Genomic DNA, 72,089 nt, shown 5'->3' with positions numbered 1-72,089 from the left:
TTTGAAAGGTTTGGTGTGACCTTCAACAAGTTGAAGATGATCAGAGTACTGGACATCTATAACGTGAATGTACGAACTCGACGAACCGGTTTGTTGCATTTGAGGCATCTATCATTGACCATTGAATATAGGGGAGACCTCATCCTTTCCAAACTTCAAAATTTGCAAACTTTGGTTGTTCATATATACTATGGTAATTCTTTGGAGCCACATGTAATACCTTTGGAAATTATGAGTATGCCACAGTTAAGGAATCTTCACTCTATAGGGAGCAGTCTGCAATCTCCTCTGAATATGTTCAGTGATAAAATGGATCATGCAGTTTTGGAACACCTACATACTATAACCGGAGTTGATCCCGCATGGTGTAAAAAGGAAACCTTTGAAAGGATGCCTAATATGAAGAAATTGGGGATTCAGTCCTGCGGACTTCTAGATTTGTGGAATCATCTTCCCTATTTGTCTGAAGTTGGGGGCATTGAGGCACTTAGAATTGTATTTCACAAAGTAATTCTGGGTAGCTTACCAGGCCGTGAATCTCATTTTCTCGAGCAAAGCATCTTTCCACCAACACTCAAGAAGTTGACCTTAATCAGATCATTTCTTTCTTGGAAGGATATGGACATCGTTGCTATGTTTCCTAACCTTGAGGTACTCAAATTGAAATCGCATGCATGCCTAAGTGATGAGTACTGGGAACCTGCTAGAGGAGGGTTTTCGCAGTTAAAGTTCTTATTACTTGATGGCGTAAAATTTACAAAGTGGAAAGCTACGGACGAGCATTTCCCTGTGCTTGAGCGCTTATATATGTCTTATTGCGTCCGACTAAAAAAGATCCCAACAGAATTTGCATATATATTTCAACACTGCAAGTGATCGAGTTAGACAACTGTGGTCTTCACCTTTTGGCATCAGCACAACAGATTGAGCGAGTGCAAGAAGAGAACCTTGGATGCAAAGTTACTGAAGTTCGTGTATCCAGAAGTAATGAAGTAAGTGGAATCAACCAACTGTTTTGGCCTATTCAACATTGAATTTATATATATAGCATACTGCCATGCTTTCTGTTAGTCTGAAATTTCTTTTCTCTGTTTAGGTTCATTGGCCGGGTATATCCTCTGCAACAAACTAGAAGGTAACTTGGAGTATTATGCACAAATTTCCAATTATGTCATCGGGAGAAGCAATCTGAAATGATGCTACATTTTCAAATCATGAAGTTTGCAAAGAACAATGAATGTTAGATGGAATTCAATTAGATATTTATTTTGGTTATTTATGGTGCTAAAAAATTTTGCTCTGGTAATTATAACTGTAACTGAGGGGGGATTGTAGAATGAGTGTTTACTCAGAATATATATCAGCATTATAATATGCATATGCAGTCTGCCATCCAACATTCATTTATATCTTAATTATTTATGTTGTGCAACTACTTATATTCTATTTGTAATGTCTGTGTGAACTTTTTGGTTTTCTTTAAGGCTCTGAGAATGTGAACAAGACTACAAAGTATCAATTATAAGCCATTCCTTATGTTGGGCCCGTGCTTTTTCTGTTCAAGCTTTCATTGCCTTATCTTCAGTTGCATGTTATGATATTTTGTGGGTTAGTTTTAAAGTTGTGCTTCACCCTTTAGTTCCATGATTTATTAATTCTAAATTTGGTTGGATTTTTTAGCCATGGACGATGACGATTCAGATAGTAATGAGGAGCTCAATGAGGATCAAGCCTCGGAACTTGTGGAGTTCGGATATATAATTGTACCAAAGATTTGAACGATTAAGCTTGAATCTGCTCCTAATCAGATATCAACCAATAAAGGTTAGTCACAGAACTTCATTTTTTCTTAGATTTCTTTTGCTCTTATATGCTTATCCTTAATTTTGCAGAATGTTGAATCTCCTTGCAGATTTTCCTAGAAGAGAAGGCAGCTGAAAGCGACCTCTCAAAATCCCTTCAAGCTTAGACGCGAGGTTTGATTATGAACATTGAACATATTCAGTTGACATCTTTTAGAGTTGTACTAAAGGTAACGTAGATGTTGGATTTCGATGATGATCAGGTTTGTACAAAGCTTGCGCAGTCATCGAGCAAGGGGAATTTGTATTGAAACTGCATTGTTGCAGTAATTTTCCAATACAGAGGCTCTTGGATCTTCAACTAACAAGGTGAACCAATTTTTTTTTTCGGACGAAAGAGAAAGAATTGGTAGAAGCTCAAAGCTGCATTGAAATAGCAGCATGCTAAAGGGAACTTTTTCTAGTCAAATCCCAGGCAGCATTTCTGTTTTTAATGTATTGATTCTTGTCCTTTATTCTGTTTACATTCTCTTAATTTATCTGAAAAGAAGATTACTATGATGTGTGCTTGGGGTGGGCAATTCCATTGAATATATTTTAGAGCATAAGTCAATATATTCTACTGTTTGTCCCACCTTAATTTTGTAATTAGGAATTATCTGATGCAAGCGACACAGAAGGTCCAACTTTATTTCCTCGCTTCTCTGAAAACTATTCACCTGGTTGGTGTCAAATTCGCCTTCATTTTTTTAAATACTTTTGGCTCAATTAGACAAAGAAGTTGAAACAGCGCACAAGACGAAAAACGGCCTAGGTTTTTCTAAGTTTATTTTAGGGGTAATATATTTTGTTCAGCTGGTTATGAATTGGCTATTGATTAGTTTTAAGATGATGGCTGAAACGGGTTAAAAAGTGACTTCTTGTCCATTTTGTCCGCGGGCTGATTCAGAGACCATGGCTCAGTAATGAATGAAGGACACTCTTCGAGCTTTCTCTGGCAGCAACTTATGTGGTGATCGGCCTTATCAAGCTCGTTAAGCCTCTCTTCCCTTTCCACTTCACTAAGTGGAGAATAGTTGTCGACATTCTATAAGCGACTTGATCGAGTCCACGAAGCTTTGCTCGTAATACTAACTCCCTTCATTTCATTTCAACTCAGAAGCCTAATGCCTATTGTTTAGTGTTGCTAGAAGCTAACCGCCATAAGCTCTAATGACATGGTTAGGATCGATGCCAAGAAAATGCAAAAACCAAATGAAAGTACACATAAAATCCAACGTGTAATTGTTTGATTTGTTTTCATCCATGACATGGCTAGGGACGTCCAAGAAAATCCAAAAACCAAATCTTAACAAACATAAAATTCCTACGTGTACTAGTTTGATTTGGTTTGTTTTAATTTTAAGAATTGGATTATACATAGGACATTCAATGTTGTACTAGGGATCATATATATGCTCATTTAATAAAATACCAAAGTCTAGCTTCTCTATTTCTTATCTCCTTAACATAAGGCAAAATTTATAAGCTGATAAACCACAGCATGAAAACCCCATGGCTTCCTCTATCCCTCTTCTTCATCACCGCCACCTTGTCCCCACCATCGTCGCGAAGATACCCGTACCCAATCCCCGGCCTCCAAATCCTGAAGACACAGACTATATCCACTCGAGTTGTCAAACTACATCATATCCAAAAACATGTTTCCTTTCCCTTGGCAAATACGCCAGCAGGGTCCACCAAAACCTCGTTATGCTTGCTGCTTGGGCCGTGGCCGAAAGCCTATACGAAGCCAAACATATGGCAGTCTACGTTTCCAATGTCTCGGTTGACTACGCACCAATGACTAACCCTCCACGACATCATAAAACAAATACGTCAAGCACTTGAACAGATGGAAAAACTAATTAATGATGATCAATATAAAGGGATTAGGATCCCCTCCAGTGACAGTTTCCTCCAATTCCTCCAGTCCTATGCTCAATTTATGACATGTGTACTAGTAAAGAATTAATGGATCAGATCTGTTTTGGTAAAATTTTCTTTAACTATGGTCAAAGTTTTAACCTTTCTCCTTAGTTAATTTGCCTCTGTCTTCCCTCCACCCTCCTTGAGAACCCAGACCCTCTCTCACCTACTAAAAGTTCTACGGAAAAGGGCCAAAATTACTCTTGAATTTTGAAAAATAATTTATTCATACCCTTCGTTATACTTTAGGGCCAATTATACCCTTACAGTTATATTATGGGGTCAATTATACCCTTATGTCTAATTGTTGCCACGTGGCATCATCCCAGCCCTTCAAAATTATTTTACCCTCAAATAATTTTTTACCCACTAAAATAACTCAACTCGACCCGAATTTTTTTTTCCAGCAAAAATAATACGGATAATTTTTCCAGCAAAATAAAATAAAAATAATTCCATATTATTTTTGCTGGAAAAAAAATTCGGGTCGGATTGAGTTATTTTAGTGGGTAAAAAATTATTTGAGGGTACAATAATTTTGAAGGGCTAGGATGATGCCACGTGGCAGCAGTTAGACATAAGGGTATAATTGATCCCATAGTATAACTGTAAGGGTATAATTGGCCCTAAAATATAACGAAGGGTATGGATGAACTATTTTTCAAAGTTCAGGGATAATTTTGGCCCTTTTCCGAAAGTTCTATCGTTTTGTTTTCAATTAACAAGAGGGATTTGGGAAATATAAATAAAAAAAGGGAAAAAACCAAAACTCGTAATTCTTCTGATACGGTATTAACCCCAGATTTAACACACAATTCTCCACAAATTTGACCAATATAAAATGTCACCACCAACTATTAAAATCCATATTAAAGGTGAACAAAAACAATAAGCCAGAAATGGTGCATCGTGCATGATTTGCACATAGGTTTCTTGAATTTTTAAAAGCCAGAAGTCCATATAAGTATTACTTTCTAAGTAACATGAACGGAACTATGATACATCGTGAAAAAAAAAAGTTGCTTGGTTTATCTCCAATATGTTTTTAGGATGATATTTCAACCTTATTTCTGAGTTAACCTTTGGACGAAATTTTACAGCCATGGGAGAGGAGAGAATGGAAGATAAAGAAAAGTTTTGGACCTCGGTTAAAGAATATTTTAGCAAAGCAGATCTAATTCATTTATTCCTCTGCAGGACACGTGTCACAAATCCGGCGCATCACTGGAGGAACTGGAGGAAACAACCACTGGAGGGGATCCGAACCCACATTATGCTGAGGTTATTGCATAGAAACGTAAATTGCTCCCTTCGTACTTCTTGCATTAATTGCTGAGCTTGTATTATCTTCTTCGTTCTAATCAATCTTTGTATCGTAAAAGGTCATCTTGTTGGAGATATTATGATTTGACCCGAGAAACGGATGACAATATTGGAATATCAAATAACAATAATTAAAAAAAGTTAAAGATAGATTTCGACTAGAAATAACCAAAAGATAGTATGAAAAAGTTTAACCAAAAAAATCTAAAACTCTAGATGAACGTTTGATGTAATCAACTAACAAATTGGATCCCTTTGAAGAACAAAAACGTAGAACCCAATATAAAAAAAAGATAAAGAAGACCCTCAAGAATCCCAATACTTGAAAACAGGCAACTGTCATATTGTTTTATAACGTAGAATTGGCACACACTATATGTTTTTTCCAATAGTATATTCTGGATGACGCCTGTTATTTGACAATGATGGGACTGTTTTAGATTTTCGGAAGCCTGCACCATCTTTGTCCCCATCTAGGAAACAAACACATAATTGCAAGCTTGTTAGAGTTTCAAATTCGATAATTGGGACAAAACCACTGCTGTGAAGGTACATAGATGGAACGTATTGCGAGCATGTTGATCTACTTTTTAATTTTCTATTGTATTATCTCATTGGGTGTTGTGTTATGTTATAATCAGGATAAGTTTCTATTTGGATGTACTGAACTTTTGATTTTTGCTTTTACAGGGTCCTATAGGCTTCAATATATATGTCTATCTCATAATTTCATTTTACGCATGTCTGTTGTTACATTGATACCAATACTTTAACTTTAAATACCTTATACTCAATAACTAAAAAAGTAACTATAAATTTCTATTGCCCAGTGATCCCCTTATGTTACAAATCCTCTTTTAAGATTACAAAAGCAGCTACATACAAACTTTTTTAGAATCAACTTAACTTCTTAATTTGTTGTGGCACTAGGGCTGATCTTTTAACATACCTACCCCAAAAAACCAGTGGTTCTCCCACACTTGATGCATGGAATTCAAAGCAACACCTTCTGTCTCGGGCATGAACATCACAATAAAAATGGTCATAACAACAATTTGCCAATCCAACCAGCAAAAAACAAGAAAGCCCCATACTTGAAGTGGCAAAGCATGGCCAAGAACATTTGAGACAGCACGAATGTGGTGACAAAGTTCACGGCGACACTTATGCTCTGCCCAGCTGATCAAATATTCATCGAAAATATTTCGCTTGGAATGACCAGCTTAGAGGACTCCATGACCAACCAAAACCAGCAGCATAGATACACATCAGGGCAAGTACTAAGGCAGCATATTGCTTGCTAATGTGTTTGCTTCCATTTTCACCTATTGAAGCTGCCAGTGTAGAAGCAATTGCTACCTTCACCAACATTAAGCCAATGATGTAATTAGTATAAGGATCTGAGCTATATATACGGACAATATAAAGTTGTTTTGCATTATTAGTCTAACTTAACCTGTTATACCATGCTAATTACTCTACGTTCGTGGTTACAAGATCAAACTTGTTGTAAGCAGTTACTTGTTGTTACAAGTCAATTTAACTTGATAATGTAACAGAATTATGCACTGCACCACATAAAAGTTAAACTCTTTGCGTACTTGTATACCTAGACCCTTAATAAGACCTTAACCAATGGCACTGCACTTAATAATGTGTGTTTCTATTTTTCAACTTACCTTATTTGGGTTGTTGTAGAAATCGAGATAATTATAACCTAACACCTTTGAGTGATCTAGTTTACAAAATAACTAGCAAAATTTTGTATATTTATACTTAAATATACATCTACTATACATATAATATACATATACTATACTTATAATATACATATCAGTGTATAGGTTTTGTATATGTGGGCTACTGCCGTAATTAAGTTTGTTCGAAGGCACATACATGAAAGAACCCCTAGAAAAAATTATACACTGTCAGTATACGAAATTTCAACTCATCAACTAATTTTGTAGGGTGAGTTCTATCTTGGATTGTGTATGTGCATAACGAGTTGTGCCAGATATATCTAGTTAAAGCATGCACCAGGCAGATGAGCATCTGTACTCCGCCCTGTATGAAGAGAAATCTCTGACCAAAGCGATCAACAGTAGACACAAGGATTGAACCAAGATTGACTACACCAAGAATTACAGCACTCAGTAGAGCCGAGTTATTTCCTAAACCTACTGATCGAACAAGGACAGGTGCATAGAATGCAATGATATTAACACCACTAATTTGCTGGAAAAATGGTATGGCAATGGACATGACCAAATGAGGCCGATGTTGTCTCTTAAAGATTGTCACAAAAGGCTCTTCCCGTGAAGATCTTGCAATTTCACAAGACATAATAAGATTAGCCACTCTGCTTCGATTTCAGTGTTGCTAGTGGTTCCACGAACTTTTTCTAGCGGTTGCTTTCCTTGCTCCAATTTTCCTCGCTCAACTAGGCTGCTAGGTGTGTCGGAAATGAGAAGTGCACCTGTGCCCAAGTTGTGGTCATAAAATGAGATACAAATCATGGAAGATAATGGTTTAAATCTCATCAAAGATATAAAATGCAGGGCCAGCTCAAGGGCAGGAAAATTGAAGCATCTGCTTTAGGTCTTAAAAGTAAAGGTCCCATAATAAAGGATAGGTGATTTCTTTTCATATTACTATGCTATAGTGGGCAGAATTACCTGATGCTTGTATTGGTGGGAGGTTGTAGGTAATTGAGGAAATAGTCGAGGTGTTTGCAAATTGATCCTGACACCACCATTGTTTTTTGAAAAAAAAAAAAAGAATGAGAACTGCACCTATGGTCATTGCCGTGGCTAGAACTATGGCTAGGCCGAGGGAAGGCGCCATAGTTTATGCAATTTGCAGTAACAACGCCAAGGCCTATGAAGAATTGGAAGCCCGTGTTGAATGCATCACGCCATTTTGAAGGTGCCATTTCTGACAGGTCTACAGGAGTAGCCTTCAAATACATGCACAAATATTATGATGGAATATGGTAATTAAGTATACTTCCAAACTATGTCTCCTTTGTCCCTTTATATGATGATAAAAAATACAAATGGTAAATACTTATTTTGGCAAAATATAAATCATGCATGTTCTTAAATACCTTCAATTTTAGTGTTTAGAAATCTTTACATTGAAGTTTTAATTTTATCAGTAAGTTAATTTGAATCAAAATAATGATTTTAACTGAAATAATGACTGGCGATATGAACAATTTTCACACTACCAGTACAGGGCAGCCCAGTGCACTAAGTTCCCGTTATCTCGGGGTCCAGGGAAGGGCCGCACCACAAGAGTCTATTGTACATAGCCTTACCCTGCATTATAAGATTACTAGACTCTATGTTTTTCTACCTCAAAATGCGACCCAAGATGAGCATAAAAATGTTTTGAGCAACACCATTGATAAGAGCACCAGCAAAGAAAGTGCAGCCTCCTATTACCATTATGTTTCTTCATCCTATGGATGCCGTGAGGCGATCAACTGCAAGATACATGACCAGGCCAGCAATGTAGAGCGAAGAAGTCAAAACCTCACTGTCTTATATACTATACACGTTTGTTTCAGCACCAGCAGATGACACCTTCTTCAAAATTGATGGGAAGAATTTTTCAAGGTATGGCCTCATTGTTGTCACTCCACCTGGTGTACAAAATAAACTGATTAAATCTCAGTGTACAACATAGACATTACGAGCCCCTCTTGCAAATTGTTAGTGTTTGTTTCACGTATGTGACCAAAAAATAGGTTTGTAACTTTAATGTTATAGTATGTAAAGTTTAGTGATCATATGTGAAATTAACCCTCACAATGTCCTTTTTGTTCATTTATTTATTTATTTATTTATTTATTTATTTATTTATTTATGATTTGTACATTAGTTTGAAGTTCACGAATGAAAAAAACTATGTCTACCCAATCAGTCTGAAGTTCACGAATGAAAAAAACTATGTCTACCCAATCAGTCTGAAGTTCACGAATGAAAAAAACTATGTCTACCAAATTGTTTCTATGATATCCTAGAAAATTTCTTTCCAGAATGAATATTGTATCTTCTTTCCCTAAACCCGAAAAATAGCATAATATAATTCACTTCACCCTTGTTAATAGGCAATTTTCTAAGAGAAACGTTGTTTGTTAGGGACTATTATTAGATAAATTAAGAAGTTCAGACTCACTGGCTCGAAAAGAAATGCTTAGAAAGTTCTTTTTCAAACTGCTTATGGGAAAACAAAAAGAATTTCTAAGACATATTCTACGATTACCAGTTGTTCAGTGCCAAAATTTGGAATTCAGTCTAATAAAATGGAGAATGAAAAAGAAAAGAAGCATATTTACCTAAAATTCCAATATCAAATCCGAAAATGAGGCCACCTGATGCAGTAACAAAGCTAGTGGTGAAAACCACAAATGTTATCTTCGTGTGAAAGTGGTTATCGCTAACTTGTCCATCCACAGCCATGCCGCCAATTGCCATTTTTCCTTCTCAGTTCTCAGCTACTTGAAGAGATCTAAAACAAAGTATTCTACTTCCAATATTGGTCTATATATAGAGTAGCCTCACATATATGAATATAAAGTTATCCACTAAGGTAGGCACGAAATTGTCAATTAATGGCGTATAGAAACAGACATGTGCCGCCTCAATAAATAAAAAGTTACAAGTCTAGACATTTTAAACTTTGTTAAATATAAGTTATCAAGGAATTTCTGGTGAGTTTTAGCTCTATCAACTTCCTCTTTTATGTAGCAGACCAAGAGAAGGGTAGGTACTTAATAAATTTAGCATTTTCAATTCTCCTTCTAAAAATATCCAGCTCTTCACCATGCTTAGTGGTCCTACAGTTGGAATATCTAGGACGAATGGGGTAAGGTTAAGTATCCAATTTAGGAATGAAAAAAAATAAAACAAAAATCAGATGTGTTAAATGCTGAAGAAATTTAGTTAATACGTTGTTGGACAACAGAAGATGCACAAGCAGAAAAAGTTCAGAACTGCCTGTTAAAATAGATATCTACTTATTATCAAACTATTCTCTTGGTGTCCTTTTTTTCTAAAATTAGGTACTTAGTTTTATTGTATTCAAAACAATATTCAATTTGGAGAACTCAACTAACTTAGAAAATAATGGCAGCACGAATTTGATGTCCTTTTTTTCCAAAATTGACTCTCTCGTCACTTGGATAGAAGCAATTATTCCATCCCATAATATCAGTATTTAGCAAATATGAAACTTGTTTTGATTGCTTTTTGGCACAAGGAACAGTTACCTTCTACATTATACACTATAATACAATAAACCAGATAAGCACCCTGACAATACAATAATACTAGTCCCAGTAATAATTTTGGCACGGACCGTCTCATCAAAATAACTTACTCACAACCACTTGGTTTCAAAGTTTATTCATTTTCATACAAAGACACCTCACATCTCTGGGATTATATCGCTTGCCTTACATGAGTAGGTGGACGTGGATTTATTGATGATAACCTATGAGAGATAAAGTGCATTGTTGGCCTTGATTTTGGAGTTTCAAGCAAACAAGAACTTGCTAGTTTGATGATAAAAACCAAAACCCCTTTTACTCTATCTTTAGGATACGGAAGGCATTCGTCTAGCAAATCGCTAAGCGGCACATAATCTCTAGTCGACGAATTTGCTAGCACAGTAATGTATTCCCCAAGATGCTTTCCTTTGATTATCTCCAATGCTAATACTCCAAAGCTATAGACATCACACATTTGTGTAACCTTCATTGTATATGCAAGCTCTGAAATAATACAATTTCCAAAAGTTATACTAATAATTATATGTGTAAATGAGATAAAAACAGTATAGAGAGTGTTTGGCTATAGTTCATGAAGTTTTCAAAACAAGGATAATAAATAAAGTTAGACCTTACCAGGTGCAACATAGCCATATGTGCCTGCAAGTGTAGTGCAATTGGATGAGTCTGGCTTGAGAATCTTAGCTATGCCAAAATCTGAAACACGAGCTTCATACTCAGAATCAAGCAAAACATTTCTGCTTGATATGTCTCGATGAACAATCGATGGTGAACAATCCTGGTGCAAGTAAGATAAAGCAAAAGCAACACCTTTGATGATATTCACCCTTTTAAGCCAATCTAATTTCTTGGACTCAACTTCATTGCTCAAAATACTAGACAAACTCCCCCTCTCCACATACTCGTAAACCAACAACGAGTTTTGTGCATTCGAACAATAGCCGTAGAGGTTCACAATATTCCGGTGCTTAATCCCAATCAATGCCCTTACTTCATTCATAAAGCTTTTGGGATGTGTATTCTCAAATGAAGAATGAAGTCTCTTCACAGCTATATTCCCTAATGGTGGAAGGTTTACCTTGTAAACACTTCCATGCCCTCCTTGCCCGATGCAAAATGTTGCATCAAACTCCTCTGTGGTGTTTAAGATATCTCTGTACAATGCCTTTCCATCTAACATGGATATCGAAATCCAACTATCATCACGTCTTTCAACGTCTCTAACTTTCCTTCTTTTATCACACATAAATAGAACACCAATGAAAGCACAGAGTAGTACTAGTGCTCCCATAACAGGAAGAACAGTGATGAGGATGAGTTTACGTTTCTTTGCCATTGAATGCTTCTTAACCACAGAAGATGGCCTTTCGCAGGGCTGGAGTCCTGTTACATTTCCGCAAAGGCCTTTATTACCCTTCAATGAGGCATTGATAAAAGCTTTATTATAAGGAATTGGACCTTCCAACTCATTGTATGACAACACGACATCCTGTAAACCAGTCAAACTTTCAAGTTCTTCAGGAATGCGGCCAGAGAGGCCATTGTGGGAAAGATTTAAGCTTACCAAAACCTTCAAATTAGCTAACTGAGGGGGTATATCTCCAACAAGATGATTATGGCTCAAATCAAGTACATTAAGCTGAGTTATCCTCCCTATCTCCATAGGAATTTTCTGCCAAAATTTGTTGTTGCTTAGGTTCAATTGAAACAAGTGCACGTAATCTCCTAAAAAGATTGGGATCGACCCATTCAATCTATTGCCTGATAGATCAAGGGACTCTAATTTTGTCAATGACCTAAGTTCCCCGGGTATATTGCCAGAAATGTTGTTATTTTGCACAAAAAGCTTCACTAGAGAGGTTAAATCTCCAATTTCCTTAGGAATCTGCCCAATCAAATGATTTGATGAAAGATCAAGTCCTAGAAGTCCTTTGACATTTCCAATCTCTGGTGGTATGCTACCACTAATGTTATTTCTGGCTACCTGCAGATTAGTCAAATTCTTGCATTTCCCCCAATTGCTATTGAGTTCACCATAAAAATCATTGTCACTCAAATTAATGAAATAAAGCTGTGGATAGATGCCAAAAGCTTCAGATAAATTCCCAATGAAACTATTGTTATCAAAGCGAACCCTTTTGAAACTAGAGCACTTCCTCAAGCTACTTGGTATTGGCCCTGTTAGCTTGTTGTTAGCCACCGTCAAGTGCTCAAGTTTCCCACCTTGGCAAAGCTGGTCTGGCAAATGGCCGGCAAGTTGATTAGAAGAAAGAAATAATTTTTTTAGCTCAGTTAAGTCACCTAGAGTAATTGGAATTGAACTGGTAAGATGATTACGAGATAATGACACCACCGTGAGGTTTTTCAAATTCCCCAATTCACTAGGAATGGGACCAGAAAGTTGGTTAGAAGAAAGATACAAAATTTCGAGCTCAGTTAAGTCACCTAGAATAATTGGAATTGAACTGGTAAGATGATTACGGGATAATGACAACTCAACGAGGTTTTTCAAATTCCCTAATTCACTGGGAATTGGACCAGAAAGTTGGTTAGAAGAAAGATACAAAATTTTGAGCTTAGTTAATTCACCTAGAATAATTGGAATTGAACTGGTAAGATGATTACGACATAGTGACAACTCATTGAGGTTTTTCAAATTCCCCAATTCACTAGGAATGGGACCAGAAAGTTGGTTAGAAGAAAGATCCAAAATTTTGAGCTCAGTTAAGTTACCTAGAGTAATTGGAATTGAACTGGTAAGCTGATTATGGGATAATCGCAAATCAGTGAGGTTTTTCAGATTCCCCAACTCACTAGGAATGGGACCAAAAAGTTGGTTAGAATAAATATACAAAATTTTGAGCTCAGTTAAGTCGCCTATAGTTTTGGGAATTGAACTAGAAAGATTGTTCACCGACAAGTCAAGATAGACAAGATTAGTGAACTTACTAATTTCAGGTGGGATGGTGCCAGAGACCTGGTTCATGCTAAGATTAACATATTCAAGGAAACTGAGAGATGAAAATGGAAAATCATAGAGTGTACCATTCACATTAGCATTTGTAATACTCAACATGTTTACCCTACCATTTAAGCATTTAACTCCATACCAATCCCTGCATTCATTAGTACTTAATGTCCAAGAAGCCAATAAGGAATTATTCTGCTTCAGGAAAGTTGCTTTCCATTTGAGGAGAGCAGTTGCTTCCTCAGTGGAAGCAAAAGTAACTATAAAGAGATATAAAAGAGTGAAAAACTGAAGGAAAGAAAATATTCTGGGAACTATCATCATGGCTAAAAGAATTCAGTTGATGGTTTTGGTTTGTGAAGAACTTGTGCAGGACAGAGTTTTATACTGCAGAGAATCATTATAAGATTTGTGAGTCAATGGAATTTATTTCCAGCTTGTAAAATACGGGTAGAATTAGAACGACTTGAAAGTCAATAAGTTAATGTCTCACTGTCCATGGAAGTATACCAACGAATTAAAAGGGTGTTTCCACTGTGGCCCACTCTTAAAGTTGGGAGATTTCTGAAGAATTAGTCTAAAGTCATTTCGTAATTGACGAGCTAATGTACAGGTGGGCCATGACTTGACTTTACTTTTATAAAGTATAAAAAAGAATATTAAAAGACTATACATGAATATAGAATTTTAACGGTGGAAGTTCAAAAGATCAAATAAATTAAAGAAAGATGAAACGGAGATATTTTAAAATTTTAAAACTTTTTGCACAACAACCGCCTACCATAATGAATGGAAGCTGAAACAATTGTTTCCACTTACCCGATTTTTCATTGGAGCTTTCATTATTCATTAGTAGAAGGAAATTTTGTGAAGGGTAAAATGGTCCATTAATTTTTAATGGGCATTTTCGTAATCCAACTTTGGACTTAGAATCTTTACACTTTTAATATATATATATATATATATACACTATAGTGAATTTCTTTGACTTGAGACATTTTGAAAAGCATGTCTTTAGCCTTTGGGTCCATAGATACTATGCAGTTTTGATGCCCAAATTAAAGGTCCAAATTCTGAAACTTATTGGTAGCTCTTTGTTGACACCCAATTTTGGCTCATCCTTCTTGAAATTAACGTCTCAGCACAAAATAGCACAAAATGCAACTTTTTACATATTTTTCAAATTTTAATGCGATTTATTGATACTTATCCTTATTTATGCAATGATTAGGATTTTTTTATCAATTTATTGTCATTTGAATTAATTTAAATAATCATTACTTTTTCAGAGTCATCTGTACAGATACAGCACAACAGTAGAATTATATCTCAGAAAATAATTATTTTTATTTCTTTACAGCACATTACATTTTCAAAGGATCAGTCACATTTTATTTACATTTTTAAAACTGTATATTGATACTCGCATTTTTATATGCATACAACAACAATAACAATAACAACCCAGTGAAATCCCACAACGTGAGGTCTGGGGAGGGTAGAGTGTAGCATTTTTATATGCATATTAGTCATATTTTAATACAGTCCGTCAGTACCGGAAAACTGGAAGAGTTTATTGCAAGCACAGTTAATTCAGAAATATTTCAAATTCACCTTGTGTAAATTACCTATGATCAAATCACATTTTTATTTTTACTCCCTAAAATAAGAAAACATGTTTACTTTATTCTAGACCTATGAAAAGCCACTTTTAGCATTTTTATTTTATCTTACACACATCTGCACACATCACAATTAGAAGAAATCAGATTTTTTCTTTAGCCTATTTTTGCTCTACGGGCCCCACATATTTTCTTCTTTGACTTTCTCACCTCCTCCCTAAATTCACTCATTTTCCCCTATTTTTTAACGACACAATCTTTATTTTTCTACACCCAAATTTACACTCCCTCACTCTCCCTCATTTTTTATTTTTTTCCTGCACCCTTTCCTACCCTTTTTGACTTTTCTCCCCTTCTTTCTCTCCCCTCATTCTTTTCAATCTCACCAGATTTGTTTCTTTCCCCTTTTCTCTGTGATCCCCACTTTTTTTTTTTTTTTTTTTTTACTTTGTCTCTCTTTGATTTTTTTTCAATCTCACGATCTTCTTTGATATTTTGTGCAGATTTGGTTTGACAATTCACCCCTCTTATCATTTTAGTCTCATTTATTTCAATACATTCTTTCCTTTTTTTTTTTTTCTTCAACTTCTCTTTTTCCTTTTTTTTTCATCTTTCTTACTCTTTCAATCTTCACCCCTTCCATTCAACTTTTTTTTCTTTCTTTATTTTATCTCACCACTTCCTCATTTTTCTCCATGCTTAGCTGATCTCCATTCCCCCTTCAACACATGAATCTTTCATTTCTCTTTCTAAAAATCTCCCTGTTGACACCCAATTTTTTCCCTCTTTTATTTAATTTACTCGGGTTTCTAAATTTACTGACGAGCTAAATACTTTATTTTTCACAATATGTTATTGCTACTACTATTAATATCACTACTTTTATTTTCAACATTATGAGCATTACTTTATCACAAATTTTAAACGGCTAATCATCGTTTCGTTTTCGGGTTTGGACTCGTTAAATCAATTACAAGACAACGCTTTGTTAAATCATTATTTTTCTACATATTAATTGTCTTCGCATAATATATGTTGTACTAGTTATTAAATTAGAAGTCCAAGAATAATTAAATAGAGGGGAAAGACCAACAATTTCAGCCAAATAAATGGCCCAAATAATCAGCCCACACGTTTTAATCCAACCAGTCCATGTCTTCAACAGACCAGCCCACATTATTCCCCTACCCAAAAACAATTCAGTACATTACCTTTCACCCGATCCAGCCCAAAATTACTGACCCAGCCCACTTATTTTTTATCCCTTACCCTAATCCCAATCTCTCACTTTCTCTTCATCACCGCCGCTCACCCTCTCTCTCTACTCTCCCTCTCTTCCTTTCTCTTCCGCTCCCTTCCCCACACCGCTACCCCACTCCACGCTCCTCCGCTACCCCACTCTCCACTCATCGCCGCACCCCGCTCCTCCTTTACCCTACCTCTCTTTCTTTTTCTCCTTTTTATCATCACCGCCGCTCCCCACTCCCGACCCTACCTTACGCTCCTCCACTCACGGACGAACTCACTCATCACGCTCCTCTCTTTCCCTTTCATCATCACCCCCGCTCCTCTCTCTCCTCACTCTATAAAGGGAGAAAAATTTACTTAGTTGAGGGGAGGAAAAAGAGAGATCGAAAAAAGGTGGAAGATCTGGAAACAAAAATTCCCCTACAAAAACACTAGTTTCGGTCACCTCAAATTTCCCCAGAAATCCTTAGATTTTACGACTTTCATTTGTTTGATTACCATTCTAACTTTAAGACTGTTAAACATTCATTCTGTCTTGGTGGACTTTGGCCACGACAGAGACCTTCGGGTTCATTTGTTGCGAATCTGTCAATACGAGAGTAGATTCGAGGCCTCGTCGCCCCATTTCGCTGTACCCGAAGAAGGTCAGCAATCCTCTTTCCTTTATGTTGCATTCTTATTATTCGGCTTCTTTAGTTATTTATAATTGACTACTTGATTAGGTTAATATGTTTTAGGGTTAAGCATGTTTTAAGTGGTTGTTCAGTTCGGTTATTATGTGGCACGGGTTAGATGTGATTAGTTTTAAATTTTATTAAGTATATGTTTGGTCTCAAATCACTTGAATCTGGCTGCATATTAGTTAAGTTAATGAGTTCGAATCGACCCGTGTAAGGCTTGTCGGAATTGTGTGAGCCCATATAAAGTATAGAAGTGTATGCTGTTTCTGCTCCCGCATTTAGCACATTGTCCACTAGGGACTTGTCGATTTGTGTAAGTGAATAGTCTGATTGCATTGTGCTGGTTTAGATATCTGGATTAGTCAAAATCGCTGAGAATGCTTATGTAGTCTGTTTGAAGGTTTATCTGATCCGTATGGGACTTGCGAGAGGTTGTTTGGCATTTGATAGCTTAAGTCACGTTGGCTGTTTAGATATCGAGGAAATGGTTAGTCTAGTCTTAATCACTCAATGAGTATTTCAAAAACGAAGTTACTGGTTAATTGCTTATCTTTAGCATAATCATACTTTTAGTATAGTAACCTCTTTCATTCTGGTGGAGTGTTTTCTTTTCCGTTGATGGCTTTGTTTAGCCCCCCTTTAGATCATTATCGTGCTCCAAAACTGTTGTTTTATGTCGTTTTGAATCCCTATCTGGATGAATCCTGTTTTTAATGGATATGTCATTAACAGATAACATTAAGTCCAATGTTTTGTTAAGTCTCAGTCTACTGGAAATAACTCTATAGATTGGTCCAGTATTAATCATCTTTTAAGTATCTTAGATGATAAAATTAAATTAATGATTCATGTTTTGGTATGACTACACTTCTTTAGTTTAATGGTATCCTCTCATTCTTGTTGCATGTTTCTTTTGTTTATGGCTTCACTTGGGTGCCTCTAGGTCATTATTGTGCTCCAAAGTGGTGTGTTTGAATCCTGGAAAGTGTGCGAATATGAGTTTTAAGATTACCCTGCTCCATTAAGCCATTCTTGTCTTCCGTACTATTTTCTATCGTCTTTAAACCACCATAGTGTTATGTTTTGAGTCGGCTGCTACTGCTGTCTGCTGGGCTGTTAGGCTGGTTGTTAGGAACCATGATCATAGAATCCCCTATGCTGTTGTTTTATGCCCATCATCATATCTGTCTCTGTGAATTGTTGGCTGCTATGCTTAGTTGTTGATTGTGGCATTTGGAACTAAAGTTTTGGTTAGTTTTTTTTAGACCAAATATTGTCACTCTTTAAAGGCATGCTGTTGTTAAGTTATACCACCTGCTACTGTGTTTGAAACCTGTTTTCTGTCATAATTAGTTGATGGTTCAAAATGTTATATTCTTGGCATGACTGCTCACTGGTAGATGAGTACAACATATCCGCCTAATTGTTAAAGGATCCAGCATGTATATATGAAGACGTAGTAGCTATCTAGACTGAGGAATACTAAAGTGTGACGCACTGTTTTGTCGGTTATGTTATTTTGCTTAGCGTCTCTCAGTCGCTGCCCCTTTAGATATATTCACGGTTACCTTGAATTTTCACAATGTCCTATATACATGAAATGACTTCTCCTAACTTCTATGGTTATTTCTGTTTCTAACCTTATAAAGGGTTAGCCTCTTTGTCTTTGTGGCCAGTGAACATATACGGATACGCTGGCTTGTCCATAAACCCTTTGTTCCTCATGTCCACCTTGGGTGTCTAGCTCAACTGTTTTGAACAGCTGCATAATTTCACTTATTTTAGTGGCTGTACATTTGTACTCTTGTGTATATTAACTGTTTTCTTGGTTTTGTGAGGCTGGTCATATATGAGTCAAATGTCCTTGTTGAAGTTGGTTTTAGATTTACTGATTAAAGATGTGATTTTGGGATGTGGGGTTTCTTCGGTTTTGATAATTGGCTATACTCTGTGTATATCTACTGTTTGCTTGGTTTACTAAAGTCTAATGTTCCTGTTAAAATTGGTTGTTTTGATATTAGTAAGTGAGTGTAGGTTTATTGGTGTGCGTTTCAACGTTTGCTTGTATGTCTCTGGAAATTTCTCGCCTCAATTACTGTAACAAGTGATTGTTGAATATTCCTTTCGACATTATAGTTTTATTGATTAGAATACTAATCCTCTTTTTTTTTTTTTTTTATGCATGACCATCGCATACGAGTTCGAGGACTCGTCTTCTTCGCATCCAGTGTTGGGCTTGGGCTAGAAGCCCAACGCAATTGCTCTCGAGTCAGCCTATCAATTCTGTCCGCAGCCGAACAAAAATAACATCTGGGTCAAAGCCCAACAGACAGAGACAGCCTGCAGCAATATATGAATAAAATTTGTTGGGCCGAGGCCCATAACAATAGCAGTCCTAAATGGGCTAAACCCATTTAAATCATTTCACTCTTCTATTTTATTTTACTTCGTGGATTTAATTTGTACTAAATGACTAACACTTTACTTGTTTTTATTTGCTTAGATTAGGTGAACTTTAGCAGAATTAGTGGGTTTGATTTTAGTAAATGGGTAGGAAGAACTAATATTTAATTCCATAATGCCATTTTCTCCTTTTATATTAAATTATCTATAGTACTTATAATATTTATTTATATCAAAACAATTGATCTTCAAGAGTGTAAAGCCATGAACACTTATTTTTAATTATATTCCTACTATATTGGGAATCTTAAGGTATTACTGATATACAAGTATGAACTCGAATACATTTTATAAACAATTCTTCGGGTTTAAATCAAACACATACATTTTTAGCTATAGTTAATAAACATGATAAAAAAAAGGGGAGAAGGAAGATTTCATCTTGTCCGTACTCTTAAAACAAAAAATTAGTTAAGGTCTCCCAGAGTTGTTTTCAATTATGTTTTAAAACGCTACATATCCCGTGCTCCTTCAGTTCATAACTAAACTCTTCTTTTATATAAATTATTATTTTTACAAGTCTTATTTCTAATAACATTATTACCTTTTACTTTAAAAACTTTAGCTATATTTATAAGTTATTTCCCAAATATTTATAATACTATATTTACCCTTAGCCTAACTAATCATAAGTCCGGTCGGTTAACCATTGTTAATGGGTCTTAAAGGGTGCCTAATACCTTCCCTTTAGACTAATTGAACCCTTACCTAGAATCTTAAGTTTCGCAGACCTTAAACAGAGTTAACTTTAAACATAACTTTAATAAACTTCAGGTGTCCTAATTCACCATAAATAATTAGGTGGCGACTCCTTAAAACAAATAAACAAAAATAGGAATCCCCAATATATCGTACTCTACTTTAACCCGGTTAAAATGGGGTATGACACTCCCAACTCACACGTCTCTCTCTCACACATTCATCTCAAAACAAAAAAACAAAAAAAGAGCTTTCATCATCTCTCATATTCTACCAAAAAGAAGTTTCCAATCTCTTATTTCTTTCTCTATACTTACACACACTATACACAAATCTTTTGAATGTGGTGAATTGTTTTTGCTTTTCATCTCTTTTACTTCATACTTGACATTTTTGTTTATTTATTGTTTTATTTTTGACATGTTTTTCATTTGTTTAATACTTTGCACATATGCATTTTTTTTTTTGAAAGGGGATATTAAGGGGAGGAACTGATTTTTTTTATTTTTTGCTGGTTTATGGATATTGAATAAATTATATACTAGATTTGGCCGATGAAGAAATTTCCGTCGATTTCCAAGGCCTTCCATGTACAAAGACGGGTTTTTATTTTAAGTTTATTCATTATTTCTTTAATTCATCTGATAGTTATTTATTCTCTTACTAATATTTTTACTAAGTCTCATGCAGGTATCCGGAGTTACTTCTCGAAGATGACACTCAAAAGAAGTTCAAATAGCTTCTCAAATTCTTTGTTTATATTTGTTTTACATCCTTAAAATTATACAAAGCATAAAATATAATGAAACTTTACTTTTGTTAGGGTGCAGGTTGGTAGTATTTATTTATGATCTGCTTATGTGATTTAAAATTTTATGTGTTTTAGACAAACTAATATTAGGCAGTTATTATTTCATTTCAAAGCTAAACTTCTCTTCTATTCTTTATTTATATCACATCATTCACAATGTTGTGCTATATCTATTAATATTCTTGACATTTTTTGGTTAACTTAAATCATCTTTTTGAAATAATTTCTTGAATATTTATGAACATCCCTTAAACTCGTTATAACTTCTGAAAACGAAAATCATTATGTTCGGTCATATCCGTTCATTGTTAAGTAAATACTTTTATGATATATTCATGTAAAGCTAAAATTGTTAGTCAGTGTAATTGTGCACTTTGTTCACTTGTAAATAATCATGTAATATGTATTTTATACATATGTAAATACTTACACCTTTTACTACACGAATATTCCTTTTAGTTATTCTTTAGTCTAAATTCTATTAATATTTTTGTAAATAATAATCAAGTCTTTTTACACATCCCTCGTATAGTTAAATTGGTCTAGCCGGGAACCACATTTGTGGATTCTGAAGGATGCCTAACACCTTCCCTTCAGAATAATTTGAACACTTACCTAGAATCTCACTTATTTTCGTAGACAATGTTAAACTGCATATATTAATAATTTATAGATACCTTAAATGCTAGGTGGCGACTCTGTACATAATTAATGATTATAGAGCTCCATAAATTGTGCTTTGTTTAGCCTTGGTAAAATTAAGGTGCAACACTCTTTATATTTATGAGTACCAAAATGATTATCGCATTAATAATTTGTGGGAGTATATGTCATGGATTAGGATCCCCTCCAATGATAGTTTCCTCCAGTCCTATGCTCAATTTATGACATGTGTACTAGTAAAGAATTAATGGATCAGATCTGCTTTGGTAAAATTTTCTTTAACTACGGTCAAAGTTTTAACCTTTCTCCATAGTTAATTTGCCTCTCTCTTCCCTCCACCCTCCTTGAGAACCCAAACACTCTCTCACCTTCTAAAAGTTCTATCGTGTTTCGTTTTCAATTAACAGAGGGATTTGGGAAATATAAATAGAAAAGCGGAAAAAAACAAAACTTGTAATGCTTTTGATACGGTATTTACCCCAGATTTAACACACAATTCTCCACAAATTTGACCAATATAAAATGTCACCACCAAATATTAAAATCCATATTGAAGGTGAACAAAAACAATAAGCCAGAAATGGTGCATCGTGCATGATTTGCACATAGGTTTCTTGAATTTTTAAAGCCAGAAGTCCATATAAGTATTACTTTCTAAGTTACATGAACAGAACTATGATACATCGTGAAGAAAAAAAGTTGCTTGGTTTATCTCCAATATGTTTTTAGGATGATATTTCAACCTTATTTCTGAGTTAACCTTTGGACGAAATTTTACAGCCATGGGAGAGGAGAGAATGGAAGATAAAGAAAAGTTTATCTTGGGTTCTCGAGAGACGGAAACTAACAGAGGAAGATAAGAATTTTGGACCTTGGTTAAAGAATATTTTAGCAAAGCAGATCTAGTTCATTTATTCCTCTGCAGGACACGTGTCACAAATCCGGCGCATCACTGGAGGAACTGGAGGAAACAGCCACTGGAGGGGATACGAATCACAAGTGACCGAATAGTACAAAAATTCTTTATAATGAAGGAACGAGGAAAAAGAGAATCTTCTCTTCCTTCCTGATCTATCGAACCAGACACTTAATATATGGGGATTGGGCGATTGGCTCTCTCATCCTGCTTTTTGTCAAGCTTAATAGCAGTTTATAATTTTATATAGCTTCAACTCCTTTTAATTATTTATATATTTTTACAAGTTCAAGCCTTTTGTGTCTTTCTAATACTATCTCGTATAAACTCAAATTTGGTGCTAAATCTTCTTTCTTTATTAAATTTCGAAATTGACAATTCCGGAGTTTAAGTTCTATGCATAGTGCGAAAATATTTACACAAGAAGGTCACTTATGTATAAGATAATTATAAGTAAATCTTTATAATAAAACTTAATTGCTAACCTGATAAAATTCATATATATAAATTATATTGTTACATAACACTTAAGAATTTAGTAACGACATAACTAGGCAAATAGGTCCTTCATGTACAAGGACTTCTTCTCGTGTCCTAGATAAGTATGGTTTCTCAACATGATAAGTATAGCTTGTATTTGTATTTTGATGAGGAAAACTTCCTAGAAATATGCTACGGATAATATTAATTTATGTAAATGTACTTTGTATATACATATATACACCTCCTTGTAACTGGACGAAACATAGATAAAATTTGAGTTGTCTACGGCAATGAAATTTGAGGAGAATTTTGATTGAAGCTTTCTTTTTACTTCAGTAAGCAAAAGGAGATCGAAGAGTAACTAAAAGAGTTTATTTTTTATGAAACCATAAATTAAGAATCAGTACTAATATTTATGAAAATTACAAGCCTTATAAGTTGTTTTAAGTTTTTTTGAGTGTTTGGCTGGCCAACTTATAGGCCGTTTGTGCTAAAAATAAGTTGGAGTAGCCCAACTTATTTTTTTTTGGCTTATAAGCTGGGGCAATTCGCAGAATTGCCCTTCTTTTGGGGTGGTCTTTAAATTTTGCCCCTCATATTTGTGGTCTTTAAGTTTTGCCCTTAGCTTGGATACTTGAGGTTATGGGTTCGAACCCCCGCTCAGGCATAAAATAAAAAAATAATTTCGCAAGGCAGGGCTGGAGGGAGTGTCTGCCGGATCCGGCATAAAGTCCTTAAGGAAAAACTAAAGTTATGCCTTAAGGAAAAGTTCCGCCTTATGGGGCATACTTTTAGTTATATTTTATAGGGCACACTTTTAGTTAAGGCATAACTAAAAGTATGCCCCATAAGGCGGAACTTTTCCTTAAGGCATAATTAAAAGTTTGTCTTGAAAAGTAAAAAAAAATAAAAAAATATATGTCTCAAGGCAAAGTGTGAGGACCCCACCGCCTGGGTCGCCCAGGACCGGTGAGTAGACCCCTTGCGGGCCCCCTCCATGACATGCATGCTTGACATACTGGTGTATTGTAGCAAGGATACACGTGTCCGCACGATAAACCATCTTCACGCTGCAGCGCTACGGGTATCGAACACGCGACCTCCAAGCCCTTTACATTCCCCAAAGGGAATCGCCTTTCACCAATTGAGACCGTAAAACCATTCCAGTGATTTGGACATTCTGTGCTCATTTTACGGTGGTCTGAGTCAATTTTACGGACCGTATAATTGTTTTACGGACCGTAAAATTGAACCGTAAAACTGACCAACGAAATATCATTCTCTGTGACCATTTGACGGACCGTATAAATATTTTACGGACCGTCAAAATGTTTTACGGACCGTCAAATGGTCCGTCAAAATTCTTCTGCTCGGACAGTCTGTCGTATAATGGGCATAACTCTTTGCACAGATGTCCGTTTGAGGCCCATAATATACCGTTGGAAAGCTATTTCAAAGGGCTACAACTTTCATGAAGAAAGTTTTCCCAAATTCCAAATTAATAATGGGGTTATGGTCGTTGTAAGTAAGGCCATCTATAAACTCACTTGCAAACATGCCCCGTAGAGTGGTTTTCAACTTTGTTTTGCCCAAAGACTCTTCTCAAGTTTTGATTGGGTTTCAAACACCATTTATACAATACTAAAATTGGGTTCATTATACCCCCATCTTATAATACAAATCTTAACCCGAATGCACGAGGTGTTACAATATCTCCCCCTTGGGATCATTCGTCCTCGAATGATGGGTCTTGGTAAAGGATATGGTTGGACATAACTTGAATATATGAACGTGAAGAAACATGACATGGAACATGGAAATCTGACATGACGTAGTTTCATGAAAGCGTCAGTGCCTAAACATGGACATGAGTAGCGAATACATGAACTTGAGCGTGAAACGTGAGGCATGAATACATAAGGGAAATTATAACTCTTCTCCAAAATGTCATTAAGCCATCATTATGTCGATACTCGTAATTCTTGCCCGACACGCAACATATACCTTGCTTTCCTTAACAACTTTCGTCTCCTACCTCAAATGTCTTTGAAATCTCATTTGGAATCATTAAATATTACTTCTTACTCGTCAACATGTCGTATACGTCATACCCTTCGTGGGTCTATTCGCGATATGCTAACGGAGAAATTTCCTAGGTATAACATTCTCTCTCTCTGTTGGAACATTCGTCCTCAAATGTTAATATTCGGGATTCTACAAAAATTTCGCCAGAGTTTCCCCTGTAATATGACACTACCAACCTGTCACAACAGCCCATAATATCATTGCCTCACAGGGCTACATCATAATAGCACTACAAATTGGACACACACGACCAAAAACATGAAAAGAAAGCTTACATACCTCAAAATCTTGGGCTTCATCATAAATCTCTTCTGCGGGCTGAAACAAGTATGGTACATGGATTTCATATCCTCCTCGGCTTCCCATGTAGCTTCCTTAACTTTCTAACTCCTCCACAGGACTTTCACTGAGGCTACTTCCTTAGTTCTCAACTTGCGAACTTGACGATCAAGAATGGCTACGGGGATCTCCTCATAGATGAGGCCATCCTTATCTATTAGAGTATTAGCAGGAACAACCAACGATGGGTCTCCTACACACTTCCTCAACATGGATACATGAAACACTGGGTGTACAACGGCCAAATCTTGTGGCAACTCAAGTTCATAAGCTACTAGTCCGATCTTTCGTAGAATTTTGTAAGGTCCAATATATCTGAGGCTGAGTTTTCCTTTCTTGCCAAATCTCATGACACCCTTCATGGGTGAGACTTTAAGGAACACCCAATCATCTATTGAAAATTTTAAGTCCCTTCGCCTCACATCTGTGTAAGACTTCTGGTGACTCTGAGCCGTTTTCAAACGCTCCTGTATTAACTTAACTTTCTCTATAACCTGGTAACCTAAATCTGATCTTAACAACTCTGCTTCGAATCAACCAATTGGTGATCTACACCTTTTGCTTAAAAGGGTTTCCAACAGTGTTATCCCAATACTAGCATGGTAGTTATTTTTGTAAGTAAACTCAATAAGAGGCAGGTGGTCATCCCAATTACCATTGAAATAAAGGACACATGGTTACTGAACTGAATGAATACATGACTACTAAACTACTGAGATACTAAATTGAATGTCTATTGAACTGACTGAAGACTGGCTGACTGAATACTGAGCTAACTGAATATTGGGCTGGCATGAATACGTGAGTACTGGACTGATACCTGAGTACTAAGCTGACATAAATATCTGAGTATTGAACTAACATGAATATCATAACATGAGATCTGAATAGCGTATCTGTCTGACCATTTGTCTGAGGATGAAAAGTTGTGCTAAGGTTCACCTCCGTACCCAAATCCTTTCTGAAATGATTTTTAGAAGTTCGCTGTGAACTGAGCACCAAAATCTAAAATAATGGACACTAAGGTCCCATACAATCCGGAAATTTCATTAACATATGACTTGGCATAATCTTCTTGTTCAATCTGTGGTCTTAGCTGGCAAGAAGTGCGCTGACTTCGTAAGTCTGTCCACAATTACCCAAATTAACTCATGCCTCCTAGTTGAACGAGGTAGACCTGATACAAAGCCCATATTGATCATTTCCCATTTCCAGACAGGAATATCAACATTCTGAGCCAAGCCACCAGGCCTCTGGTGTTCGGCTTTCACCTGCTGACAATTCGGACACTTAGCTACAAAATCTGCCACATCCTTCTTCATATCGTTCCACCAGTAAATCTCCTTGATATCATGATACACCTTAGTGGAACCTAGGTAAATGGAATACCTAGAGTTGTGAGCTTCTAACATGATTCGCTCTCTAAGCCCATCAACATCTGGAACGCATAATCTGCCTCGATATCTCAAGGTACCATTATCTCCCTCCTGTTCAAAAGCTAAGACTTTCTATTCGTGAAGCCCCTCTTTCATCTGCATCAAGTAGGAATCACCAAACTGCTTCTCTCTAACTTCAATGACCAAGCAGGAATGCCATGTTCTGGGCAATAACTCCACCCACTTCGGAGTTTGAAAGTCGAATTCCTAGCTTGGAGAAGTAGTGAAATTCTTTCACCTTAGTTCTCTTGTCTGCCTAAATCATGAGTTGTACTTCCCATACTTGTTTTTTTTTTTTTTTTTGAGATACTTCCTAAAATACTCATAGTACGGTTGTACGCTAAGTCTTTTACGAGCACCTTAGAGATTAGAGTCTTGTGCAATGGCACTACCCTTATGACACATAACTGGGCATGATCTCATAGCTTTTCTGTGATCGCGTAATCTATAGTAATTGAACTTTACACGTTTCGTTCGACGATCATTCTACTCACTTCGGGTTTCCTCTAAGATGAGGCATACTCCTTATGGAGACTATCTCATTATGCCAACTTAATTGAACTGAGGTTCTTCATATCTCATACTAACCCTTCGGGTCTCCAATTATCTCACTGGACTTACTGGCGATTTATGCATCTCCCCCTTAGACTAAGGCTAACATCTTATACTTACAAATTATTCCCTTTTGATGGGATCAAATTAACTTTCCTTATCTTCTGTAATTCCTTTGTACTCTACAACACTGACGACTCTTTCGGCTTAGCTGGTTTTTTTCTTCCACTAATCACTCTTCTCTGAACTTAACTTAAGCCCTTGGTTTATAACACACATTCGGATGTATCCGAACTATCACCCACTCAAGGTGTTCATCTGAATAGGAAATCAAATTATATTTCTCAAGGTCAGCCGTACTCGTAACTTAGTCAAATCTTATCATTACTGTTGATATGACTTTTCCAGATATATTACGAACTTATATCTTATTCTCCTTCTATTTCTAGGAAAAATTTGGCAGAGTTTCCTCTGTATTTCTTACTATCCCAAAACCTGCACGCAGAAAATACCAACAATGCCTCACAAGGCCAACATATATACATATATCATATCATATCGTAGCCACACAGGGCTCCCAATTTCGACAACAGTATAGAAATGATGAACTTACCTCATATGTCCAACTCAAACTGTACCTGTTACACTTTCCTGTTTATTTTCCCTTTCAATCTTTAACTGCAGATGGAGTGGGTCCTGATGACCTCCGGTAGAAAACTGTCTACCACCACTTCCTTGAGATCCTCCATGATTTACCTTTTTCCTGTTGACTTAGCTCCTTTTCTAATTCCTCTGATATCCTCTCCCTGTTGTATTCCATTCTCCTTTCTCGAGAACATCATTATCATTCAACATACCATTCATTCCACTACACCCCTTCTCGGGCAACTTACATTGTATTCCACTTTCAATAGCACTTGAAATCTCATTCGTTACCAGTAAGTACTGCACAATTGTACCCCCTATGGGTAAACATCCCTACTTGGACCTTGAATTTTCTGTTCATTTCCTGCGCATTCGAAACGTACGTAATTTGAGAGGAAGAGAAGTTTCTTATTGCTCTAAGCTTCATGGCACGATCTAGAGTAGAAAGAAATGAGACAATCCTGAATGTCTTGGTGGTCAACTGTTTATATGTGTGGCGCGCACACACATATAAAAGTGACCCCACTGGACACGGTTTCATAGACTCCCTAAGACACTTGAACCTGGGCTTTGATACCAAGTTTTGTCACGCCCCGAACCATGGCCTGGACGTAACACGGCACTCGGTGCCTGACTGCATGTGACCGAGCGAACCACATGGCTTGCTGAATCATCATGATACATAACATATGCGGAATATAACGTGAATGCATGATGAGCCTTTATAAAACATGTTAAGTCATAATACTTAATAAAATACTTGTTTAAACATGAGTGAGCCAAAATGGCTATACGACTCCAAATGTCTGACATGATATAACTGACTTGTCTAGTCTATGAAACCTCTATCATGAGTCTGACTGGAAAACATACTTACTGGGACAAGGCCCCCAGCATACCTTTAGATGCATAATTAATCATAAAATAAACGTTGACTAAACCCCGAATGAGATGGGGCTCACCAATAAGCTGATACGAATGTTGTCCTACTGAGCAGATGTGTCGTCCTGTATATCAGTACCTGCATAGTGAAATGCAGGCCCCCGGGCAATAAAAGGGGACGTCAGCACATTGAATGTACTGGTATGTAAAGCAACCGAAAGAAACAACATGGGACATGAAATAACATGATAAGAACTGAAACTGAAAACCTGGACATGAACATGGGCATGAGTGCATATGTATATATATAACATAAGTAAAAACATGATAAGTAGGGAGAGCAATAACTTATAACCGATCCATGGTCTGGTGCTTGCGTCCCGCCAGCAGAACACTCAGTCCTTGCCAGGGAACATGAGATTTGATAAAATATGAAAGGATCCAATCATTATGAGAGATCGTCCGGAACATGGGTGGAGCGATCCTCATCCTACGGTGGCTACGTAGTTTCAGGCTATCTGAAGCCCTCCTCGGTAATTAATGCAACTCCCAAAACATGAACATGAAAAATAGTGGCACTTGCTGCCCATGGTATATCATGAATCATAACTTTCTTGTACATAGTGTTCATGAATCATAACTTGCTTGTACATGGTTTTCATGAATCATAACTTGCTTGTACATGGTTTTCATGAATCATAACTTGCTTGTACATGGTTTTCATGAATCATAACTTGCTTGTATAGTTTCATAAGATAACTTGTCATAGTCTTGCAAAACATGTTTTTCGTTCATGAGTAATAACAATAGTTCGAAATCATATATATATACTTGTCTTGAAAACATGCTTGTAACTTGCTGGATGAAATCATAAAGTTTCATATAAACATAATGAGAACACATGAGGAAGAATTCATGATTCATGGATTAAGCTAGGATTTCCTAATAACCGTAATGGAAGATTAGGAATGCAATAACGAATATAGATACAAAATTCATGCACATAAATACATAATTACGGGCTACCAATATGTTGGGTTTAATGCCCTAGGATTTGAACTTCATGGATTTTACGAAACGGATCATGGGGAAGAACATAGAGATTCCCACATGTGGATGGAAGTTATACATACCTTAATTTCCTGCTTTTGAGTGTATCACAATGTCCTTCAATCCCTTCAACTTTAATCTATAGCAATACAGGTCATAGGGTCTCTATATTAGCAACAATATTCATGTTTTGTTCATCTAAGCATTTTATCAAACACTTGGTGGGCATGAAGCTCCACAACCTTCATTAATGGTGTTTTCTTCCCCCAATCCCCATTCTATTACTTCTAGCTGATTCTACAATCTCAATTAGATGTAATTGACAGCATTCTTCATCACCCATATGAATACAACAATCCCAAGTCAACAATCCAAAAACCCCAGCATAGTTCATATAATTTTCTTTATCAAACCCATTTACTATTCTCCCAAGAACTTATCAACACTTTAATCATCAGGAAACATCATAAAACTTACCTTAGTTATTGTAGGAATAAGCCTTGAGTTGAAATGCTTCACTTGAACAAAACCCTAGTTCCACCTTCCATGGAATTTCTTGACTGGAATGGATTTGATGTGTTTCTCACACTTAGTTTTGGTGGATTGATGAAGTGGATCTTTTGTTTCACTTGGATTCTTGCATATGAAGTGTTTGGATGGCTCTAGAGAACCCTTGAGTCGTGTAGGAGAAATGGGAATGAAAAAAAATGGGTTTGGGTCTCTTATTAACATCTTAAAATCTGACCCATCGGGCAATTCTACGCCCATTTTTACGTCCCGTATAATGGTTTTACGGACCGTATAACTCACCGTAAAACCATTCCAGTGATTTGAACATTCTGTGCTCATTTTACGGTGTGTTTTACGTCCCGTATAATGGTTTTACGGACCGTATAACTTACCGTAAAACCATTCCAGTGATTTGGACATTCTGTGCTCATTTTACGGTGGTCTGAGTCAATTTTACGGACCGTAAAATTGAACCGTAAAACTGACCAACGAAATATCATTCTCTGTGACCATTTGACGGACCGTATAAATATTTTACGGACCGTCAAAATGTTTTACGGACCGTCAAATGGTCCGTCAAAATTCTTCTGCTCGGACAGTCTGTCGTATAATGGGCATAACTCTTTGCACAGATGTCCGTTTGAGGCCCATAATATACCGTTGGAAAGCTATTTCAAAGGGCTACAACTTTCATGAAGAAAGTTTTCCCAAATTCCAAATTAATAATGGGGTTATGGTCGTTGTAAGTAAGGCCATCTATAAACTCACTTGCAAACATGCCCCGTAGAGTGGTTTTCAACTTTGTTTTGCCCAAAGACTCTTCTCAAGTTTTGATTGGGTTTCAAACACCATTTATACACTACTAAAATTGGGTTCATTATACCCCCATCTTATAATACAAATCTTAACCCGAATGCACGAGGTGTTACACAAAGTCTGCCCCCTCCGGCATAACTTTAGTTTTTCCTTAAGGATTGTATGCCGGATCCGGCATACACTCCCCCAGCCCTGCCTTGCGATTATTTTTTTTTTTTTATTTTATGCCTGAGCGGGGGTTCGAACCCAGAACCTCAGGTATTCAAGCGAAGGGCAAAACTTAAAGAACACAAATATGAGGGGAAAAATTTAAAGACCACCCCAAAAGAAGGGCAATCCGTGCAAAAAAATGTATAAGCTATTTTCAGCTTATAAGCTGCTTTTTTGAAGCTAAGTCAAACGGGCCCTTAGTAGAGTCTCTTAAGATGTTTACAACTATGGAATTGAATGAGTTCCAATCAATCTTCACCCCTTTTTTCCTTCTCAAAATGATGTTGTAGGATATTTAGTGAAACTTGAATGATTTGGTGGTTAGCAAAATTAGTTTGATTATTTTTCTTCAATTATACTCCCCCGTTCACTTTTACTGATCCACTTTTGACTATGCACACCTTTTAAGAAATAATAAATGAAGTGCATAATTAATCAATGTATCCATATTAATTGGTGCATATATATTTTTATAGGATTTGAAAAATGATTTGAAGTGAGTATTTAATACTATGGATAAAACAGGAAAAGAGAAATTGTCTTGTCTGGATATGCTAAAAGTGACAAGTAAAAGTGAAAATCTATTTTTGAAATACTGGACAAGTAAAAGTGAGAGGAGAGAGTACAGCAGTATAAGTTACATTACCTTATGTGTTATTACGAATAAAACATAGGTCACCAACGACATATTTTTATTAAGAGAATAAGTTATAAAGTACATCGTTAAAATAAAAAAGAAAATTACACTGTCAGTATTAAATCAGTTAAAGGATAACTATAAATAAGCTTCCTTAAAATAATAAAATAAGACGGATTACCTCTAACCGTGTGTATATGATTACATCAATATCAAATAATGCAACTTTCCACCTACTTTTATGGGAAGTGTAATAAAACATGTAATCAATATCCTTAATTAACTTCATATGGGAAAGGGAAAACTTTTAATACAAGTTATTTTCCAAGAGGGAACTTGCTTATGACTTCCCTTATAAATTCACATACATTCACAATACACTTGCTCACGCTTACAATTAAAAACTCCATTGACAACCATGGCGCTCACCATTGAAGAATACCAAGTACAAGATGATCGCTACCAACTTTACGATGTTTACTTCTTTAGTGACAAAATCCTAACGACCGTTACTCATGATCCAGACATAGTAACGGACTGGATCAACGAAATTGAGTACGTCCATCGACGACGTCTCAATCGTCTTATTGTTGGCCTAGACGTAGAATGGCGGCCTAATTTCAACCGTTACCAACAAAAACCAGTTGCAACTCTCCAGCTTTGTGTTGGTCGTCGTTGTCTCATATTTCAACTAATTTATTGCCAATATATACCTGATGCCTTAACGGAGTTTATGTTGAACCCTTGTTATGCTTTTGTTGGAGTGGGAGTTAAGAATGATGTTGAGAAGTTGGAGGAGGATTATGAGTTATGTGTGGAGAATGTTGTTGACTTGAGGTACTTGGCGGCTGAGGTGTATAATTCCAGGAACTTGAGGAATGCTGGCTTGAAGACACTATGTGAAGTTGTGCTTGGAAGAGAGATTGAAAAGCCGAGGCATGTTACTATGGGGAGATGGGATAATGAATGGCTCGATATGGATCAAGTGCAGTATGCTTGTATTGATGCTTTTGTCTCTTTCGAGATTGGAAAGAGTTTGAATGCTTCAGGGTATTAATCTTATGATTGATTGGACTATTTCTTGATTTGTGCGTGTCTTGCTAATCAGTTGTTTAAATATGGATTAATTCAAATTGGTGACTAGGGTTGGTACTTTTTGTGTAAAAAGATAAAAAAGATGTTTCTGAATTGTTAGTGTTTTCGTTTATTTGGTTATTGCATTTCTTTCGTACTAAATTTAATGTTTACTGTTAGGTTCCGTTTTGAATTTGGTTATTTTCCCTAAGCATGTTGCAATTGAAGTATGTTAATCGGGTTCAATGTGAATAACAATTTTGATGTGTGCATAGATACCCGATTTCGGGACCATCATTTAAGTTATATTCACTTAAAAATTTGGGAGTCTAGCTACTTTAAAACATTTTTATGCCGTGTATGAAGTACGACTTGACAAAGCCAAATCGGGTATCTATGCACATATCAAAATTAATTTTGCAAGTCTAGCTACTTGACAAACCCAAATTAATTGAAAGGCTTGTATGTCTACCAGAACCAAATGATAATAACTTATGTCTCTTCATGTCAACATCCTCTCTCATAAATCTTTCTGGCCAAAATTTTAAAGAGTCTTTCCAGATTCTTGGATCAACGGCCTAAGGCCCATACTACAATTGAACCTTTTGGGATGTTGTAACCACTCACTTTAGCACTGTTCCCTGCATTGATGGAAGGAGCATGTCAGCGACGGATTCCACTAAACTCAACATTTCCCTTTTTGGGGTATTTGTTTAGCACTATAGTTTCGAGAATTTTTTTACAAATTTTCCTTTTTTGGGACAATTGTTTAGTAAATGATCCTCCTTTTATATCTCCTATAACTTATTGAATATTTTAGATCACGGTCTAAAGATTCTTTTTAATCAAATTGAAACTCTTACGAGTAAACTATAAACAACTGACAAACGTTAGGCAATAAAGTATGACAAACATTAGATCAAATGTTATTCGGATTTTCTAATATTATATTTGCGCAACTTTTAGAAACAGAGACAAAATTTAAATGAGAGCTAAAAAAGGGGACACTTGCATGAATGATAAATCCAAGGATCTATCAAAAGCCCGAACTGTAGAAACATGAAGGGAACAATTGTAGGTATCGGAAAGGAACACTAGGAACCCATTAACATTGATATGTACAACAAAGTTTCTACACAATCGCTGAGACGTCCCGTTTCTTTTGAATCATTGTAGCTGAGCAATGAAAACAGCACAGAAGTCCAGGAAGAGCATCTGTGGACCGCTAAGTCTCTGGAGATCAAGCACGTATTTTTCGTCCTCAGTTTTGTAGAGCTGTAACAGTGTTTATGCAAATTCACATTAGGTATTTTTTGTGAATGCAAGTTCAACCATCAATAAAATTGAATACCAGAAGCCAAAATTGTTGTCCAAAACCAAGCAACAGTTATCAAATTTATCAAATAACCACTATGTTGAGGGCAAAAGATGATAAAAAGAGAAAATCGTACCTGCATTTCAAACTTCACAGCAGGTTGTGGCTGTAGATGTGTACTTATGGCACTTGCATTGCTAATAAAGTCATCATTCATATGATTGCTGGCCAAGCTATGAAGACCAGGATTATGATACCATAAACACTTCATGTTATAGTGCCCAATTTTTTTCCATCTAACATTTAGTGCTTGTAGAGTCCCAAGAACCTGATTCATGATCTCCCTTGGATTTGCTGGAGACTGAAAAAAGTAATCAACAATGACATGAGGAAATTCACACAATATTTCCACCACATATACTGCAAGAAAACTAACATGAAGTCCAACTAGCCATTTTTTCGGGTGTCTCAAACTCGCTTCTTGAGAAATTCCGTTCCCAGTAGACAGCTGTAGATCAAGATTTGGAAACAATCCTGGGGAATAAACATCCTGAAGAAACATAGAAAAGTAAATTACAAGGACCACCTAATGAGTGTGGAATACTTAAGACTATCGTAAATAGTTATCTGACATTTGAAGAAGCGTAGCTCTAAACTAAGGGAATAGGGTACACAACTTACAAAAGTAATACTATTGTTTAAAGCCAGAGCCCAACTACCAGTATTGTCAAACTTGTAGTAAGGGTGGCAGTATGAACCATAGTAGTGTGTCTTGAAATTAGTCATATAGACTATATGACTCTCGACATGCGTTGCAGTTTTTTACTTTCACATTATAGAAAGCCAACGGATTCAATCAGGCAGATATCAGGGAAACTGCTACCTCTTACCAAACCCCAAACACAAAAGAGGTTGGAAAGAGGTTACCTTTAGACTCTGATACTATCAGTAAGAAGTTCATAGGTAATATAGAAATGACAAGGTGAATTCCAGTTAGAATATAGTTGGTGAACTGCATAACATAGTAGCATCTCTTCTTCCTTTTTTGTGCAAAAAGAGTAGCATGTCTGTAGTTGGAGTATGTCCATTTTTCTTTGATAAGGAATGAACAAAGAGGTTAGTTGGAGTATGTTCGTTGTGATGGGATTTCACAAATTATAATTTTCCTATCTGACTCGTGACAATCACACAAAAGCATGAACGGTTCTTCAGCTCACGTATTCTTTTTGACTGAATAGTTAGTAAATGCAAGCCCAAAAAAATTATGCTATGAAAGATAATGAAGTAAAAATAAGAGGGCATACCACATATTCCTGAAACTCATCTCCTAGATAGCCACTGGAAGCCATGGAACGGTTGTCGTACAGCAGATAGTATGCAACAGTAGCCTGAGACAGACACAAAGGTATAAAGCAAGCGGAAGTAATTAAAGCTTTACTTAATTTCATCCCTTTGCAATCAATTTGATTGAATGTGACCCCAAACTTAGTTGAATCACAAAGCCCAAGGATCAGCAAATACACTGAAAAGCCTCAATTTCTAGTGTAGAAATGTAAAGCACAAGTATATCTACAATTGATTGCTAGATTTTTTCCTTTTCCAGTACCTTATTGCTATTAGGCATATGCAATAGAGAAAACTCACAAGAATAGAAAAGTAGCTATGATAAGAGACAGTCGCAGGTACTGATGTAAGAAGCAACATACATCATCTTGTGTTCTCTTTTGCAAAGATTCGAGAAGCTGGTCTCTATCAAACCCCATCCTAATTACTTGCTGGAGAATTTCCTCGTCAAGCTGCAGCAAGACAGCTTATAGTTACAGCAAGAATGAGTAAACAGATAGAATTGCATACCACAGGATTTAACAAACGGACAATAATATGCATGAGGAACGAGATCTATGGGATAGATGTGACAAGTTTTTGACATCTCCAGTCAAACGAGATCCTCTGAAATGGCAGCAAGAAACATAGTTTTCCCTGATCTTGTAAAAGTGAAGATTGATAACAGTGTTTTGATGTTCTTTGGAAGTATACTCAGTGGCAAAGCCAGGATTTTCACTAAAGGGGTTCAAAATATAAAAAAGTAAGCTTACAATATACATAAAAAATAATTTTAACCATGTATAAACAGTGTTTTTTTCCGCCAAAGGGGGTTCGGATCTCGGGCCTATGTGGCTCCGCCCCTGAGTATACTTGATGATTCTTTTACGTCGATACAATAGTAACAAGTGGAGGAACCACAAAAGCCAGCGTCCAGTATCAAGTTGGATTTGAAGGTAATAGTCGACAAATGGGGTAAAATCAATTGGAACCCTTTCAGAATCGTACAAGATAATCTTTGTTATTAGCAAAATAATGTTATAGTAACCTTTTTAAGATGTTGCATAGCATCAGGTGGAGGAACCGCCAAATACCGAGGTAGATGAATTTTGAACCACTGGTGCTGACGAATATCAGGTATGCTAATGCGCTTCATAGGGTCAACAATTAGCATCCTTGGTATCAAATCCCTAGCTAAAGGTGACAGATGAGTTGGAAGGGTGTAGAGTCCACCCTGAATGACACATGGTCAACCATGTAAAGAACCACTGCCTCAAACTGTAAAAACTTGGAAATCTAGGGAAAACAAGATCAATGAATGTACCATTATTTTCTTGAAAAGGTTAGGAATATTCTCATCGTCAAAAGGAAGTCTACCACAAAGAAGAGCATATAAGATAACACCACAACTCCAAACATCTACCTCCGGGCCAGCATAAAATTTCTGAGAGACAACCTGCATATAAAAGTTATCTATTGAACTTCATTTCAAACTCAAAAGAGAAATGGGCATCTTAAAGATTACAAATTATACGGGTTTCCACCTCAGGAGCTGCATAATTTGGACTTCCACAACCTGTCTTGAGAAAATGGCCATCTCGCATAATGTTGCTCAAGCCAAAATCTGCTATCTTTACATTGCCTCTTGCATCCAAAAGCAGATTTTCAGGCTTAAGGTCCCGATGAACCACCCTATTCCTATGGCAGTACTCCACACCAGCAATAATCTGTCCCCAGTGAAACAACCAAGCAATAACGATTTGAGCGACAAAAAAGAAACCAGATTAATCTTGTAAGACCTAAGCCACAGTTAAAACTGTTATTTGCACTATCAAAGACAGATTTAAAAAAAAAAAATCAACCTACCTGCTGAAAAAGATGTCGAGCTTCATCTTCCTGCAACCTGCCCTTTTGCACAATATAATCAAAGAGCTCCCCAGACTTAACATACTCCATCACAACATATATATCTGATGGTGTCTCTATCACTTCATAGAGTCGTATGACATGTGGATGCACAAATAAACTACCTATTTTTATTTCTCTTCTCACTGAACAAAAAATGAGTAAATTTAGATTTTCCATGGATGATGGTCAAAATTCTTAAAGGAACAAACCAAGACACATGCGATTCAAATAAACTTGTTTTGAACTTCACATTCGTCCGTACGTTTTTCCTCCATGTCGAGAGTCTTCATTTTCCGGCGGTTAAGGATTTTGATAGCCACTTTGTGCCCAGTCAGCAAATGCTCAGCAATTTTGACTTTACCAAAGGATCCATGGCCAAGAGTTTTTCCAAGCCTGTAATTCCTTAGATAAGGAAACTCTGCACTTCTGCTACTCATTTCCCTATACAACACCTAGCAATTTAGTCAAAACAGTTGGATACCATAGTTTGTACAAACAGAAGATTAACAACTTTAATTATGACACATCTAGCAATTTAGTCAAAACAGTTGGATACCTAGCTATTCATTTCGAAGATTAACCAAAGTTAATAACATTACTTTTTGGAAACTAGGGAACCCAATGTAAACCTACGAGCTCATAGTGAGATGGCTGTTGCCGAGGGGAATCGATCTCAGGTCTCCTGTGTGGGAAATCACTCGTTGAACCACTTTTTGTAAACTAGGGAACCCAATGTAAACCTACGAGCTCAGACTGAGATGGTTGTTGCTGAGGAGAATCGATCTCAGGTATCTCGTGTGGGAAACCACTCAACCACCCTTGCGGGTACTAAAATTAACAACTTTAATTATGACATTATTAGGGAACAAGCTAAGTGAAGATTCCATAATCAATGATCAAGCAAACCAATTAACACCTAGATCAAGTTCAACGCATAACTGTAATTGCTAACGTTTTTGCTGAATTAATCACAAAAACAAAGAATTTTGCAACTAATACACAAAGGAAGTAGCAGAAAATGAAGTAAAAAGATAGAAAAATACCTAAACATGTATAAATTTTATTTCTGACAGTGCATGCAAAGAATTTTTCAGATAGTGAAGGAAAGTGAGTGGACTTTGTAGTTCTGGGGTTTAGAATCGGGATAACCACTATTTAAAGAATCATTACATAAGTGTAGCAGTCTTAATAAATTAACGTTCTATGACATCAAAATATTAACTTACCATAACAGAGTCTAATATAAGGAAGGAATAATCCCAAACGATTCCCTTCTATATTTCTGCTCATTTTTCTTCTTCTTACCATAACAACTACATCCCATCCATAACTTAAAATTCGTTATATAATATTTTTATAACACTCTTGTAACCTGTTTAAATATACGGTATATATATGGTATAAAATTTTATACCATACTTTGTAAAATTATTGAATATGCACAGAAAATACCAGTTTTAGTACATGGTATATTTAAACATATGGTATGTGCATGAAATATTTATTCTAACTTGTTTTATACTCCCTCTATTTCATATATGTGGGTTTTTTTAGCTTATGCACACCCATTAAGAAATTACTCACTCCTAGAAAATTAGAAATGTTTTTACTAACTTACCATAATTAAATGCCTAGAAAAAAAAGTTACTACTTGATTATTCTTGATTATGTAAATGAGGGTAAATTCGAAAGAACAAGAGCAATTTCTTCTTGAAATCCTAATGCACCACTTATTTTGAAATAAGATCATAAGCCTAAAACTCCATTTATTTAGGAACAGAGGGAGTAACTCTTGTTATGGATCAAGTGGAGTATGCTTGTCTTTGTCTTGATGCGTTTGTCTCTTTTGAGATTAAAGAGCTTGAATGCTTCGGGGCATTAACCTTTTGATTGATTGGATTATTTCTCAATTTGTATGTGTTCTTAATTAGCAGTTTAAATATAGGATTAATTGATTTAAGCAGTTGATTAGGGCTGGGTAGTTATATTTGGGGTAAAAAGACAACGATGATTTTGAATTGTTACTGTTTCTGCCTTCTTTGGTTTTTGCATTGGATTCGTACTAACTTTAAATGTCAACTATTAGATTCCGTTTTTAATTTATGTGTAATAATCTTTGCACCAAGCATATTGCAATTGAATAATGTTAATTGGGTTCAACGTGAATAACAAGGGTGAAGTGCATAGATACCCGATTTGGGGACCATCATCCAACTTCTATCCGCAATGCATAAGAAATTGTAAGCGTATTCATTTTAGAATTAGTTTATGCGGTGTTTGAAGTACGACTTGACAAAGCCAAATTTCAGTAATTATATCATTATATGAATGAAGTTCTGAAATTCAGACATTCTTCACGAAAAAAATTAAAGATATTAATCCTTAATTTATTAGTCAGGCTGTTATGAAATCAAAGGGATGAATAACATTATATTACAATAGCAAGGAGAAGTTAATATTAGCCTAAGGGTAAATAAAGCTAATGGATACATTTTATTCTAGGAAAAGATGTTACAACTTCATCAGACGTGAAAATAAAGCAACTAATTAGCTAAAAATAAGAAGTACAAGCAATGCAAAATAAAAGACGTTACATACCGCAATATTGTGACATATATCTAGTGGTTCTATGGTGTGAGTTCGACTCTGACGGTCCCGTTCATATGACATGTGCGTACAAGTTTAGAGGCAATCTAGGAGTAGGAACAACATGTAATGGAGTTTGCATATAAGTGACTGTGCCAGGACTCTCCATCATATCAACTTCTTCAATCTCAACACCTTGAGGTAATGACCAAACAAAATGGTGCAACAAATGAGCTAACATAGATGTGACCAGATTAATTGCAAGGTTAGCTCCTGGACATACACGTCTACCAGAACCAAATGGTAATAACCTATAGTCATGTCCCTTTATGTCAACATCCTCTTTCATAAATCTTTCTGGCCAAAATTGTAAAGGGTCTTTCCATATTCTTGGATCACGACCTAAGGCCCATACATTAACATGTACAATTGAACCTTTTGGAATGTTGTAACTACCCACCTTGGCATTGTTACCTGCAATGACGGATGGAGCATGTAAGCAACGAGTTTAACCGAATTCAGTATTGTTATATATATATATATATATATATATATATATATATATATATATATATATCACTATAATTTCCAATTTTTTTGACTAGTTGTTCCTTTTGGCAGTTGTTGAATAAGTGACTCCCTTTCTATTTCTCTTGAAACTTATGAATTTTTCAGACCACGGTCTGAAGATCCTTTTTGACCGAACTAAAAATCTTATGTGAAAACGTTAAAGTAACAGTCTAAAATTTTGTAAGGGGTGACAAAAAATAGACGATATTCTAATATTTTTATCTATAAGAGTTAAAATATATGGGTAAACATTAGACTCGAGTCAAACGTTGGGTAATATTTTACAAGGTTGTATGTTAGAATAACTTTTAAAATTTCGACAAAATCTACGGGGACCTAAAAAGGGGATATATACATAAATTAGACCTAGAGTTTCAGAAAATATTACATTTTGAATCCATAAGTTCAAAAGTGTAATGTGTTTAGAAAAAAAAATCTCATTATATTAAAATTTTGAATCCATCTCTAAACTTACCTGCCATATGAGGCAACATTAGGGGAGTTGGAGGGTGCAACCTTAATGATTCTTTGACTACATGTTGTAGATAAGAGAGTTTGAGGATATCCGATTCGTTTACAGTGCGGTCTGACCCGATAACCCGGTCTAGCTCTTCTTGGGCCTTTTCTTGAACTCTTGGATTTTTTACCAGCTCTGCCATAGCCCATTCAACAGTAATGGCTATTGTGTCCATCCCTGCTGCTACCATATCCTACACAAATATAATTGGCAAGAATTATTGATATGATTTTGCAATGCCAATACAAAGACTTGAAATTGTAAATTTCTTTATACTTTTATAGAAAATTGAAATCTATGCGGAAACAATAAAACTTCACTTTCTCTTCACTTATATATGCATATACATACATTTACATGAAGGATAGAAATTTGACTTCAAACTAAGGGAACTTTGTTAATAATGCAAAAAAATCCGTTGTGTCCATGCTAAGATGAGTTAAGGTAGAATCTTGAACTAGAACCCATTAAATTCTAATTCTTGATCCATCTTTGATATCAAATAGACCTTTACTGATATATTGACATAGACTTAGCTTATATACACTTACTGTGTAAATACTTTTTTACTATATATATTAATACGTCATACCAGATTACCTACCTTACATATAGTTGAAGTTATTAATTCCACTTATTATGTACAAGTACTTATAGTTACATTATCTAGCACAAATATCTTTTTATGTTATCTGTATATAAAAAAGTTAAACTCTATTAAACTCCAATATGTTAAAAAAGATTAGTATACGTACCCAAAGAATGCCAATAACAGTGTCATCACTAAGATCATACTCCTTCTGAAGAGTAAATAAAGCATCAAGAAAGTGCTGTTTGGTTTCCCCAGTTTTTGTCCTAGCAAGTGTATATTCTTCCAACATAATTCTTGTAAATTTATTCAAATGCCTGTTTTGTGTCTGGAGAGCATTATTATCATCTTTAAAGAACCAACGTAACCATGGTACAAATTCACCTAAATTTAGTTTTCCTCCAATTTTAATCCCATTTGTGACAAGGGCTCTGAGCTCTTCACCTTGTTCATCAACTTCACCTTGTGAATTCATAAATCTCTTACCAAATGTTAGCCTTGTTATGTTGTTGAATGCTACTGATACCAAGTAGCTCCTTAGCATCAAGATTTTACTAACATTGCCTGCAGACATATACAAAAATTAAGCTACACAACCACCGCTCAACCGCTTAAACAAAAAATAGTTGGCGGATGTATAATATAATTGTAATCCTTGTAAAATATGTGCATAATCAGTATAAAATTTATGTATATTTGCTATGAAAAGTAAATATTAAATCTGATTGACTATTTGGGTAAAGACACCTAAACTCTAGGAAACTCGGATACCTGATAGTTCAGGTCGAACTAGTAACAATTCTAAAAATACAATGAGCTCAATGCATGTGTGTTTTTGACCATTAACTCTAAAGAGATAATGGTCAAAAACACACCTAGACTCATATCTTCGTGAGTTTGCTACCTACATCCACCTAAAAGGTGTATAAATTTCCTACCAATACTATCACTAACTATTTATCAAAACATATCTCAACTATCAGGTATGTCTTTTACCATAAAATAAAAAAAAAATAAAGACTAAAAGTTGAAGCAAACTTACCATGCTCATTAGAGTCTCTGAAAATGTTCTCAACCATGGCAATAACTTCTTCTTCTCTAATGGGCCTAAGAGCTTCAAGTCTCGTTGGATTAAAAAGCTCAAGATTACAAAGCTTCCTTACTTTCACATAATGAGGCCCATAATCAGCCCAAATCAAATCCATCCCATTTTTACTCATTATATCAAGAGGTTTTGTTCTAAACCTGTTGGCCAAATTTTGGTCATTATCTTTAAGAACCTCTCTTGCAAGTTCCGCATTATTCACCACCACATTTAGCTTTGACCCAACATAAAAAGAGAAGATGGGCCCATAAATTTGGGCCCATTCAGCAAAACACCGGAACCTCACCGGCGTTATGTCGAAAATGTTTCCAATGACTGGCCACGGCCAGGGTCCCGGCGGCAGCTTGGCCGCGAGCCAGTGGTAGAGTTTGTAACATGAAAATATGAGAGATACAAATATGGAGAGTAATAAAGGAAGAGCCATAATGATTTTTTTTTTGTTCTAGTCTGAATGGAATTTAATGTTTGTGAAGAAATGAGGCATGCTATTGCCCCTTTCAATACCAATTTTTTTCACTCCTTCAAAGAAGAAAATGTCGTACTTTAATATATTTGAATTCTACCATGTTCCCTGCAGATGCAATTAAACATAAGCTGAGGAAAAACACTTTATTAAAACATCATAAATAATACTCCAATCGATACTTTCTAGCTAGATTATGACACTTCACAATAAATTCTGAGTTGAAATATTCAACTAAAATGACTAGTGTGAAATAGCTACTACGTAGTACGTACTATAGCGAGCTTGCTGCCGCATTAGACGACGTACGATATCGTAGTTACAAATAAGCTAGATTACAAAAATACTACCCTTATCTCAATTACAATAGATATTTAATATTTTTGACACAAAAACAGAACAAATACATTATCATAAAGGAAGAGTGTTGCACTAGATTATTTACCACTCTAAAAATGTCACTTTACGATAAATCTTTAACAATGTGTTTGAGTGGATCCAAGACATTGTATGAGGTTTGGATTGGGATGAACTTACATGGAAAGGTGTGGGCGGTCATAATTCATATATTGAACTCTAACTAACTCGGAATTGAGGCGTAGACGCGTAATTCTTGTTATAGTATTCATATATGAAGACTAGGACTCGTTTGGCCATAAAAAATACAATTCTATCTTCAACTCAAACTCCATAAATTTCAAATAAGGTGAAAAATATTTGAAATCTATAGCCAAATGCCTATTTAGTAAGATATTCAGACATTTTTAAAGTAAAATTAGCTTTCAAACACTACTAGAAAATAAGAAATTAGCGACGAATAAAATTATGTAGCTAAACATAAATTTTTTTATGCTAATTTCATTTAGAGACGGATTAGTGACGGATATAAAAAAAATCAATTAACTAGGAGCTACTCAACGACGGATTAGCTAGCGATTACAGACAAATTCCGTAATTAATTCCATGTTTTCTAGTAGTGGAAACTAGATATAGTCACCTTGAAATAAGCATGACATAACAAAACTATGGATTGTATAAAAATTTCAACCATTGAATGGTCAAATATATCTAATTTAAGTAAGGATAGTGTGATCAAGGCTAGCTCATGGCGTACGTCTCCCTGTCCTTACTATTAGTAGTAAAAATAAGTTCTCGTGTTTAAAAGAGACTATCTAAATTAGTACTCCGTATTATATTAACTTCACATATAAAATTCATCTTACAGTTTTCATAATTCTCATTTTTTTTTTCGCTTTAAGCATGCAGACTTCGAAATTCACTAGCCTTACTAATTAGCATCACAATAGAAGATGCACTATGATTGAAATATTATTTATTTTCAGAACTCGCGCTGAGATGCTTCTTTCAATTTTATATAATGGTTAAAGATAGTAGTAAAACTCTTTGTGATAAATGCTTAATAAGTTTGTATGATATAAATTTTCCTTTTTTAAGATGAGAAATTGTAGTTGTTATTGATCTTTTACAGAAGACATAAAGCTTATATACACTTACCGTGTAAATACTTATTATACTCTATATATCAGTATATATTAACATGTCGTAACATGTTACCTGCCTGCTTTATATGTAGTTGAAGTTATTAGTTCCACTTATTATATACAATTACTTATGGTTATCTTTAATTAAATTAATGTTAAAGCACAATTATCTTTTACGTTGTCAGTAAATAAAAAAAAATAAAACTCCGTTAAAATCCAATATGTTGAATAGATTAGTATAATTACCCAAAGAAGGCTAATAACAGTATCATCACTAAAATCATACTCCTTCTGAAGAGTAAGCAAAGCATCAACAAAGTATTGTTTGGTTTCTCCAGTTTTTGTCCTAGCAAGTGTGTGTTCTTCCATCAAAATTCTTGTAAATTTATCCAAACGAATACCTTCAGCCTCAAGAGCTTCATTCTCATCTTTGAAGAGCCAAATCTCATTTTAATCCCATTTGTGACAAGGGCTTTGAGCTCTTCACCCTGATCCCAAGTAGCTCCTTAGCATCAAATTTTACTAACATTGTCCGCACACATATAGAGAGATTCAAAATTTGAATTCTAAACTACAATAGTCTAGAAGAATTAGGCTAAATAACCGCCCACTCAACCGTCTAAAAAAAAAAAAGCTGGCTGATGTACAATATTACTATTATAGATAAGAGCCAATAGTGGGCTTTTTGTAGTCCTCACATTATGTTTTGCACAATATTAGCCATGCCCACTTGGGCCTTTGTAATTGGACCTTATATCCTTTTTTTTTTTAATCTCTTGTTGTCCTTTATTAAATTATTCCTTCCATTCATTTTTACATCATACTAAAAATATATTTTTACTTGTCTATTTTAGCAAATCACGAAAGATTTAATAATTCTTCCTATATTACCATTATCATCAAGTAACTACATAGAGTATTAGTAATCAAACTTAAATTTTAATTAGGATATTTTACTCTTAATAAAAAATTTATGAAGGGAAGTGTCATGTCAATAAGAGACAAGTAAAAATGAATCGAGGGAGTTCCTTTTACATTATTTGTTATTATAAATTTTGCTAAAATTTATGCAACTTTGGAGTCACCGTTTCATTTTCAATCAAAATATTTATTAGATCTTACTACTTAGTACCTCATATTCTTCTCTTTGGGTGTGTTTATGAAGGAAAATATTATTTTTAAAATGTTTTTTCAGGAAAATAAGTGTGTCCTTACTTATTTTCTTGTGTTCAGTACGTAGGCAAAATATATTATCCTAAAATCAAATGTATATAATCTAGACAAGTACTACGGGGCGTGGAGATGTGGTGGGTGATAGGGGTGGAGATGTGGTGGGTGGTGGGGATGGGGGCTACGAGGGTGGGGTATTAAAGATCAGGTATATTGGATGGCAGGGAAGACACAATGAATGTGGAATGTCATTTGTGGAACTTGATTTTCCTGCTTTCACTAAAGAAGTCATTTTCCTCATTTTTAATGATCTTAATTTCCTAGAGGAAATGTTTTTCAAAAATTTTGATGAACCCAACATGGAAAAATAGAAAAACGTTTTCTAAAAAACCTCCAAAAAATTTCTCCATACCAAACACACCCTTTATTTGTTTTAAACCTCCAAAATTTTGCCTCTTTAGTGAATATAGAATATTGTGTCCCTTTAATTTGTATTAGCTAATTCTCCTTCAAAAATTCCTTCCTCATTTAATTTGTATTCACTAATTCTCCTTCAAAACTTCCTTCCTCATAAGTAACTTGTTCTTTAAAAATTATTCAATTATGACTAAAAAACTTTAATAATTATGAAGACGTTCCAAAAAGACACGATTAACGTGCCACTAAAATAAATTAATTATACAACAGAAAAATGTGGTATAAGTTATATTTTTATAATTAAATTTACTATTTTTTCATCATGAGTTTGGGCCCGAGTTTAGCACGGGCCTCATGCAACTACTATGTCTAATTCGTGTATAATTTGTGTAAAATTTATGTATACCGACTACGAAAGGTAAATATAAATCCGATCGGCTATTTGGGCAAAGATACCTAAACCTATAGGTTCAATATTTAACATTTTTAGAGTTGAACTCATTGTATTTTTAAAATTGATAGTTCAAAAAGTATGTTTGTTGGGGTTTTAATGAATTTTTACACATAAATTTATAGTTTACGCTCAAAGTATTATTTAGATGAATCCGGTACCACAAGGCTGCATCCATCCTGCACATACGCTTATTAAACTATACTATATGAGTATATGACCCACAGGTTTAAATTTTGTGTACAAATAATGTATTAATATATTTTTTTCTACCGGTAGGTAAAGCTGACCTATAACAATAGGTAAATTTGCATAAAAAATTTAACACCCTAACTGGAAAATAAAGTGAGAACCTGCTATAATATGTTAAACCATATTAATAATATAAATATGCTATAATACTCTATACTATCAACTAAAACGACGTTTTTTATATAAATTTATAACTGTATTGTATAATTAGGTAGGTTTTTAATTTTATAAAAAATTAACGGAAAAAAAAATACCGAATAATATATGTGCAAAGTATATTTTATATATTAAGTTTAAAAATAATAAAATATTAATTTTTTTGCTTAGACTCGGGGTGATGGAAACGACTACAAGCTGACAACACAAATAACACCTAAAGTCCCAACACTAAAACCTATTATACTACTACTATCAAAACTAAATTAGTTCTAGCATCTCGAGTAGTAAGCTACAAGGTATTCCAACGATCTTGATAGCTAGCTAGCTACAAGTTAGTAACACCTCGTAAAATCCGTACTAAACCATATCCATAACTCAGGGGGTTGGAAACCCAAGAAGGAGATTGTTAGAATCGAAAATACGTTTCAGTTCAAAAAACCATGTGTTACGCTCCAAGGGATGGCCCGTAACATGTGTTACGGCCCGTCTCTCATACTGTAACAGACACGCTTGAGAAATCACAGTCTCGTAACTTTTGGACCAAAGGACGGTTCACCATTACGGACCGTAACACGTGTTACGACCCGTAACGTGGCAGCGTATCATAACCTCAGAAATTAGAATCACTGGAATTTTGCACTCATGTTACGGTTCAGTGTTACGGACCGTCACATGTGTTACAGCCCGTAACAGGTGACCGTAGCCTGACCTCCAAACTAAGTTGTTCACTGGAATTTTGGCCTAAGTTACTGTCCAGTATTACAGACCGTAACATGTGTTACGGACCGTGTTACGGTCCGTAACGTTGCCGCGTCTGGAACATTAAAAGAACGGGAATTTCAGCTTTTGTTTCATTATTTTCCATTCCTCTCAAGTTCTCTAAGCATCAAGGTAAGCCTCTTAACACTATCCTAAGTGAATTTCATTAATTTCCCTTGAACCCTAAGTAGAATCTCATGCTCTTAATATAGGTTTTTCAAGAAAACCCAATTATAGGAATTCAAGACCAAGGGTTAGGATTCTCCTTTCAAGATCAGATTTTTGTTGCAAATTAGAACATACCAGGTATGTAGACGTTATCCACATGTGGGAACATCCTTGTTCTTTCCCATGTTTCAATATTCCATGATTATACACCAGTTTTTAGGATTCCAGGTATATTCATGATAATCCCTAGACACTTGAACCATGATATATATTATATTGTCAGTTAGAATTTCGTTGATTAGTCTTAATTTACTGTTTTGGTGATTGAGACTCAGTCTGTAATATATGAAAAACCCATAACTTGCATCCCATGGGTTCTATAACACAAGATATGAGATATTATGCTTATTTTCATGAAAAGCTTGTATATATGTATCTATTTTCATGTCTTCATGTATCCATGTTCATGTTAAGAGTCAGAAATCATGTTTTCAGTCATTTTCATGTTCGGGAGTTGTATTAATACCGAGAAGGCTCAGATAGATTGAAACTACGTACGCCAATGTAGGATAAGGATCGCTCCGCCCAATTAGGACGGTTCCTTCATGTTTTCCCCATTGAGGGATTTTGGATCCATTCATGTCATGTTCACGTCTTGTACCCCGGCAAGGTACAAGATGGCTTAGCTGAACAGGCAGAGATCAGACTCCACGTTTCTCCCTGTGGTGGTTCATGTTGGTATGACAGTTATTATCATGTTTTCATCTCAGTTACAGATTATTTCATGTTTTCAGTATTCACGTTCATGATCAATTTCAGTGTTCAGTTTCAGTATTCATGTTCAGTTTTATTTTCATGTCTATACATTATGTGTCTGCTTAGTTCTCTCATGTGTTTACATGCCAGTACATTCGAAGTACTGACATCCCCTTTCATTGCCTTTGGGGCCTGTAGGTACTGATTTACAAGACGATACCTCTGCTCATTAGGATCTACACGTACTAGCTTATTGGTGAGCTCCATCTCATCCGGGGTTTAGATATTGTCTTTCTTTATTTGACTTTGCAACTAAAGGTATGCTGGGGGCCTTGTCCCAGCAAGTATGCTTCATGTTCAGACTCGTGTTAAAGGTTTCATAGACTAGACAAGCCAGTATGTTACTTCAGACTTTCAAAGTCGGTTAGCCATTTTGACTTAGTTATGATATTATCCGCGTTTATGTTTTAACTAGTATTTTACAAATTATTATGACCTCATGTGTTTTTCTTCGAGCCCATCATGTTTTATGTTATATTTCCACTCATGTATGCCTTATGATGATTCAGCAAGCCATGTGGTTCGCTCGGTCACATGCAGTCAGGCACCGAGTCGTGTTACGCCCAGACCATAGTTCGGGGCGTGACAAAGTTATTAGATATCTTTCCTCTCGTATGTTTTAAATTTCTCTTATTAATAGTTAATCGTAGTAGACTCAGTTCTTGAGACCCATCTTGATTGATTTCTTTCCGCTCGTGTGATCTAAATTATAATTTTTCAACTTTTCTTAACATTATTGTAAAATAGTTGGATAAATCTCTATTCTTGTTACTTTAGTGTTTTCTTGATTCATCACCTTTTAAACAGTAAAAATATCTAGACAATTTTTGCCAAAGTCCTACACAAGTATACATGGTTATGTGTTCTAACTTTTACTAGTGACTTTTACATATATTTGGAAACAATGCCGAAAATTAAGAAAACCATATCGACACCGAAGAAAAACCGAGATGATGTGACTATTTCAAAAAGTTTAGTTTTGATTATACAAAATAAAAAAATCGAAATACATTTCAAACATAACTAACAATTGGCTAAAATAAACTCATTCTTATTCTTCTCTCCTGTTCTTTCAACTGTCTCCCTGTGCTCCTCTTATTATTCCTCCTGTCAAGTTGCCTTCACTTCCGTTACCTCAGTGTTTTGATGTCATTTCTCTCGCAAGAGAGTTCTACTCTTCACGTTGGGCTTTGAGCCTGAGCTCTACTTGCCTGAGTGGAGTGTCTGTTGGAATTTTTTTCCAGAACCTTATAAGGAGTTTCTTTGGCCCATATAGAAGTGAGGCTCAAAAGGCCAGCCTCTCTTGGCCCGCCAGCTTCAAGGGTTGGGCTGAGGCCAGCCCTTGAGGCTAGAAAAAAAATAATAAATACATAATACTTTTTAATCTTAGAATTTATATTATGTTTAATTTCTTTTGAATGTGATCTGAATTGGTGATTAAAAATAATAATTATATTTGTTCTTTTGAATTTTTTCTTCTATGATATGGATTTGCGCAAGAATGAGTGGTAGAAGATTCTATTTTGCAAAAGTTTCATGTTCAAATTGTACCCAAATTCTCTTAGAAAATGTTATTTCGGAAGACGAAAAAACTTAAAGGGCTAGCCCGTCCTAGCCCGCGGCCCGCTTAGGGCTTGGTTGGGCTGCCATTTTGCAGGCCCTTAAATTAAAAGGGCCAGCCCGTCCTAGCCCATTTAACTCTTTGGCCCTTTAGGGTTGGGCTGGGCCGAACCATTTTGACACCTCTAGCCGTTAGTTCTCAAATGTCCAAGCCTTGACAAAAAGAGTTATCGATACATATATTGGTGCATGGTAGCATATATCATGTGGGATATAATCGAGGTGCACGCAAATTAGCTCGAAAACCACAATTATCATTAAAAATAATTAGCGCTGATTATAATTTTCCTTTCTAGACTCTTTTTTGCAACATTAAATGAGCCAGAGAGGCGGATTACCCCATGAGATAGCCTTAACCTTGGGTAGAGCTTCTCTTCATTTCTCTTCTCTCCATTTTCTCAAGTTTTAGCTTGGATTCAGGACACATGATATAGGTTAAAATTAATGACAAGATTTAATTTACTAAAGCAAGACCCTAACTATGGTTTAGATAATTAATAAATTGTCTATAAATATATCAAAATCTTTTCTCTCTCTTCCTACAGATTTTTTTCCTATGCAGTATCTATTTGCTCCTTATTAATTTACCCGATTTTGAGTTAATCTTTTATCTCTATGTATTTAATTATTTATGTAGCTTTTTTCCTTTCAAAAAACCAACAACAAATCATCGTTGCTCGTGCCAATTTATGAAAAAGTCCTCCATTTGAACACCACTTTTCTCTGCAAGACTCTTTTTTTTTTTTTTCAATGGTTATATGCAGTCTAATGGGTAACTTGATGAATTATGTATTAGCTTTTCCTTAACTTTTCTTCTTGTTATGGATACTTTAATTATAAGTGGAAGATAATATGTAAGTTATCAATTAAAAAAAAAATTGAAAGATAATTACGATTCTGGAAAAAAAAGTAGGAAGAGAGAAAAGTTTTTAATATATTTATGGACAAGATAATATGTTGCTATGATCATGGGATTATTAAATTAGAACCAAATATATGGAATATAAATTATCTAAATCATGGTTGGGGCTTTATTTTTTTAGTAAACTAAATTTTAGCCATTAGTTCTAATTTATGCCATGTGTTTCCATTCCACGCTAGAATTTGGAAAAAATGAAAAGAAAAGAAATGAAAAGGAGCCCGATCCGTTGACCTTCATCTTTCGTCAAATGACTTATGTTATTTAACCACCCTGAGAAGTTTTCTTCTGTTTTCACTTTTCAGGTCAGCTATTAATAAGATAAGATCTCTTCTCATTTCTTTTGTTAGTTTGCCCATATGGAACATTGGACCAGACAAAACTTAAGGTATATTCTTAAAAGAAAAAATGTTTTCAAGTTCAATTAGATTATTACTATACAAAAAAAAAAAAAAAATGCGAACATATTGAAATTTCTCTGCCACTTCAAAATAAAAGATAAAAATAAGGGATAAATTTTATTCCAGAAAGATGTTACAACTTCACAAGACTCAAGGTAAAACAAACTTAACTAACTAAAAGAAAAAAAAAATCAATGCAAAAATAAAAGATGTTACATATTACCACCAAGACTTATAATCTAGTGGTACTAATAAAACGTTGTATGTGTTTTGGATCTAATTGTCGTGTTGATTCGACATGTATGTAATAGTAAAACTTAAAAATAAAATAAATGATGTCGTATGTTCACTCGACATGTGTGTACAAGCGTAGTGGCAACCTAGGGGTTGGAACAACATGTAATGGAGTTTGCATGTAAGTGACAGTACCAGGACTCTCCATCATATCAACTTCTTCAACCTCGACACCATTTGGCAGTGACCAAATAAAATGGTGCAACAAATGGGCTAACATAGACGTGACCAAATTAATTGCAAGGTTGGTTCCTGGACATGTACGTCTACCAGAACCAAATGGTAATAACCTATAGTCATGTCCCTTCATGTCCACATCCTCTTTCAGGAATCTTTCTGGCCAAAATTGCAAAGGGTCTTTCCAAATTCTTGGATCACGACCTAAGGCCCATACATTAACATGTACAATTGAACCTTTAGGAATGTTGTAACCACCCACTTTAGCATTGTTACCTGCATTGATGGAAGGAGCGTGTAAGTGACATGTTCAACACAACTCAATATTTCAATGGGAATTATAAATATATATGTCAAAAATAAAAATATGTAGCTAGTTTCCAAGGAAATTGATTAGCTATCCCTTTGGGACAAATATTTAGTAAATGACCCTCTTTTTTAAATTCACTAGCAACTTATAGATTTTTTAGACCGCGACCTAAAGATCTCTTTGACCAAACTGAAAATCTTATGAGAAAATGTTAAACTGCGGTCTAAAATTTTGTAAGGTATAACAAAAGACATTTTCCAATGTTTTATCTGTAAGTTTGAGAAAAATATGAGTAAAAAAAAAATCTGAGTCTAACGTTGTTCAAAAGGATAATTTCCTAATAACTATTTGCACATTTTTAAAATTAGGGACAAAATCTAAATGGAAACCTAAAAAAGGGGACATTTGCGTAAATCAACACTACAATTTCAAAAAGTACTACATTTTGCATGCATAAATTCAGCAATGTAATCTGAGTCTAGTAAAAAATCTTAAGGCTGAACTCATCAAATAAAAATTATGAATTTGTCTCTAAACTCACCGGCCATGTGAGGCAACATTAGTGGAGTTGGAGGGTGCAACCTTAGTGATTCTTTGACTACATATTGTAGATAGGAGAGGTTGGAGATATCTGATTCGTTTACGGTCCGCTCCGACCCGATAACCCGGTCTAACTCTTCTTGGACCTTTTGTTGAACTCTTGGATTCTTTACCAGTTCTGCCATAGCCCATTCAACAGTTATGGCTACTGTGTCCATCCCTGCTGCTATCATATCCTACACAAAATATAATTGACAAGAATTATTGATATGATTTTGCAATGCCAATACAAAGTTAAACTCTATTAAATTCCAATGTGTTGAAAAGATTAGACTTACCCAAAGAAGGCTAATAACAGTGTCATCACTAAGATCATACTCCTTCTGAAGAGTAAGCAAAGCATCAACAAAGTGTTGTTTGGTTTTCCCAGTTTTTGTCCTAGCAAGTGTGTGTTCTTCCATCATAGTTCTTGTAAATTTGTCCAAATGCTTGTCTTGTGCCTCAAGAGCTTCATTTTCATGTTTAAAGGCCCAACGTAACCATGGTACAAACTCACCCAAATTTAGTCTTCCTGAAATCTTCATCCCATTCGTGACAATGGCTTTGAGTTCTTCACCTTGCTCATCAACTTCACCTTTTGAGTTCATAAATCTTTTACCAAATGTTAGCCTTGTTATGTTGTTGAATGCTACTGATCCCAAGTAGCTCCTAAGCATCAAGGTATTACTAACATTGCCTGAAGGACAAACACAGAAACAGATTTAGGATTTAACTCTAAAGGATAGTACTTGAAAAGAACTAATAACCACGCCCACCCAACTGCTTAAACTAAAAATAGCAGGCGGATGTATAATATATGTGTAATCCATGTATTATATGTGCATAACCGTGTATAATCAATATACAATCTGTGTATACCGGTTAGGAAAGATAAACAGTGAATCCGGTCGGTTATTTATGTAAACATCCCTAAACTCTATGGGTTGAATATTTAACGTTTTTAAAATTAAGCTCATTATAGTTTTAGAATTATTAGTTTGAATAGTATCTTTATTGCAATTTTAATGAATTTTCACACATAAATTTATAGTTTATGTTCAAATCAAAGTATTGGTACAAATGAATCTGGTTTAAGGCTGCATCTGCCCCTGCACGTACACTTATTAAACTGACCCACGAGTTCGTGTACTAATGATGTATGATATATTTTTTCTACCATCAGGTAAAGTTGACCTATAACAATAGATTTCTGCATAACAAATTTAATACGATAACTGGAAAAAATAGTTGAAGTTCGATCAATCCTTTTCGCCGAAAGAGTAAAAGTGATCAGAATATGAGAAATATAGATATGGAGAGTACTAAAGGAAAAGCCATAATGGAAATTAGTGTCGTGTGTGATGAAATGAGACAAATTATGGCCCCTTTAAATACTATTTTTTCATTCCCTCAAAGAAGAAAAAGTCGAACTTTACCATATTTGAATTCTTTTGAGATTATGAAATATACACGGTTGACCTAAAAAAGATCAAACTATTATAGCATGTTTATTTAAGACTGTATTAGGTAATTTATCTTGTTTTTAAGATTATAATCTAACTTTTTATATTACTTTACATGTAGATATTTCTTTAAGGGATCTGATAATTTAAAATATATTTTATGATGTCGTTGTATATAACTCAAATTCAATCTTTTAAAATTTGAGCTTGATAAATGTTATGGAAGAGGCAGTAGTAATATCATAATTTGTGTGATCAAATCATAGTCATATGGTTGTGCTCGTTGGTGGCATCAAGATTTTGATTAAAATAATTTAAAATATAAAAAAGCATACATAGTTGTATACATGATAAAATGTAGCTTGGCATGACGAGAAAGGAACACATGGCATTTGAAGGTGAAACGCTGCTTAGTCGTTTAACTTGGTTAGAATGAGATACCGAATGAGATACCCCGGTTAACCCAGAGCAAACTTGCCAAGTCAACTATTTCAGGTCATTAATTGAATATAAACGTTGTGTGACCGGTCCCGGTTCGAAGCAGACATTACGATCTAGAATTAAAACAACATTTATTGTCTGTTATTGCTCATTATTAGAATTTAATCACAGCTTAAGTGCTGATGTATCTGTACTATAAAAGGAGCTCGAAGGCCTCTCAAAAGGATCATCGAATAACATACTTACACACATTCATACTATCCAAATTTTAGCAATATGTTTATTTTATCATTCCTTTGTACTGGGATACCATTATTTTAGCAAGGCGGAAGCAAACAGTTGTTCCACCGGAGGAAAACATATCAAGTGATTCTCTTCAAGGATCAACAAAACCCAGGCTTATTTAATTCATTATTGCTTTTCAATACTTTACTAATTTATTTATTCAATTTCTCTAGTCATAATTGGCTTTATTATTCATTATTTATAACAAATCAATTCACGTATTCTTTATATCTCAAATAAATTTAACTGTCCTCTTTTTGAAGATAAATAATAGTCAAAGTGACTCCATAGCATATTTATATATATATATATATAATTGTATCTACACTAATGTAATTTTGCAAAGAAGGAGATGTATATAAACTGTATATTGATTATTCCATATTGACCTTATCCAAGGATTGCGTTATTTTGTTGATTCATAAATTCAGTTGACAAATTAATAAATTATAACTTGCGGCATGACCAAGTTGACTCTTGAAATGGTTTGACAGTCATAAACTAGTACTCCATGCCTTTCTATCTACAATAATGGCATTTTTCTATAATTTTAATTGTGTTAAAACATCATAAATATTAAATGATATTCTCTAGCTAGATTACAATACATTCAAATTCTAGTCATACGCACTCTTGTTTTGGACATTTATTAAACTTTCGTACTGTACGATTTGAGTATTTTCAATAGGCTGAAGCTAAGGCCTATCAATGTCGAGAGTAATTCCCTAAATGGTCACCCAAGTTTTGAGAATTATTTCTTAAAATCAGTTTTGTTTCTTTTAGGACCACAAAATCATTCAACTTGTATCATCATTTTCTTGAAAAAAATACAAAACACTATAAAAGCCTTATCTCTCTTACTTGGCATGTCATGTCCTATTAGTTTTTTTAATTTTATTAATAAACATATTTAACTCATATTCATCAAGCCATTTAACCCAACCCATATCTTATACCCGATAAAAAATGACCCCATTAAAAAGTAGCAAAATCATAGGTGACATATGTGAAATAATCGTAGTAATTTAATTTTTATACTGCCTGAAAAATGAGGAAGTGCTAGCTATATATTTTGGTTCTCAATCTTCAGTCATGAAAGATTATGCAGCAGAGTCTAACATGTAATTGCCTATCAAGTAGCCCAGGTTGATTACACAGAATCACTTGCTCACTAAGTTTTTGGAAAAGCTCACGAACCTCACCAAGCTAAGTATCCCTGGTTGATGTTGTTATAACAAGGTTCAAAGTTGCACAGTTCTGGGTGAAGATCGATTGAGAACCCTATATAAATAGCACATCTTCATTTTTTTAAGGTGCTATAGAAATTAAACTAATTATTTTACATGTGTCACCTTAATATTAACTTAAATCGGAAAAAATAAGCTAGAGCTAAAGTTCGTTTCTATGTTGATTTTTAACCAGTCATTTTTTATCTGGTATAAGATATGTGTTGAGTTAAATGAGTTTGATGAATATGAGTTAAATAAGTTTATTAAACGAAAAATTGGGCTTTAATATGACATGGTATACCAAGTAGGAGAGAATGAGGCTTTTGAGATGTTTTGTATATTTTTTAAGGAAAATAGTGATAGTTGAATAATTTTCTTATCCTAAAAGAAAGAAAAGTGATTTTGAGAGGTAATTCCCAAAATGACTATCTAGAAAATTAACTCCAATGTCAAAGATCATTAATTTGTTGAACTCAGAGAAAGAAATATTCAACTGAAATTTAAAATAAATTTTGAGTCGAAATATTCAACTAAACTGACTAGTGTGATCGAGCTACTACTATAGTTAGCTTGCTTCCCCGCATTAGATGACGACATCGTAGTGAAAATAAGCTAGATGACAAATATGCCACCCTTATCTCAATTACCTTAGATGTTTAATATTTTTGACTAAAACAATAAAAAATTACATTATCGCAAATGTTTAAGACATTGACACATGTTGTCGATTCCCAGCCCGAAAGGAGAAAGAAGGTTGCAGTACATTAATTATCAGCGTAAAATGTGTTTAAGCGGATAAAAATAATGAATGAGGTTTAGATTGATAACCTGTTTGGTCAAGTTTATTTTTCTTCCAAAGTACTTATCTATTTATATTTATATTATTTTAAAAGTATGAATATAAATATTTGTTGATTAAAATACCCTTTAAATATTAAACGACTTTTATACCGATTTAAATTAAATTATGTGTTAAAAAAGAAATAGAATGTTGGATAAAATTATAGGAGTAATATTTAGTGCTCAGAATAAAGGAGTTTGAAACCAACTCAAAAAATAATAGGAATTTTAAAAAGTTAATGCCTAAAAATAAGAAATTTGAAAGTTAATGCCTAAAAATAAGAAATTTGAAATCAACTCAAATAAATAATAGAATTCCTATAGAATTATGCCTAAAATATAGGAATGAAATACTACCAGTCTACCATTATAGACAGCAACTACACGGATATACTTAATAGGTAATTGGTTTTAATTAGGTGATAATTTTATGTCCTCTATAAATAAAAACATTACCACTATACAAATTGTTAATATTTTAACATTTTAAGTAGCTATTAAGAGACTGAAATCCATGCAACAAGCTACAAATGCAAATTTGCTACATCAATCAATGAAAGAATTTAATTTTCAAGTAGCTTGAAAATGTGTGCTTTAGAGTTAAAATCCACATATAGTTATGAATAATAATATATTAACGTTCTTTAACTGTTAATTAGTGAAATATACAAATATTTTGAGACTTTAAATTTAAATAATTTTCTTATCTTTTATGACATTAAAAGTTTGATATTTTTAAAATAAATTTCGTTGTTAACAATAAAATCATATTTAAATGTTAAATATTGTTATAGGTGTATAATATCCAATAATTATAAAAGTCAAAAGATATGTTGAAACAAACGATACCATGATACAGAAGTTTGACTGTAATATTCTCTAACTAACTTAACCAAATTGATCGCCTTGCCGATTCCAATGATGTTCAATCATTTTGAGTTCAAAAAATATTCTATGGAATAACACTGACTTTCAACATTTAATTGATTGTTGCGTTTGTTTCTCAACTGTGATTTTCAATATATAAGAAAAATAAATATAATATATGGTCACTAGCTTGATTCCTAAAGTTGATTATTTTAGTCATAACATATTTTCTCCCATAGGTAAAAAAAAAAAATTATAGATACCAAAAACAACATCCTAATGAAAACTATACGATCAAATAATTTTGTACCTCATGAAATAAATAATATGTAATTTCAAGTAATGTCATCTAACATTTGTTATTATTGATAGAGTATAACGTGCGAGACACGTTCATAGAGATTAATTATATTAAAAGCATGAATATAACTGGTAGTTGATCAAAATATTATTTAATTATTGAATGACTTTTAAACTCTTAACTGAGAAACCACAAGATTTACCCTCAAAAACATAAAACAGTTAAAGACTAAGTGAAAAGCAAACTTACGAGACCTAGCAGAGTCTCTGAAAATGTTCTCAACCATGGCAGTAACTTCATCTTCTCTAATGGGCCTAAGAGCTTCAAGTCTCTTTGGAGTAAAAAGCTCAAGATTACAAACCTTCCTTACTTTCACATAATGAGGCCCATAATCTGCCCAAATCAAATCCATCCCATTTTTACTTACATTTTCAAGAGGCTTAGTTCTAAACCTGTTGGCCAAATGTTGGTCATTGTCTTTAAGAACTTCTTTTGCAAGTTCCGCATTATTCACCACCACATTTAGCTGTGATCCAACGTAAAAAGAAAATATGGGCCCATAAATTTGGGCCCATTCGGCGAAGCACCGAAACCTCACCGGCTTTATGTCGAAGAGGTTTCCTATGAGCGGCCACGGCCAAGGCCCTGGCGGCAGCTTGGAGGTGAGCAGGTGGTAGAGCTTGTAACATAAAAATATGAGAAGTATAGATATGGAGAGTACTAAAGGAAAAGCCATAATGGGAAATTAATGTTGTGTATGATCAAATAAGGCAAGCTATGGTCCCTTTAAATACTATTTTTTCATTCCCTCAAAGAAGAAAAACTCGTACTTTACTATTTTCAAATTCGATAAAGATCAAGATATACACACGCTGTGTGTAAACAAAATTTATACTATTGTTTATTTATTATAACAAGTACTTAACTTATTTTTAAGATTATAATTAATCTCACTTTTTAGGGAGGCTTTCTATAAATACACTTTTAATAACCTGATAGTGTAAAAACTTTCTTACATTGATCATGTACATAACTTAAGCTCATTATTATGAGTGAAATTTGAGGTACTTAGTTATCATTACTGTAAAAGAATCAGTAATGATATCATGATTTATATGATCAAATCATATTCATATGGTGTGATCAATCGTGGAGTTGAAATTTTCATTAAAGAAATGAAATATGTAAGAGAAAAAAACACAAATAAGACAAGAAGTATGTATATGCGATGTAATTTTTCGACCGAAATTCAAATGAACCCCTTTACGGTCCTAACATCGCCTCTCCTTGTCATCTAACTTGTGAAGAGTGAAAATACTTCAGAAAACCATTTGCTGATTATTCCATATTGACCTTATCCAAGGATTGCGTTATTTCGTAAATTCAGTTGTCAAATTAATAAATTATAACTTGCGGCATGACCAAGTTGACTCTTCAAATTGTTTGACAGCAATAACTATCCCTGTCTATCTAGAATAATGGCAACTCTTTTTCCTGATATTATCAGTTTTTTTGGGTATTGTTTATTATAATTCATGTAGTAATTAAAAATATTTAAAGGCACCACTACATATATTTTAAAATTTAAACACCCTTGGCAACGCCGAAAATGGTAGGATGTGATAAGTTGGATTAAATTAATACATATTTAGGAGCTAGTTTGATCTATCATACGCTATTTCACTCTACTGAAGTCCGTAAAAATATAATTCTCTTATTGAAAAAAAACTTTTACCTTTCTCCCTGCTGATCGATGCAATTACATAAGCTGAGAAAGTAATAAGTACTTTTATACATTATTTCTTATAACTTGTGTTAAAACATCAGAAATATAGAAATGATATTTTCTACTTCTAGATAACAATATATTCAACTTCTAGTCATATGCGCTCTTGTTTTGGACATTTATTACACTTTTGCATTGAAGACTCAGTATTTTCAATTGGCTGAAGCTAAGGCCTAGTTATTAATGCAAAAGATCTTTGCTGAACTCAGAGAAAGAGATGTTCAACTAAATTTACGTGAATAATGTAGAATAAATTTTTAGTCGAAATATTCAACTGAACTGACTATTGTGATTTAGCTACGAACCATAGCTAGTTTGCTGCTGCATTAGACGACGATATCGTAGTTATAATAAGCTACATAACAAAAATGCCACCCTTATCTCAGTTAAAATAGATATATATACTCTCTCCGGATAAAAAAAATAATGTCCACTTAGCCTTTTTTCTTGAGTCAAAAAAAGTGTTCACTGATCAAATCAAGAAAGAATTAATCTTATTTTTTCAGATTTGCCCCTATTAAGTGCTATGTGATCAAATCACCTCTTTTTATCTAAGAGTTAGTATTTTCTGAAGGGATGTGCTAATGGACTCTTTTTGATCCGGAGGGAGTATTTTCGACAAAAACATAACAAATACATTATCATACATATTTATGACGTCGACACATATTGTCAATTCCAACTCGTGGTTAATTTGGACACTACAAGCCTAAATGAAGCGATATGGACGGTATGATTCATTTACCGAATTGTAAACACTTTGAATTGAGATGAAACTATTGTTGTAGTACATTGTGGACATTTTTTAAAAGAAAAATTTATCTTTCAAACTAGATATGTCACCTTGAAATTAAATATGCATGACATAACAAAATTCTGGCTTGTATGCAAAAAAATGCCAACCTTTGAATGGTCAAATATGTCTAATTTGAGCGATGATGGTGTGATCATGGCTAGCTCATAGCGTCTCCGCGTTCTTACTATTAATAATAAAATAAAGTTCTAATGTTTAAAAAAAAACTATCTAATTTAATATTATATAAACTTCATTATTAAAAGGGCGCTAAATTCTGTTCTAGTTATTGTAATATCTGAATAAACATATATACTCAACCTTCAATTAATTAAAATGCACACTTTGATTCCTTTGATCGTGACTATTCATCATTGTTTTAAAAGACAGTGTTAGGACTCGCCTCGGGGCTCGCCTCGGGGCAGGGCAGTGGCAAAACGCCCTGGGGCTAACGTGCGGAGCTTAATTCCTATGAGGCTTACGCCCTAAGTGTTACACCCCATTTTAACCGGGTCAAAGTAGAGTACAACATATTGGTGATTCCTATTTATTTTATTTAAGGAGTCGCCACCTAATTAATTTAACGGTGAATTAGGACACCTAGATATGTTAACTAAGGTAAAGTTAAAACTAAACATCCGTTAATAGTCTGCTTAATCAGCGTGATTCTAGGTAAGGGTTCTCTATTATCCTAAAGGGAAGGGGTTAGGCATCCTTTAGAATCCGTTAATTACGGTTATCCGGCCAAACTTAGGTTAATTACGGTTATCCGGCCAAAAGAGTAAATATAATGCTTAAATTTTAAAGTGATTCGTTCACAAAATATCGCTAAAGTTTTAAAAAGGAAAATAATATTGGTGAAAATAAGATTTACAGCAAATATAATAAAAGAAAACTTTAAATGCTATTTTTAAAATAGAACTTATAAATGTCGCTAAGACTTTAAATGAAAGTAATAATGATGTCTTTGAAATAATACTTGTAGAAAAGATGATGTATTGCATAAGAAGAAGATTTCAATTGCTATTTAAAATAAAACTTGGACATGTTTAGCCCTGAATGAAAATGTAACAATGTTCGTGAAAATAAGACTTGCAAAACATAACAACTCGCCTGTAGCCTTTTAGAAAAATGCGAACTTTAGACAAAATTTGTATTATATCAATATGTGATGTAGAAATACCTAGACTTATTTTCTTTAAAATGTGATGGAAAGGGTATGAGTTTTTCTTTCTTTTTATTATCTTTTATTACCTTGCTTAATAATAATAAAAAAAAAATGCATGATTGACCCAAACTTGACGAGTTACTTATGAAATATGCTAGAGTATATATGTGTGTAATAGTGACGTTTTGAAATGTGTATGATAGTAAGAGTAAATATAATTCCCTTCACTTAAAATATATAGTCATGCCATTTTGCAAATCTATTATTCCCAATAAAAATAAATATTAGACATTATAAATAATTTTAACATGAAGAAGAGAATGAAACTTATGAAATTATTTTTTTTAGTCTTCCTTAGAATAACTACCCACTACTAAAACTAAATTCCTTACTAATCCCCCTATAATTTATCTAAACTAAGTAAAAAAAAAAACAACACAGAATGAAGTAGCAATAAGGCAATATAGCTTAAATGCATAAAATAAAGGAGCAAATATGGTCAAATGGGCTCAGCCCATTTTTAGAGCTGCTGTAATTTTGGCTACTGGCTTCGGCCCAGAACAACTCTTTTCTCTAATATAAGTTGCGGACAGGGCTGGAACGAAAGGAAAAGGCTGTTTCGTTGGGCTTGGCCCAACATCGAATGCGGAAGACAAACGAGCGGACTCGTACGCGAGGTTCATGCAAAGAAATGAAAGAAAGAGATTAGTATATGATCAATAAGGTTAAGCATATAAACACATAAATTCAAAACAACTCTGTCGATTATATATATATTATGTATATCCAAGTACATTTCACGAACATAACTTCAAATGCATTTATATACAGATTCCAACTGGAATATACTTGCAACAAACGCACAAAATTTGAGCAAACCAAACTGAAAATGATAACGTCACGTACAGGGGACTACCTTATGGGCAAATGTTCAACAAACTAACTACCTTAGGGGGTATTGTTTATGCTATTGCATAATGAATCTAAATAATGAAGGAAAACCTTGATAGTTCATGCCAACCTAACTATACTCAGATTTGCGAACAAATTCAAGTGAACACTGGCCAAACAGATGACATATTATGATTCAAGATGGGCCACTCACCACTGTCTGAATACTAAACAACATCCCAAATAATCCCAACAGGTAATTCAATGGAATATCACAATTTTTTTAGATATCAACAAGTAGTACATAGAGATATGCACTTAACTGATCCATATAATACTCTTAAGGGATATTAATGAATGAAGACAGGCCTATTCATAACAGAGAATGATCATTCCAGCATTCATTAAAGCCTAGACAACATCTAATCACACAAACCATCTCAAATCTTGATTTTATTTAAAATCCTGATTCTGTTAGCACAGTCCACATCATAACCAGAAAACTTCCCAAGATAATATAAACCAAACAGAGTGAGAATCAGTTCTTCAAGTAAGAAATCTGGATACTTATTCCTTATCAAAGCAAACCTGTTAAACTATATGCAACATCACATAGGTTTGTTTAACTAGTCAACTTCAATTCTAAAAATGATTCCCTGAATTTGACACAGTTCGCATACGCACTATGTCTTTTGATTCTGAATCTAGGCTTTTGATTCTGAATCTAGGCTTCAACTTGGCCTTGGTAAGCCAATCCTTATTTCAAGCAAATCTTTCAAGTGTACTTGAGCATGTTATTACCAGTTTAATAAGTCTTTACTTTCAAAGCTCATCTTAAGCAAACACAATAGCACATTTTCAAGAATGAAGAAGAAACAACAAATCTTTAAGACAATTGAACTTTATGCTTAAACACGCAAGATTATGCCATTCAAGCAGGCAAATATGATCCTTGAAGCTGACATAGGCAGATAACATATCATCTTCAGGGATTAATCTAAATTCAACTAATCACAGGGGAAACCAAATCTATACGAAAAATTACCAAATAATATCAGACTTAACATGGATAAATGAACAGTAGCTAACTTGAGATGAATATGCACAATTTGCATTAGGTGTGACTAGGATTAGGTATATACACAATTAAACAACCAACAACTAGCTGAGCTTATCTAATAAATTACAAATTCAGTGCTAAAACGAACATGGTTAAATGAGCTTAATCAAGCGAGATGGAGAAAAATTAATGCACACAAATGCGATTAACAGGTCATCCAATCTGAACCAACACCTGATTAGTCCAACGACATACCCACCAACAATGTAAACTTGAGGCATCGGGTGAATCTAGACTTGCCTATAAAGCTAACATGCTCACAAAAGTTAAACTAACAGGACTGATCCTGCTTAACTCAACCAGAATAACTACAAACGAAACTAAAATACAACTAAGTGAACAAATCAACAAAACAGTTAAAAGCATTCAAACGATTGCGAAAATAACTTAAAAGGAGGAAATTTACCTTCTTCGGGTGCAGTAAAATGAGGCCTCGAATCTTCGATCTACTTCGAACACTGCGAGTCCCGAATTCGTACACACTCGAATCCAAACAGAGATCAAAGGGGCAAAACAAAAACAACGAGGTAGATTTTTCTTGATATCAGAAACTGCAACAACTACTAAGCATTAAAACTTTTTGGGATTTTGAGCGACTAAAACAAAAGATTCTAATTTCTATGGAATTTCCAGGCGGCTGAAGGAAAAGATCTTAGGGGGGACTTTTGCGACTCAGACTTCGAACCCTAATTTCTAGGGGATTTCTGCGGCTAAAACAAGCTGTTCTTCGGGAATTTCTTGAATCGAAAAAAAACCCCCCTTTGACTGACTTGGAAAAATTATTTATAGGGCGAACTAGGGTTTGTTGTGACGAAGAGAGATAGGAGCGGGGGGGGGGGGGGGGGGGGGGGGACAAGACGGAGTGGCGGTGACAGTGGCGTGGGAGGACAGGCGAAGTGGGGAACAGAGGCGTGGGGAACAGGAAGTGGGGGCGTCAGAGGCATGGGAGAGAGGAAGATTGTTGACACCCAGTTTTGTCCCACTTTTCTCCGAAATATCTATTTACGCCTTTAGTATTTTGGCGACTTAAAAAAATAAATAACAAAAATAAATAAATTATTTTTTACCATAATTATTAGCTTCTTATCAATACTGGCGTTATTATTATTATTATTATTATTATTATTATTATTATTATTATTATTATTATTACTATTATTATTATTATTTTGCTACCAGTATTATTATAACTCGCATTTTTATCATTTCAACCTCTTTTACCAGTTTATGCATACGCATCGCATTTATCTTTGCATTTCGGCGTTTATTTACTATTGACTTTCAAATATATTATCGCACGACTATTACAACGTCATTTTATTTTTTTATCTGAGCACTCATAAATACATACTTTTATATTAGGGGATATTTTAGCGCACTTAGTATATGATTAATTAAAATAGGTCTTCTACTCAAAGTCAAAAGCAAATTTATTTATTTTTCAACCAGCCCACATTTTAATTAACCAGCCCATGCTTTAATTCATCAACCCAATTTTCGGACCAATCCACATTTTTATTTATCAGCCCAAATCAGCCCATACCCAGTCCAAATTTCGACCAGCTCTTTCGTTTAACAAGGAACCATTAGGGTTCCTTCTTCACTCTCCTATATACGCCGCCCCCCTCCCCCCGTTCGCTCTCTCTCTCTTCTCTCCCTCTCTACCATACCCCTTCTCTCTCTTCCGCTCCTCCTCGCTCCCACGTTTCCACTGCCACCCCCATTCCTTCCTGTTCCCCACGCCACTGTCACCCCCACTTCTTCTTGTCCCCCCGCTCCTCTCTTTTTTCGTCACAAGAAACCCTAGCTCGCAACTATAAATACCAGTCCTTGCATTCATTTGGGGGGATCTTTTTTTGGATCGAGGAAATTCCCCAAGAACGAGAAGTTTTTTTTTTAGCAGTGGTCAAAAATCCCGCCTGAGCAATATTAATATATCAGCTTATTTCTGCATTTCGGGTGAAGAACACCCAAATCAATTTTGTTTTCGTTTGCTTTGGCACTGCTTTGAATCCGAGCATCGCAATCTTGGATTTGATAGTGTTCGAATAGATTGGAAACCTTCCGCACCCATTTCGCTGCACCCGAAGAAGGTAATTTCCCCTTTCCCTTTTACTTTCTGCTTAATCTATGCTTTTCTTAATCGTCGTTAGGTTTTGAAATATGCTGATTAGTTAAGATTAGCTTGGTAAGCCTGTTTGTGTGTTGATATTAATTCGGACCCAATCAGTCTTGTGTGATGATTTAAGTATCGAGTTGGGCTCTGCTTACGTAATTACATATATTGTGTGTGATAGATTGGCTTCAGTCGATTCAGATGTATGAGTTAATCATGCTAGTTGGTTTAAGTTGCACATCGTCATATAAATCTGGACAAGTAGTTAGTAGGATGTTTGAGCTTTGTTTAAGTGTTCGTTGTTAGGTCAGGCATGACTAGTAGTTAAATCTGTGATTGATTTCTGTTTGCTCCTGATTATAACACAAGATTGTTTAATGCAATTTAGTAATGACATAGTAGTATGGAGGGCCAGAATTGTAACATAGAGAAAACGTATCCAGTTGGTACTATGATAAGAATGATGGCCTGTGGATAAGACAAATAAATCTGGTTTAAAATTAGCATAAGACAAAATGGATGTGCTATTTGGAGCTATTAACATACATCAGTTTCAGTTCTTGGGGTGGTTTATATTATCTTAAGGAGATTAGATGTTGTTTTAGAGTTAAACAATCTAAAGATGCCTTTTGAAACATACTTGAGCACCTGGCAGCCCTGATACATAGGCATTGAACCCAATTTGACCAGAAAATTTCTCCTATTAGTCCCTGCTTCATGGATCGAGATATATGTTGATTTGATATTGTCTTATGTTGACTCTGTCACGTATTTGAAATGTTTGTGTTGGCCGAATTGTGCATATATACTTAAATATACACAATATATATATATATATATATTTAACTTACCGATCTGTTTGAGTCCATATCTTATATGTTCGGCCATATTTATCGATTACATACTAATCTTTTTCCTCTCGTTTTTGTGCATGACCACCGCGTGCGAGTCCGAGGAACTCGTCTTCTTCCGCATTCGATGTTGGGCCAAAGCCCAACGAAACATTCTATCGAGTCAGCCCCATCAGTTATGTAAAACGATCCTGGGACGAGGCCCATAACAGCAGCGACAGTGCACAGCAATTGGCCTGAAATAGGCCGATCCATTTAATCCCTTTCCTCCTCTATTTTTATGCCCCGTTGTGCATTTTTGCTTTAGTATTGAATGATTAACGCTTTGCCTTGTTTCGTTTCTTAAAATTAGATGAATCCTAGCGGATTAGTGGGGATAATGTTAGTAGTAACGGGTAGCTAAATTTAAAGGAGAAACCAATAATTAATTCCCTAGGCTTCAGTTCTTATGTTAAAATTATCTAAAGCCTTCTTTTACGCAAATTATTAAATTTTCTCTAAATCTTATTTTAAGCAGCATTCTTATATTTTCCTTAAAACCTTAACAACCTTTCTTAGCCCTTTTTCTTAAAATTCAAAACACCTTATTTAGCATTAATTAATTAACCTAAGATTGGCCGGACAACCGTAGTTAACGGATTCTAAAAGATGCCTAACCCCTTCCCTTTAGGATAATATAGAACCCTTACCTAGAATCATGCTGATTAAGCAGACTATTAACGGAGGTTTAGTTAGCTTTACCTTAGTTAATAATTAGGTGCCCTAATTCACCTTAAAATCAATTAGGTGGCGACTCCTAAAAATAAAACAAATAGGAATCACCAATATGTTGTACTCCGCTTCGACCCGGTTAAAATGGGGTATAACAAAGATGATGAAGGAGAAAGAGAGAGAAGGGAGCGGGGGAGGCGGCGTGGCTGAGGAAAAAATGAAGGAAACCCTAATGGTTTCCTTTGTTAAGTGAAAGGGTCGGGTCGGGTCGGTGATGTGGGTTGGCGGGTTGGTTAAGTAATGGGCTGGTTAGGTAGAAAGAATATGGGTATGGGCTGGTCCGTTTGGGTGATTATTTGGGTTGGGGTGAATTAAAATGTGGGCTGGGAATAAAATGTGGACTGGTCTAAAAAATTGGGTTGGGGTGAATTAAAATGGGTAGTGGCCAATGAAAATTGTTTTGGGTTAATCTGAAAATATTGGGGGGTGAATTGGGCTCGTATTTGAACTAATAATAATAATAATAATAGTTAGTGACTGTAATAGAATAATGAAACGCCGGTATTGATAAGAGGCTAATAATTATAGTAAAATATAAATATAATTTTTTTAATTTTCCAAAAAATATTAGAAGCGTAAATAGGTATTTCGGAGGAGAGGCGGGACAAAATTGGGCGTCAACACTAAGCGCCTAACCATACGCCCTAAACACGCTTAACGCCCAGGGCTCGCCTAACAGTTCTTACACAAATTATATTTTAAATTCCTTAATTAAAATCATTCACCCTCATAATTGTTTAACAAAATAATGATACTTAATAGTTTTTCATCTATAGAAATAGGAGATTGGGTGTAACTCATATAACAAGTCGTAGTATTGGATATTTACTATTTGAGAACGTCGTGAGGGTGAATATCACTTAATTTAAAAAAAAAAAACACATAGCGGAATTGTACATTTTCACTTGTCATTCGTCATAAGTCCTATGTATCAGAATTATCATATAATTTTATTTTTTGTTCATGAAGAAGTTATGTTTTAATTGTAATATTGATAAATTTTATTGATTATTTGCTTATAGGGAGATAAAATGAATAGTATGATAGTAATAGTGTTTTAAGAAACTATGTTTTTTTCCGTGTTTGAAAGTTAAAATGTTAGAATTGATTTGCATTTCATAATAGCTTTTATTTCATTGTATTGTTTATACTTGTAAAATTATGTTATATATAATTACAAGTTATAAGCGGTGTATAATGAATTGTTTTGATCATTTTTTTGTGAGGAAAAAGCGCGCGCGCGCGCGCACACACACACACACACACACACACATATATATATATATATATATATATATATATATATATATATATTTCATTTATTTACAGTTTTCTTTTATTTTTTTTATGTGATTTTACCTATTTAAAAACATTTATTGTAATTATATTATTTTAAGCAATACTAAAAATTAAATACCCATGGGGCTTACGCCTCGTGCCTCGAGGCTTACACCCCGCCTTACGCCCCCGCCTTTTAAAACACTGCTATTCACATATTTACCATAATTGTCAATTGATCCACCATTTAATTACTCATGAGGAGTGTGAAGATGGAGTTTTTTTTTTTTTTGTTATACTTCTTGCAAATGAGAGAAGAAAGCATTTTATTTGGAATTATGAAGATGGTGTTGGGATTGAAATTATCAGGGCGTCATGTGGAAGCTAATAATTGCAAACCTTAAACACGATAAATCGGACAACAAAGAAATACATGCTAAAAAAGACATAATATTCTAATACAGTTTGATCAATTGATATACATATGAAAAACTAATATGAAAGCTGAAAACTGTTATTGAGGGAAAAATCTCCCCCTAAACAAAACTCTCTAAAGGACTACACTGTGGATGCTATTATGTTATGAATGAGAAGAGAAATTTTCTATTTATAGAAGTCTAAAACTTCTCCTACAAGAAAAGAATAAATATGGTAGAATCCTTGTCTACAAAGAAAACCTTTTCTACCAAGAAATCCCTTTTAAAGTAAAACACAATTATGGTAGGAAATTCAGCGCAAACCCTAACATATATATTTTAATTTCAAATGACATGCGGTAAAGGTTTCTATAATTTATTTCTGCTAAAAATTACTTTGGACATTAAGTAGTTTCTTATTTGAATTAGGCAAGAACTCCCTAATATTTAGTAATTTAAAATTTCAATAAGATTTTATTTATATAAATCATTTGCTTAATAATTATTACTTTGAAATTAATTGAAATTTATAGACAATTCTATAATGAATTTAATAAAATAACAACGTTGAACGACGAAAATATCTCTTAAATATTGATCGACTTATAATAGAGTTTTAAAGAAATACTACTTCTGAATTTTCGTGTCCAAACTATTTTATAAATCAGTCTTTGCTATTGCGATTAAATCTATGTCCTACCTATTATTGATGATAATTATAAAACCATATCAATGAGGAAAGCGTATGAGACTCAAAATTTAAACAAAATTGTAATAATATGAAATAACTTAATATTCAAGATTCTGATTTCAATTAAATATTATTATCATATTAGAATAGAGATAGACATTGTTGTTGCCCTTTCAAACATATAGTAATTTATTTCGAATACCCGCCCCTTCCCAAGTTAGTCGTTACTTCGATTTGGACGAAGCTTGAGTTTTGTTACATTTGAATTTGAGTAAAAAGTGATTATATTATTTGTATCATGATTTTGTAGACTTCATCTTCAACTAAAGATTTTATCAACATTGTTGGCAATACAATAATATTAGTCTGCAAAAGGAATTGTTTCTCAATGTAACTCTAAGGACAATTTTATTTTATGTGATACACGTGAGTTTTAACTTTAGTTTGATTTATTAGTTATTGCATTCATGAGTAACATATTTGTTCCTTCTCTTTCTTTTTGGATATCCTCAAATAATAAGTTATTAGTTAGTTAATTTTTGTTTTAATTTCTTGACTTCTAATCTTCTATTACAATATTCAAGTTGTACAGGGAAATCTGAAGCCTCTATCCTTCGAGTGCGTACTGGGTAACCTGCATACTATGCAATAACTCGCAAATCACACAGGAGATATAAATGGCACTAGGCAAGCCCGGTAGGACGAGCTCTGACTGAGAAGGTTGCTGGTGAGGGGAACCGATCCCAGGTCTCCTATATGGGAAAACACTCACCCAATCAACTCAGACAACCCTTATGGGTTTCAAGTTGCAAAATTGAACTATTGAAGTACACTAATGTGTTGAATTTATTTGCAAAGGGTATTTGATGCAACGTCTACATCTAGGACTAAACAGTAGGATTGAAATAAGGACCAAAGCTTCCTATAATAATTGAATGGTTGGTTAATATGAAAATTCACTTTAATTAGTATCTAATTATAATTCTAATATGTTACAAATGGTCTTTTGATTCAAAGCACTTGCTAATAATTGACATAGTATTAACGTGCGAGGCACGTTCGTAGAAACTAGTTTTTTTTTAAGTGCTTATTTTTAAAAAAAAAAAAAGTGAGGTGTTTGGCCAAGCTTTTGAGAGAAAATAAGTACTTTTGGGGAGTAGCAGAAGCAATTTTCAGAAGCTAAAAAAAGTAGTTTTTCCCTAAAGAAAATGACTTTTCCCTAGAAGCACTTTTT

The 72,089-nt window shown here is 34.6% G+C and overlaps 6 protein-coding genes and 1 pseudogene across 10 annotated transcripts in view; 2 read left to right on the top strand and 5 right to left on the bottom strand.

Moving 5' to 3' along the window:
- LOC132607589 (putative late blight resistance protein homolog R1B-8) overlaps positions 1-2,360 on the top strand; it is a 4,258-nt gene extending 1,898 nt beyond the window's left edge. The window contains exons 1-5 of one of the 3 annotated variants that reach the window (XM_060321624.1): positions 1-992; positions 1,097-1,135; positions 1,681-1,824; positions 1,913-1,976; positions 2,066-2,360. The exon at positions 1-992 is cut by the window's left edge and continues 1,898 nt beyond it. The gene's annotated coding sequence lies outside the window, so the exon portion shown is untranslated. Of the gene's footprint in view, positions 993-1,096; positions 1,240-1,680; positions 1,825-1,892; positions 1,977-2,065 lie in introns of all 3 variants that reach the window. The other 2 variants (XM_060321625.1, XM_060321626.1) reach the window with 2 other exon arrangements.
- Positions 2,361-6,998: 4,638 nt separating this feature from the next.
- On the bottom strand, positions 6,999-9,574 carry LOC132608383 (sugar transport protein MST7-like; annotated as a pseudogene).
- Positions 8,084-13,684, bottom strand: LOC132607588 (MDIS1-interacting receptor like kinase 2-like). The gene is made up of 3 exons (XM_060321623.1): positions 11,005-13,684; positions 9,436-10,872; positions 8,084-8,739 (listed from the first exon to the last, which is right to left on the bottom strand). Exons 1-2 carry the CDS (start codon positions 13,679-13,681, stop codon positions 10,541-10,543), a joined length of 3,009 nt encoding a protein of 1,002 aa, XP_060177606.1. The 5' UTR covers positions 13,682-13,684; the 3' UTR covers positions 8,084-8,739; positions 9,436-10,540.
- An 18,740-nt stretch (positions 13,685-32,424) lies between these two features.
- LOC132605526 (3'-5' exonuclease-like) lies at positions 32,425-33,179 on the top strand. The gene has a single exon (XM_060318657.1). It carries the CDS (start codon positions 32,523-32,525, stop codon positions 33,159-33,161), a length of 639 nt encoding a protein of 212 aa, XP_060174640.1. The 5' UTR covers positions 32,425-32,522; the 3' UTR covers positions 33,162-33,179.
- A 936-nt stretch (positions 33,180-34,115) lies between these two features.
- On the bottom strand, positions 34,116-39,065 carry LOC132605525 (SNF1-related protein kinase catalytic subunit alpha KIN10-like). 3 transcript variants are annotated; one of them, XM_060318655.1, is made up of 11 exons: positions 38,951-39,065; positions 37,987-38,165; positions 37,683-37,867; positions 37,361-37,543; positions 37,141-37,272; positions 36,865-37,050; positions 36,200-36,289; positions 35,798-35,881; positions 34,930-35,043; positions 34,630-34,854; positions 34,116-34,453 (listed from the first exon to the last, which is right to left on the bottom strand). In XM_060318655.1, the coding sequence occupies exons 2-11, from the start codon at positions 38,159-38,161 to the stop codon at positions 34,346-34,348; spliced, it is 1,482 nt and encodes a 493-aa protein (XP_060174638.1). In that variant the 5' UTR covers positions 38,162-38,165; positions 38,951-39,065; the 3' UTR covers positions 34,116-34,345. The 3 variants fall into 3 exon arrangements, with proteins under 3 accessions (XP_060174638.1, XP_060174637.1, XP_060174639.1); XM_060318654.1 differs by lacking the exon at positions 38,951-39,065 and adding an exon at positions 38,768-38,896; XM_060318656.1 differs by lacking the exons at positions 36,865-37,050; positions 38,951-39,065 and adding an exon at positions 38,768-38,896.
- A 1,060-nt stretch (positions 39,066-40,125) lies between these two features.
- LOC132607587 (cytochrome P450 98A3-like) lies at positions 40,126-43,696 on the bottom strand. The gene is made up of 4 exons (XM_060321622.1): positions 43,029-43,696; positions 42,153-42,550; positions 41,356-41,590; positions 40,126-40,784 (listed from the first exon to the last, which is right to left on the bottom strand). Exons 1-4 carry the CDS (start codon positions 43,513-43,515, stop codon positions 40,384-40,386), a joined length of 1,521 nt encoding a protein of 506 aa, XP_060177605.1. The 5' UTR covers positions 43,516-43,696; the 3' UTR covers positions 40,126-40,383.
- An 8,491-nt stretch (positions 43,697-52,187) lies between these two features.
- LOC132607586 (cytochrome P450 98A2-like) lies at positions 52,188-59,744 on the bottom strand. The gene is made up of 4 exons (XM_060321621.1): positions 59,224-59,744; positions 53,848-54,245; positions 53,511-53,745; positions 52,188-52,935 (listed from the first exon to the last, which is right to left on the bottom strand). The coding sequence occupies exons 1-4, from the start codon at positions 59,708-59,710 to the stop codon at positions 52,535-52,537; spliced, it is 1,521 nt and encodes a 506-aa protein (XP_060177604.1). The 5' UTR covers positions 59,711-59,744; the 3' UTR covers positions 52,188-52,534.
- Positions 59,745-72,089: the final 12,345 nt, after the last annotated feature.

Source organism: Lycium barbarum, chromosome 8, assembly GCF_019175385.1.
Source record: "Lycium barbarum isolate Lr01 chromosome 8, ASM1917538v2, whole genome shotgun sequence".
Classification (NCBI taxonomy): Eukaryota; Viridiplantae; Streptophyta; class Magnoliopsida; order Solanales; family Solanaceae; genus Lycium; species Lycium barbarum.
The sequence above is the reverse complement of the archived record's forward strand: the minus strand, read 5'-3'. Positions and strand labels throughout refer to the sequence as shown.

What these genes read in the sequence shown, in the direction of transcription:
- LOC132607587 (XM_060321622.1), bottom strand. Translation starts at nt 43,515, where the DNA reads ATGGCTCTTCCTTTATTACTCTCCATATTTGTATCTCTCATATTTTCA. An exon ending in CTGTTATTGGCATTCTTTGG is followed by an intron (nt 41,591 to 42,152) that starts GTACGTATACTA and finishes ATATTTGTGTAG; the next exon opens with GATATGGTAGCAGCAGGGAT. An exon ending in AATGTTGCCTCATATGGCAG is followed by an intron (nt 40,785 to 41,355) that starts GTAAGTTTAGAG and finishes CCGTCATTGCAG; the next exon opens with GTAACAATGCCAAGGTGGGT.
- LOC132607586 (XM_060321621.1), bottom strand. Translation starts at nt 59,710, where the DNA reads ATGGCTTTTCCTTTAGTACTCTCCATATCTATACTTCTCATATTTTTA. An exon ending in CTGTTATTAGCCTTCTTTGG is followed by an intron (nt 53,746 to 53,847) that starts GTAAGTCTAATC and finishes TATTTTGTGTAG; the next exon opens with GATATGATAGCAGCAGGGAT. An exon ending in AATGTTGCCTCACATGGCCG is followed by an intron (nt 52,936 to 53,510) that starts GTGAGTTTAGAG and finishes CCATCAATGCAG; the next exon opens with GTAACAATGCTAAAGTGGGT.
- LOC132607588 (XM_060321623.1), bottom strand. Translation starts at nt 13,681, where the DNA reads ATGATGATAGTTCCCAGAATATTTTCTTTCCTTCAGTTTTTCACTCTT. An exon ending in ATATGGCTATGTTGCACCTG is followed by an intron (nt 10,873 to 11,004) that starts GTAAGGTCTAAC and finishes GTATTATTTCAG; the next exon opens with AGCTTGCATATACAATGAAG.
- LOC132605526 (XM_060318657.1), top strand. Translation starts at nt 32,523, where the DNA reads ATGGCGCTCACCATTGAAGAATACCAAGTACAAGATGATCGCTACCAA.
- LOC132605525 (XM_060318654.1), bottom strand. An exon ending in TCTCGACATGGAGGAAAAAC is followed by an intron (nt 37,868 to 37,986) that starts GTACGGACGAAT and finishes TTTTTTGTTCAG; the next exon opens with TGAGAAGAGAAATAAAAATA. An exon ending in CAAATTATGCAGCTCCTGAG is followed by an intron (nt 37,273 to 37,360) that starts GTGGAAACCCGT and finishes TTTTATATGCAG; the next exon opens with GTTGTCTCTCAGAAATTTTA.